Here is a 72,089-nt window from a genome sequence, read left to right on the forward strand (position 1 = left end):
ACACACACACACACACACACACACACACACACACACACTATATCCATACCCCCCCCCCCACACACACACAGTGACCATATATACTCAACTATAAACTGAGGGCAAGTTTGGGGGCCAAAAGTATGGACCTGTTGCTAAATCGAGGATAAAATGTGAGGGCATGTAACAAAGGATGTAAAAGATGAAGCAAAGAAAAATGACGTCAAAGAACTTGCAACAGTTTGGCAGGTATAACTGTTTTGCTCTCCCTAAAGGCTGGCTGGATGTGGAGGCAGCTACAGCAAACAGTGGCTTTGTGATATGTGAGAGAGACAACCAGATGGAGGTGGGGCTAAGAAAATGTGCACATATCAAAAAGGTTGAAAAGGCAAAGAAAAGGAAATGCTGACTATGTTAGCAGTGATTATAGCCTTTATCTTTAATGTGATAACCATGCCTAATTTTAACCCTGCAAAGCTGACAAACATACCCAAATGTCTTATTCAAATCCTTCAAAGTTTGATTTCTCTTGGCGTTCCAGTAAAGGGTAGTGCCAAAGAGCTGCCACAACCACAATTTTCCTGCTCAGGCATTCAAAAAGTCCAGTAGAAGTGCTGTGGTGGAGAAAGTGGGGGGATGAATGTTCATTTTAAGTGCTCCTGGGATGGACTAAGACCTCACCTTTTGCCACTCTACTCAGAGAAGGGAATGATTCCTTTTTTTTGATGAGAGTTAAAGTACAGTACTTACACTGACCCATGGATAAGATGACCTAAGCCCAAAACAGATGGGCCAAAAGGACTGGCTTCCAGACACTTTGGGGGCATGGCATGCAGATGATGCATGCCCCCAAAGAGTCTGGGAGCTGCTCTGAGGCTGCCAAAGGTGGTCTGAAGCAAAAAACTGCTCCTGCTGGTGGCTCATTTGGGACCATGGTAGAAGCCCTCTTTGAGATCAGCCCATGGGGTCACCGTGGTCCTGGGCTGATCACAGCTGAAGCAGCCAGAGGCCACTTCTAGCTTGCCTGTCTCCTTCACCCCCTAGTTTTCTTGGGTCAATTTTTGACTAAAATGTCTAGACTTATATGTGGGTATATACCATATATATATATATATATATATATATATATATATGCATAAGATGTACATTTTATTCTTGTAGTTTCAGTCAGAAGGAAAGCATGTATGCTTTACCAGCCTGTGGCATCTTTTCATATCTTCGGAAAAAGTTCAAGTCTGAATTCCTAGAGCATTATATTGTAGACAATATTGTAAGCTTAATAGTCAGATATATGACTCAGTTTTGTTATTTACATCAGTGGCTTATGAGCTGTGTTCACAAAATGAAAGTCTGGCAAAGGAAAATTAGACTTGGTTTGAAGAGAAGAAAAGAAAATGCTGAACAGAACTGATATATATCACTATTGGTATAGACATGCACATATCCAAGGAACCCAGATCAATGACAAACTCCACCCTTTTTTTCACCCTCATGATCTATTTTAGCTACATTCATTCATTCATTCATTCATTCACATCACCTTTGTTTGCAGCCAGAACTCTGGTTGTGTGTGCAGTGCAGTTAATAAGCTTTATATCCTAAATGATGCTTATAATTGCACTGATTTGCATCTGATTAGTACATATTAATCTTTAAGTTGCTCCTTTTTCATTATTTGGTGTAACCTTATGCCGTCATCGTTACAACAACCACAAGGCAGCTCCTTGCAATCATGAAGGCAGTTAAATCAGGAGCATTGCTGGCCATAACTCATGTTAAAGCATGTGGTTGCATGCAAAACGCTGCAGGTTCAGGCCCAGGGATCTGCAGATACAATTGGAAAGAATCTTATCTGAAAAAAATGTCTGTGGGGGGCACTAATAGTAGCCAAACAATACTTAGCGAGACCCTGGAAAGCATCTGCCTGTGCTAATGAATCAAATTATTGTTTCATTCATATTATTTAGAAAGTAAGTGCAAGATACTGAATTAGTCAGATAGATGCACAGCAGTCTTCTCTCCAAGTCTTATCAGAAAACTTGTTCACCCCCATCAAAGTAACATTCAAATTCAACTGAAGACAACCTTAGTTAAATTCATATTCTGAAATTTTAAGAAAATTTTACTTCACGTCTTTATTACCAATTATAATGATAAATGGAACAATTTTGTAATTTTTGCTGGTGAAAATGTAGCATGAACTTATTTCCATTTAACAGTGAACTCTGTCTTTCAAGTGTACAACACAACTAATGTACATGAGTTGTACAGTAACATACTTCCTAACAAAGAATTACTTGTATAGAATCTGTTAGGGGGAAAAAAGAAAGAATAGTAACCCATTTAAAAAAATAAAAATAAAAAAATTCTGCACTTAATATATTGTTGGAATAAAGAAAATTAAGGATGCTCTTTTTAAATGTATAATGATGGAAGTTGTCATGACAACTATTCATGCCACAGTCTTATCCATGCCTTGTTTCATGTGAAAAACAAGATCAACTTTCTAATGGTGTATTTTATTTTCACACCCCTATTCCTTATTCCTTTGTTCAAGAATAACCCAAAGCAGTTTCCAAAGAGCAAGAAATTCAAACATTGGGATTCACAGTACCTAAATATGCTGCAAACAAACGCTTCACTAGCATTTCCTGACTTGGAAGGAAAACACTACTTTTCCCTTCATTTTCTATGTCAATATTCATCTATGTTTAAGAAATCCAGGGAGTGAATAACCCAACACATGTTGCTGGTCTCTGGCCCTCCCTTCTTTTCTAAGTGTCAAATAGTCCATTTTGAGGAGAAACCATAATTCAGTGTTGGGACTTTATCACAACAGGCTCATAAGACACCACAATTGTGTTTAGGAAATGCAAATATACTAGTTTGGGGAGACTCATTATCACACAGCTCTTCCAAATTGTCATGGCACTGCTTCTGTTCTGGCCTCTACTTTCCACCCAACACCACCCATAGTCCCATCTCCCTGCCCTATTTCTTTTGCAGCATGACTTTTGGTCTGCATTTATTTTTATTTAATTCTTATTTTTAGTCCAATTACACAATCATGGCAATCCATTAAGTTAAATGTATAGAAAGAAAAGAAAAATTGAAAAAAAGAAAAGAAAAGAAAAACTGTCTGCTTTGGAATAGCAATGGGGAGAGGGGAGGGGTGCATAATGACACAATCTTGTACTGCGTATTGAAACTGCTTCAGGAGGAACTTATCACAAGCAATGTGCTTGGGAAGCACTGGCAGGTTTTGCCCATCAATGAAAAGGTGCACTCCAGAAGCAGATGGACTATAGACCAACTGCTTTAATTCCACATTTGAAGTCTTGGGTGATAAAGCTCTTAGAAAACAGAACCTGCATATAGTAAGATGCTAAGGTTTATGGTTTTTAAAAAGCATTCTTTTAAAAAATTACACACATTCTGATACTCATTTGGTATAGCTATGAGGGAGGTGGTAATGGGGGTGGGAAACCAAAATAAAGGCATGGCTCCCTTCAAATAAGAGTTCAGCACCCCTAAAAGAAATTTTCTATCAGTCACCAAATTTTTAGCATTGCAGTAACTTAAGACTTCAGTTGAGCATTTAGAAATAACTGCTGGGTCTGCAGAAAAAAGGGAGGCAAAGTTACCAAGGCAATGAAAATACAGCAAATATAAGAGTTCTAGATATGAATAATGTTCAGTTTCTTACTCTCTCCAATGCTAAAAATTTGGGGAGTGAAGGAAAATTTCATGGAAGACAAAATTCTTATGGGGGGTGGTGATATTCCCTCATGTGAGATAAGTTCATCCCACTGCAGTTCTGATATTCAGGCAATCACATGGTGCAAGTTGGCATAACTATTCTCCTCTTCTCCTCTCTTCTCTCACCCTCACTATTTACAAGCAGGCAGTTTTCTTTTCTTTTTTTCCAGTTTCCTTTATTTTATTTTACTTAATCAATTTCTATGACTGCCAAGTGAGCTTGCTTGTTTTAAATACAGATTCAAAGGCATGTTGGGAAGGGCATAGGTCAGGAAAGTGTCAATATGAAGATCAGCATGAAGAAGACTGGAACTATAGGAGCACCATGGCACTTTCTGAAGACCTTTCAAATGCTGTGCAGTTCATATGTCACACGGGTCATGCTTTTATCTTTTTAAATTGTTTAATTGTTTTTCAAAATTTATGATGGATAAATTTCAAAATATGATGGATACATTTTTAATGCATTTGTATCATTTTTAACTGGCACTGTTTTAAATTTGTTAGCCATGTTGAGTCCCTATATTGGGAGAAAGCTGGGAAATAAATAAATAAATAAAATTAATACTCGTAGAATAATAATAACAACAATAGCTGTCTGAAAATGGCTGTCCCCAAACTGATATGTTTGCATTTTCTACACACTAACATGACTGTGGTGTCTGATTGTCTCTGGCTGCTGCTTGGGAAGACTCACAAGGTGTTTACATCTCTGATAGTTTCTTTTTACATCCCTTTCCTTGGGCATAATGGGGTGGTTGCCTCAGACAGCAGAATTTTACTATGTAAAAGGCCACTAATTGCTACTTACATATTTACTTAGCTAATGTTTTATTTCTACTGTCAGGAATGAGGGAAGATTCTTGTGAGACTTTCTGCTTTGTGTGATGGCTTTGGCTACCCTTAATATGAATGTCTGATGAGGGGAATCTGTTTCTCTGTCTCAAACAGTAAAATGTCTGTGTATGTAGACTACAGATCTTTGAATTTCGTAATGTAGTTTATTATTTCTTATTCCCCAACCACTGTTCCCAACCTTCTAAAATTTTGCAGGGTGCTTACATAGGGGATTTGTATGCAGTGTGCTGTGATTGTGGATGATGCTGACAGAACCACAGGACATAGCATCAAACTTCTTAGGAGACCCACAAAATCAAAAGGCAATCAGCACTGAAAAAATACTCACCTCTTCCCCATTTATCTGACTTTTAACAGACTCAGGGGCTATACAGATGGCTATAAAAGAGTGACTTGCTGCTGCTCCTTTGCTCGCCGGATTGGGACCACAGCAACCACATGCCACAGCCCTGATCCATCATTTTTCTGCTCCCAAAAGAACCAGCAAAATGCCACTCCTTTTGGGAGCAGAAAAAAGCTGCCCTTGCTGCTGCGACGGTGTTTTTACTGCGTTTCTTCAGCACAGCATGTCTAACATTCCATTTTTAGGTAATGTTCTGGATAATGTGGTGGCCTTCCAGCTCCAGGGTTTTCTAGATAAAATTGATTATCTAGACCAAGTATGAGATGGATTATCCATTTCAATTTGGCTTTGGGGTTAGTTATGGGATGTAGGCAACTTTGGATGCCTTGGTGGATGACTTATGCAGGTAATTAGACACAAAGAATGTGTCCCTGTTAGTTCTTCTGGGACTCATTACCATTGATCATCACTTTCTTCTGGGCTGACTCTCTGGGATGGGACCTGAAGGCACTGTTATGCAGTGGTTTCAGTCTTTCTTGGAGGGGTGAACTCAGAAGGTGGTGTCATTGACCTGTGGGATACCTCAGGATTCTTTTTTGTTCCCCATGCTATTTAACTTATACACGAAACTGTTGGGAGAGGTCATCCAAAGTTTTGGGGTGCAGTATCACCAATATGTTGATGACACCCAACTCTACCTCTTCTTCCCATCCAATCCCAAGGAAGCTGTCACAGTACTGAACTAATGTCTGATTTCAGTAATGGGGAGGATGAGGGCAAGCAAATTAAAACTTAATCTAGAGAGGACAGAGGTGTTCTTGGTCAATTGAAAAGGCAAATCAGAGAATAAAGACTCCATCTGTGCTGGATGGGGTTACACTTCCACTGAAATCTCAGGCTTGTTGCTTGAGTGTTCTCCTTGGCTCAGCTCTAAGCCTGGATGCCCAGGTTTCTGCCATGGCCAGGGATGTGCCAGCTGTGCCCATTCCTTAAGACATCAAATTTTACTATGGTGACACATGCCTTGGTTACATCCTGTTTGAGGCTATTGTAATGCACTCTATATGAGACTAGCTTTGCAAACTGTTTGGAAACTTTAGTGGGTCCATAATGCTGTGTTCAGAATGATAATTGGGACCAGTTATAGGGAGCATATACGTATTTCCCTTGTTAAACACTTCCACTGGCTACCAGTTCACTTCCAGGCACAATTCAAAGTGCTGGTCATGACCTATAAAGTCCTACATGGCTTAGGCCCAGAATATCTGAAAGATGGACCTGCCAGAATCCTAAAATCTACAGAGGAAGGGTTACTCTTGGTCCCATCACTGTCACAGATGAGGACTCAAGAGAGAGCCTTTCAGTGGCTGCTCCCACCCCTGGAACTCACTTCTATGGAGTTTATCACAGGTGGAGAAAATCGGATTTCCCTGTGAATGATTTTTTGCTGATTATTACCTGGTTATTCCTGAGATAAGTCCTCTTTAATCACAATGTTGTGTGAAAATCTTCACTGCAATTATGTGAGTTCTCCAGTAAAATGAATGTTTAAACCCCTGATTCCCTGATTTTCCCCATGTGATAAAGTCCAAGGCTGGCCCCCTTCCTGGTTTCCTTTTGCTGATAGGCAAAGACCTTTTTGTTTAAACAGATTTTAAAATAAGTAATCAGGGTAGCTTTATATTGGGATGTGTATTTTATTTTTTTATTTTATGTTTATTATTTCTTTTTATTGTTTATTGGATTTTAAATGGTTTTTAAAAAATTATTGGAGTTTTTAAAATGGACTTTCTTTGACAGCCACCTTCAGTCCTACTCTTAGAGAAAGGAGACATACAAATAAATATATTTCCAGGTCAGTGTAAAATGGTTTCTGTCATTCTGTCATTGCCTACCAGCTCTTACTATATGATCTGAAATATGAACTGGAAAGGAAAAGAAAAAAAATACCCTTGGGCTATTCAGTTCATCTTCACAGTCAATGCATATGAAACCATTCATCCCATTCAACTATAAATATTTTAGGCTGGCTCTGTACAATTACAGTATAAAGCCTACTCTGCTCAGTGATGTTCTTTCAGTCTTGGGATTCATTATTATTATTTTCTGAATGAAAGAAATGTCTGTGATGTATTATCCAACCCAGACAACTGCCAATGTCATATTCAGCAGCTGTTCTCCCTCTCTTTCCCACTTTCATGATATCTGAGTGGATGCTGCTTTGCTAGAGTAAATGAAGCTGAAATTTCTTTTCCTGAGTCAATCACCTTGATTGTGCAGGGCCCTTGAATCACACAGGGACCCTATGCCTGTGGTTCAGATTCTCCACTTCAGATCTCTTCCCTGCTACAAAGGGAAAGCAGTGGTGAGTACTGCCTTTAGGTATACTGATGCAGTTACCTAAGGTAGTGCATGTTGTGAGCAGTTGTGGCATCCTCCTTGCTGTTCCTCCTGGACTGTTACAATGTATTGTATTTCACACAAACTGTCCTGGATCCTCAGAACTAACCTTTTGCTTCAGTTGTGGTGAAGGACACCATCTTAAGGGGTCTTCAGCTGCCAGTTCTGCTAGTTTCTGTACATCTTTTTCTTTATCTCAGGCAACAAAATATTTTGGTCCAGAACTTCAGTGGAACCAAACAATGAGGGTGCAAGAGAAGGAATATTAGAAGCCAGGTTGTTCCCTCAAAGAGTTTGCAGATCGCTTTTTATAAATAGCTGATTTCTGCTAAATTCGGTGAGAGAAGACATAGAATTATAAAATTGGAAGAAACTTCAAGGGCCACCAAGTCCAACCCCCTGCCATGCAGGCATACACAATAAAAGTCTGCACAGAGACATGTTTTACAAGACCTTTCCTCAAAGAAGGCGAAAAAAATATTATCCATTTATTAAGTCTTAATGTGCTAAGTTAGATTTTTCCTGTATGCATCACAATATTTTTCTGCCATTTTGTCCCTTGACATATGATTGTGAAAAAAAAAATGTCAGTCACAACTGAGCCAAGTGAATTACTTTAAAGCTCTACTGATTTTTATGAGCTAGAGCTAAGCATGTACTTAAGCCTAATATTATATTAATGGGATTTAAAAGCCTTCACTTTTGGCTGGAAAAAAGGTCTGGTGCCAGCAGGTGGCATTCTCAGGCAGTTGCTGATGGCCCATTGCTGCTAGCTAGCTACATGACTGGTTCTGATATTCTAATAATCACACAAGAGTTTTAATTATCTGCCCTTTCCAACAGTAATGCTATGTCACTCTTAGGACACTGTGGGCAGTTACAGAAGTGACTGCCCTATGTTCATGATAGGGACATCATCACTCTTTTCTGTCACTGTCTGCTGCTGCTCATAAGCCACCCTAACAGAAATACAAGCAACATAAGGAATACCAAGACCACTCCCTACATAGCAAGTCCACTGACATGGATGGGGATTAGGTGACCTGGTGGGGGTGGGAGGGAACTATACTAAACCAGTGGAGGTTCCCATGGTGAAGAAGACCCCTCCAAACTTAGAGCTGGTTGTACTAGATTATCATTCCATCTTCATTTTATTTGAACATTAGCAGAAATTAGATCTGGCTCTGTTGGTAAATTTCTGCTTTGTCTGCTCTAGGCTCTCAAGAATTTCTGACTGTGAACTGTTGTTTAATATTCACAACAGCTGAAAAGTCCCTCCTATTGTTGCAGGAGGTTGTTGAAAAATATGCTTAAAGTACAAACAAGTGAAGATTTTTGTGTGAAAGAACCTGAGAGTATTCTAGTATTAGTCACAAATTTAAATTGTGCTCAGAATCACCGTATTCCTTAATTCTTAGTAGACGTCCACCTGGCTAAATCAGTTTCCCACACCTGTCTCTGACTGGAGGACCTCAGGATTCTAATAAAAGACACGATTGATCTTGCTTGCATGAAGTCTGTCCACATCCAATATGGGAGAGTAAGGTTTCTAAAATTCATTTTGTTAATATTGTTAAAATTAAAATGATTAAAAATAAACTGATCAAACTGATTGTAAAGAGGGAGAGCAAGGGAGGGTTGAATGGGCGAAGGAGGAAGAAGGAGGGGGAAGGGAGGACCCAGGGGCAGCAGCAGGATGGAAGGATCCCCAGCTGGGTGCAGGGGAAGAAGAGTTGCAGCTGGTGCCAGGAAGGCAGCTGGGGGAGGGGTCTCAGGAGGAGAGCCATATAAGGCAGAGGGAGGAAGAGGAAAGGGGAGGAGACGGGACTCGCGGAAGAAGGGTTTGAGGAGGCTTTAGGGACAGAGGACGGGCTGTCCTCCCGGCAAACCCCAACCCCAGCTTTAACTCCCCAACACGGGCTGGAAGGATAAGAGCCGGACCCTGTCACGTGTCGGTGCCGGTGAGTCCCAGGGGCCAAAGACCGGCACGGGGAGAACCCTTTAACCCGGGAGTGGGCCGGGGTGAAGGAGGTAGAGAAAGAGAAGAACCCACCTGGTGGGAGTGGAGGAACAGGGGTAGCTCGGGAGAAGCAAACGTGCCCGTGGCGGGTCTGGGAGAAGAGCAGCCGCCGGCCGGACAAGCCTACCGCCCAGCCCGTCCGGGAGGACCAGCACCCGAGTAAGCAGGCCGAGACGCCTAAAGAGAAGCGAGGGCTGTGCCGCTAACAGCCCTTCCCTCACCCAGTGAAGTAACTAGGGAGTGGGAAGAAGGTCTGCTACCTCAAGACTTGTTAAAATAAAGTTGGACTGTTGACTGTTCGTTTGGCGTGAGTGGTGGTTTACTAACGGGAAGCAGACAAACCCCTCATTATGGAGCCTCAAAGGGTCTTGACGCCCATGGGACCGCAAGCCCCACCCACACTGATACAGTTGTGTAGTGAGGACATATCTTGAGAGGATCACAAGCCGAATATGAGACAATAATGTGATCTGTGCATATCTGCCTTCAAGCTGCATGCCATATTATGGCAACCCATGAATTTCATAGAGTTTTCTTAGGAAATGAATACTCAGATCTGGTTTTGCCAGTTTCTTCCTCTGAAATATAGCCTGTAACACCTGGTATTCCTCATCAGTCTCCTATACAAGTATTAATCCAGGATGACCATGCTTAGCTTCGAAGATCAGATGGGATCTGGTATCTTTTGGATGTTTAGGCTTCGATACAGCTGCTAAGTTGTTTAATGCAATCTTAGAACACTAAAAAAAAGTTATTTCTAATTTTTGTAATTAGTGTTTTAGTTGTAATCTTTTTAAATCATTGTAAGCTCCCTTGAATCTCATTTTGGGAGAAAAATAGGATATAAATCCAATAAATAAATCTAAATAAAATAAATTGAGGTGGCATTAACCACAGCATAGCATACAGATCATGTTAACTAATCACTTTGCTCCATTCTGTGCTGGTCAGGCTGGTTTTAAACTATTACATACAGTTTTGCATTTTAAGAAGCACATTGGCAAAGTAGAACATTTTAGGAAGGCAACCATCAGGATGAGAGAACTGGCATCAAAGTCTTGTGAGAACTATGTATGTTGAGTCTGGAGAATATTAAGGAGAAAGGAGACAGCTATTTTGAAATATGTGAGAGTTACAGAGAAGATGAGATACATTTGTTGGCACACATTTTGGAGTTTCCAAATCAAAATTACAGAAACTTAACTTGTTAACTGAGGGGCTGTGCAGACCACCCCTAAGGGCTGGCCTACAGGTTCACCATTTTCACCAGATCAGGGATGCGGCAACCGCATGTTGCGGCCCCAATCCAGCCTTTCCAGCAGCTCCTTTTTGTGCCCTGGAAAGGGTGTGATAGCTGTGGTAGCGCAGTTTATGGCACTTCTTCAGTGCTGTGTACAGTGTGGAACATAGCATCACGCTGTCCTAGAGTCATAGTTGGGCCGTGCGTCCTGTAGATGTTATGCCCCGATTCCACACCCAACCCAGCCTTTAAGACTGGTGTGTACAGGGGATGAAATAGCCATTCAGAAATGGAATATACACTGCCCTGTTCTATGAATCTGACTGTTCCTTGTTTATTTGTTTTTTTAAAATGCTGTTCTTGACATGTCCTGTTGGATTTTTGTCTGAAACCTCTGACTGATTATAAAACCACAACTTACATGCCCAGAAAGTCACCTTCAGGTATGTTTATGCTTCCATATCATAACTCTAGGATTATATTTCTAATGGGAACACTCTTTCAAAAATACCTTTAGTGAGAAATAGTTTTGTAATGTGGAAACTAAAATAGTTTTGCTGGCAGTGAACCCTGAAACCTGTGAATCTGTGCCAGACTGGCAGCGTTTTGCTCATGTTTATTCTCCTCTGGGCATTTAATTACCCACATTAATGTAAAGACTGAAATACAAAACATAACAAGAAACATAGCTCCTGGTAATACATTAAACAGTGGAAGGAAGGAAAAATCTATAGCATGGACATTTACTGTTCTATCCATGTTTTAAAATATGCTCTGTTTGTTCTGCAGTACTTAAGGATGTGAAGAAAAGGAGAGAAATTAGAATGAGCCATGAACAGACACAGTAACAGTAGCCCATGCTTCTTTTAAAATATTAACAGCTCCTCACCTTCAGTAGATCTGAAAAGATATTTGAAAGGTTTTCTAGAAGGTGTGAATGTACTCATTCACCACTTTAACAATGTCAACTGTATTCTTTTCCCCCTTTGAATTGCATCACAAGAGAGCTCTACGATCACTTGCATTTTATTCACACATTTTTTTTCACTGTGTGTCCTAGCCTCAAAAGTCTATGTGGCAAAACAATTTTGATTGAAACCACTGCTGTAGGCCTAGTTTATTTGGGGAATCTTTTATTTCCTTTAGAGCTGTTAACATATTTTCTTTTCATCCCTCATGGCTCTATCTGCTTTTAACCAGGGGGATGATCAGATTAACAGTTTTGGCCGGCATGGGGGTAGAATTGGGGCATAGCATCTCCACGACACAAGGCGGTGTGATGCTACATGCTGCACCGCATGGCACACAGCATCATGGCACTTTCCTGGCACTGCATACATATGCCAAAGCACCGCCACTAAGCTGTAGCAATGTGACTATCACACCCTTTCCAGGCCACCCTGAAAAGGCCAGATTGGGGCATGCAGCCGCCTTTGGCTGAAACAAAGGCGGCTGCATGCCACCCCTTTGGGGCTGTCTGTAAAGCCCTTCTGTTGTATTGCACAGTGAGTCCCAGTCTGTGCCCATGGTTTGTAATTTTCTGTTAAGGGAAACTTGACCATCCCTTCAATTTTGTCTTGCCAATGGCAGGCAGAGAAAGGCCAGTTTTACTTAGGGCCAGAGCGATGGGCATAAAAAAGTGGCTCAATCCTGCTTTCCTAAAGCAGGTCAAAACTCCACTGTCCTCATAGCCTGCTCCCAAGAGGGTCTAAATAAACACAAATTAACCAAATGGCACAGCACAACACTGGAAAAAGTGGCTCAATCCTGCTTTCCTAAAGCAGGTCAAAACTCCACTGTCCTCATAGCCTGCTCCCAAGGGGGTCTAAATAAACACAGTCTGACCACATGGCACGGCATCAAACCACACCACTGGGCAGCTAAAAAGGCGAATGCAATTTTAGGCTGCATCAATAAAAGTATAGTGTCTAGATCAAGGGAAGTAATAGTGCCACTCTATTCCGCTTTGGTCAGGCCCCACCTGGAATACTGTGTCCAGTTCTGGGCACCACAATTCAAAAAGGACATTGAGAAACTGGAATGTGTCCAAAGGAGGGCGACTAAAATGGTGAAGGGTCTGGAAACCATGCCCCATGAGGAACAACTTAGAGAGCTGGGGATGTTTAGCCTGGAGAAGAGAAGGTTAAGATGTGATATGATAGCCCTGTTTAAATATTTGAAGGGATGTCATATTGAGGAGGGAGCAAGCTTGTTTTCTGCTACTCCAGAGAACAAGACCTGGAATAATGGATGCAAGCTACAGGAAAAGAGATTCCACCTCAATATTAGGAGGAACTTCCTGACAGTGAGAGCTGTTCGACAGTGGAACACACTCCCTTGGAGTATAGTGGAATCTCCTTCCTTAAAGGTCTTTAAACAGAGGCTGGATGGTCATCTGTTGGGGATGCTTTGACTGAGAATTCCTGCATGGCAGGGGGTTGGACTGCATGGCCCTTGTGGTCTCTTCCAATTCTATGATTCTATGATTCAAGCTCTGGGTACCAGGGTTTGATTCCCCACTTGGCAATGGAAACCCACTGGATGATTTTGGCCAAGTCATGCTGTCACAGCACCAGAAAATCCTTTGATAGGTTTGCTTTAGGGTTGCCATGAGTACAGTTTTATCAGCCATTCATTTTTTGATGGAATGTCTAAATACTTCCATTTCTATGCATACAGTAAACATATCCAAGAGAAGCCACATTCACCATCTAGCAAAGAACAATAACATCCAAAATTCACAAAGTAGGGATTTGATGAGTGCTCAATAATAATAATAATAATAATAATAATAATAATTATTATTATTTATATACCGCTATTCCTTTTTTAGATCATAGCGGTGTACATACACGTTAAAAACAATATAAAAACAGCAAGAACAATATTAAAACAGCAAGAACCCCCCAACCCCCTCCCAATATACAAACCCCAATAGCCAAAATGGGGTCAACTAAAATGCACAATATACATAGTTCATGCTTTCAATGCTCCACTGACTTCTTTATCGTACAAAAGGTGTTAGAAATCATACAGGACACATACATACCTGTGTGTGTGGTAATGGTAGTCATAGACCTGTGTTTTATGAAGATGTGGTTGCTTTTCTCAGTTCAGATGGTATGGAAGGGTATTCATGTAGGCAGGCCCCGCCTCCTTCTAGTCATGTGGGTATTGGGAGATTTTTAAAGTCCAAGAAATAAAGTTTAAATTCTATTAGCAAGACAGAAAGCTACTGCCTTTGAGATCCTGTTTGTCTCAAATCCTCTGTGAGGATCCTCACTGGATCTCAAAGGCAGTAGCATTTTTCCTGCTAATGGAATTGAGACTTTATTTAAATGGTATTTTAGATTTGTTTATGTATTAAATCCATTTCTCTCTCTCTTTAATTTGATATTATTACAGTTAACCATCTAGATTGTCATTTGTTAGAAAAAAGGTAGTGTATACCTTTAAGAGCCAGTGTGGTATAGTGGTTTGAGTGTTGAACTATGACTCTCGGAGACCAGGATTCAAATCTTCACTTAGCATGGAAATCCACTGGATGATCTTGGGCAAGTCATGCTTTCTCAGCCAAGATGAAGGCAATGTCAAGCTTTCTCTGAATACATTTTCTCAAGAAAATCCTATGATAGGGTCATTATAAGTCAATGTTGACTTGAAGACAACAACAGATTTTAGTGTGTATGTCTATACTGATCATTCCCTTTATTTTGTGAACATTTTTGTGGATTACTAGAATGCCATCTGTTAAAGCAAGATTACCTGGTCTACCTTTTCCCAGAATGGTGTGAAACTCTCACCATCTGTTACACTGATCTATCTTCTCACCTAGAGATGGTAAGGAGAAGGTGCCAAAGGGTACACCTTCAGCTAATATAGTTCCTATGGCTTCAGGTTATGTTTCAGTGAAAAATGAAGGCAGCAGAAAAGGTGGCTTACATGAAGTTTGGAGCTTGATGAACAGCTACCAGAGCAACAGAATCATTTTATTTAAAACATATTCAGCACACGTTAAAGTTCTTTTTAATGAAATGAAGTTCCATGACAACTGACAATGCTACAGAAATAAATAATCTTGATTTGTATACGATGAGTGCTTTGTGCTTTTATACCAGATGTTCTCTTTTCATTTCTTTTGTGCAGAAAATCATCTAATGTCACACCTGTAATGCTCCAAAACAGTTGTTAAAATAACACAGAGGAGTTGTTGGGGAAAGAGCATTCAGTGCATTGCCAGTTTCTCCATTTTGCCATTGCTAAGCCTGAAGGAGCCATTCTGTCCATGCTGGATCCAACCCACTGTCTTGCACACATTGTGCAGACAGGCAAATTGCTTGGTCAGAGTCTTGATTTGCGGAGTTTCTATGGAAGAAAGAGAAATGTTAGATCCAGTAAGCAAAAAAAAAAAAAAAAAAATGGAAGACAGAATAGAAATGATTTACAAAACCACATAATTTATCCAGTAATGCCTGACCCTCTGCCCTATGGCACTCAAGCAGCTGTTCATAAAACTAAGCTTACAAGCATCATGAAAATACATTTGCAGGTCTGCTGGGCTCAGGGCAGTAATGAGTGGAGGAAAGGATTCACAGAAGCCATTGCAAACAGGAATGTTATGTGAAGGGAGAGGAGAGGGTGTTGCCTGGCAAAGAAAGCAGAACCAGTAGTATAATAACTTGTTTTCCAGGAGCAAGGTATGTAAGTAACAAGCATTCTGAATGACTTATTATTTGAGACATGTCATGATACCCATTTTTAAATATCTAAAGGGCTGTTAGGTGAAAGATGAAACAAGTTTGTTTTGTACTGCTCCAGTACATTTCTTGTAAATCTCTGTTACAAGAAAGGAGATTTGAATGAAACACTGGGAATACAATTTTGCCATTAAGAGCTATTTGATGATACAATAGACAGCTTTGATCTATCCCACTGTCAGGCTGGATGGAGGTTTGTTAGTAGAGACTGGATGACCAACTCTGAGAGATATGTTTTTGGATCATGGACATAATACATTTATGTCTATTTCAGAGCTCTTAGCTATTTTTCTGTCTCACGAGTAAGAACATTAATAGATTTTTGTTCTGTCTGTTAAAATGTGGGAAGGTGTCATATGGAGTGCTTGCTTGGAAAATTTGTCTCCCTTTGCTGATGAAGCCTTCACATTCATCACACATCTCTCCTATGTTCCTTGTAGGAGCAACTGAACAAAAAAGAAAAGAAAAAAAGAAACTCTTTGGTACCAATACCCCTGAAAACATTCAGGACTTTGGGAAATGAATGTCATCTTCATAGAAAATCCTAGGGAAGTAATTCTTCATTAAGTTTTTTCCTGAATGTAGTAGAGAATAATTTCAACAATTTCATATTACTTTTGAAGGCCATTTGCAATGCAGGACATTTTCTGTGCAAAATTCACATGTGGTAGTTTTGCACAGAAAATAGCATTTTCTATGCAGGGAACAACAATTTATGCATGTAAACATAATATTTTAATGCACAAATATTAACTCATGTGCAGAAAATATCATTTATTGACATGTCATTTTCTGCACAGAAAAAACTGTACTTGGGGATTTGTTCAGCTTAAAATCTGAACAAATTGATTGATTGTATATTGATTTGATGGAATATACAACAACATTTTTGCACAGAAAGCCATATTTCCTGTGTGGAAAATAGTATTTCAATGCAGAAATATTAATAAAATGGTGTTTTCTGCACAGAAAATGCTGTTTCCTATGAAGTTCAACCTTTTAAGAATTTTTGGGAGAACAAATCCCCAATTACAGTATTTTTTTTTCTTTTCCATAATATGAGATTTTCAGCACAGAAATTAATATCTCTGCATTAGAATACTGTTTTCTGCAGGGAAAATGCTGTTCTCTTCATAAAACATTGATGCACAAATTTTGCACAGAAGATTCTCGTCATTTCAGGATTCTTCTTGTCAGGGGTACTCAACACTCTAAAAATATGTTTTGCGATCATTTAAAAAATATTTTCAAATATTCTTTTCATCCCTACAAAAATTCCAAAAGATCATAAGAGAAAGGTCTAGAGAGAGGCAAACTGCTTTCTCTTTTGAAATAATTTGCTTTCCTCTAGAAAGATGTATTATACCTATCCCTTTGCATCTACACCTACCCTTCAGCCAGATGTAATGGTTTGAGTGCTGGACTAACTGCTTTATTACACTAGGCGGCAAACGGGATTTAAACGAGAGTTAAACTAGAGAAAACCAGGAAATTCCTGATGCTTAACACACAACATTTCCTGGTTTTCTCTAGTTTAACTCTCATTTAAATCTGAGAGACTAGAATTTGAATCTCCACTCAGCCATGGGTGACTTTGGGCAAGTCCTATTCATTCAGCTTAAGAGGAAGGCAATGGCAAACCTCTGAAGAAATCTTGGCAAGAAAATCCCATGGTAATGATGTCATAAGTCAGAGCTGATTTGACCACATTCAAACAATACATTTTAAAAACATAGTGTGCATTTTTGCATTACTCATTCCCATTATTTTGTGAACCTTTTCAGACTGCATGTTGAACTAGGAATCTGGAATACTAGAGTTCAAACCAGCCATAGAAATCCATTGGATGGCCATTGTATGGCCATTGTATGGATGGCCATCTGTCGGGGATGCTTTGATTGAGAGTTCCTGCATGGCACGGGTTGGACTGGATGGCCCTTGTGGTCTCTTCCAACACTACGATTCTATGATTCTATGACTGGGCGACCCTGAGCAAGTCACAGTCTCTCCGCCTTAGTGGAAGGTAGTGATGAACCTTCTTTGAATAAATCTTGCCAAGAGGACCTTGCGATAAGTTCACCTCATGGTTGTCATAGGTCAAAGATGAGTTGAGGACACATAACAGCAACAATCCTTCTGAAAATTTTCAGGTTTTTTTAACTAGGGTACCTTACATAGTGTAAGTCATTTTCATAATAATTGTTCATTAAAAAAAAGCTGAACAAACAAGCAAAGACACACATAAGTACACACATCCAAAGAGAAATCTGTTGGATGACAAAGCTGTATATGCTTCACAGTGTCCCCCAGGCCCTCCAAAATAGCTTGCTGTCTGAGGCAAAGCAGTGAACAACATCTTGCTGTCAGTACAGAAGAAATTTGTAGCTGATATTCCTGTTGCATTCCTTACATAGGGAGGAGAAGGCAACAGTTTACCATTTGCCTTCGCCAGCAAAATGCATACTGTGGAGGGAAAAGGTAGTTTTGTCATAAGGCTTGTCCATCCTATTTGCCAATAGCTCCACATTTCCTAAAAGAACCTACTTTGTATAGACTGGTAGCAGAACACCAGAGATAAATATAGAGATAAGAAAATGAAAGAAATCCAGAGCTGTTCATTGAAGGAGGGGTGGGTGGGAATGAAAAGACAAATACTGCAAGGGCAAAAAGCCAGGACTAGCAGGGATACTAAATTGCTGACAAGATTGAGTGGGCAGATAACATCTGATTCTATCTGAAGTCATTATAGGGAGTATGAAGGACATTGCCCCACAAACAGTCCTGCTAAGCATATTTGAGACTTCCTTTTGGCATATTTGTGCCATCTTGGAGCATGGCTCATGGGGGATAGAAAATGGCAGTGTTCCATTTTTAAACAATGCAAACTGGTTCTAGCCAAGGTAGGCTTTAAATTTCTATTGCAGTCAAATTTCAGAAGACAGCAGTTTAAGCCTGGCATGTGACAGGCTTATGTCCATGTCTAAACATCTGAAATGCTTTTTTTTTTTTTTTTTGTGATGCATTTCCTCTTTTTTCTTTGATGAGTAAGTGGTCAAACTATGCCAATTATAAAAGAAACCTCCCTAGGTAGAAGGTTCCTCAGGTTCAAAAAAGAAAGAAAGGCAAGAAAAAAAAAAAGAGTGGCCACCCTCAAAGTTGAAGATTTGCATAAAAACTGTATAATATAGATATAAAGATACATTTAGAAATTACTCCTATGATTGAAATAGAAATGTAAGGGAAGAACTGTGGCCAGGTGATCTGAGTATCTGTTCAGCTTGTTGTCACTGTTCACATGCCAAATGTTGATGGTCACCCTCAACGTCCCAACTCACCATTGTCATGGCTTTTAGATCACACTTGAAAGGAGAGCCTATCAAATACAGGATATGTTCAAACAAAGGACTGTCATTTGTAAAGTGTGATCCATGGCTACTGCACCCCTCTGATTATCTTTTCATCATCTTCTGATGACTTTCTCCCTTTGTCACCAAGTTGTTTGGTTGTTGGCTCTTCAAAATTATAAATACATTTTAATATTAGAATTTTTGGGCTGCTTTGTTGGACCTGTTTTTGTCATCATACATTGCTCTATATTTTTACAAACAAGTGCTTGACTGTTGTACGATAAATCCCCTTGATTGTTGCAGTTGTGCTAAAAAGTGATGCAAATATATATATATTTCTTAATAACAAATATTTCTAATGCAGCCAATCAGCAGATGCTAGCATAATGGCAGTTTTGGTTTTATATTTGATGAGAAGCTTTGTGGAAGTGTTTTTCTCCCTTTCCTAGCTTGGCAGGCAGTGTGGTATGGGAGTTCAGCTTGTGCTTAATAATTGGGAGATAGAGCATCACGATTAGTCTCATTTTACAATGGTGGCATAGTTAATTCTATTACTAAATTATTTATATAGCCAACATTCATGTAATTCATCACTGGTATTACATTCTTCTTAATAAACAGTCTTGAATATGCTAGACTGGTTATTTTAATAGTCTAGAATGTATGTTGGTGACCATCCTTCTTATGATACATCACCTCCTCCTGTATAAACATCACCATACACTCAGGTCCTCTGGGGAACATTTACCAGTTTTGCAGTGTTTTAATGGTTTAATGTTTTAATCTACGTTGTACCCCTGGGGAGAGGCAGGTAACAAATTGTTGTTGCTGTTGTTGTTATGAGGCTTTCTGTACCTAGGCTGATCTTCAGGTTGGTTTTAGTCAGGCTGCACTTCTGATGGCAGATATGGAGACTTCTAGCTAGGCTGTATCAGCTTTACCAGTTGAGTACAACTTGCTAAAGTTTCACAAAACTGGTATAGCCTTTGACTGCCCCATGACCTAATGACAGGAAAGGCTTCTGATATTTACACTGAATTTTATAAATGAATCCCAAGGCAGTAGCCTGCCCCAGATTCAGATGATTGGAACACTGACTTTGTTGAAATCCTGAATAGGGCTCATAAAAATGGGATGGAAAGCAATACAATAATATGAATTGAACCTTGACTGAACTCATAATGGAGAACATTTTGATTTCAGTGTTTTGACCTGTAACCTAAGTTCTAATATAAATTTTTCCTGTGCATGTCTGCCCATGCCTGATCATGGATTCTTCTTTCAAAACCTATGTAGATCTTATATTTGTGTTCAATGTTTTACACGTATCTAATGCTAAAAAATATTTTGCACTTAATTTTCCCCATAACTCAGGACAATGGAGTCCTGGAACAGTAAATAATATCTCTGAGTATGTGGAAAGTCTCATTTGCTCATTGGAGATAGACAATATCTATTCCTACCTATCTGAGAAATAAACCAATAGTCCACAAATTATGGATTTTACATACAGGTCTCAATTCTACGGCTGGTGAAAAGTTTTCATACAAAATAGTTCTAGGCACTTGTGGCCACATGCCTGGAGGAGAAAGGTCCACATTTAAATGGACATGGGGCACTCCGCCACTGGTACATGCTCAGCCTACCCCCCTTCATGTACTGAAGCAAGCTCAGTTTCATACAGAGACATCTCCTCACATATATCACATACACACCATGTCACACATTCATATGTTTGTTCATTCTCTCTGCCCTTTTTGGGGGGGGAAGAGAAAGGAAATATAGGCCCATTTGCGGTGCCCCCGTCATGTGCTAGGGGTTGGCCGAGGACCTAGCGTCCACACGGCCTCACCCCTAGCACGTGACGGGGGCGTAAAAATGGCGGTGCCCTATACACACGGGCACTGCCATTTTTACATGCCGGATGCATAGCGTCCCCACATCGCACCCTGGATATGACACCACGAGTCCATCCGGGGCGCAAGAAGAAGCGTCATTTGGGGGCTTCTTTTTGCTCTGCGAGGGAGCCGCACAGTTTGGCTGCTGCGGCTCCCTCGCAGAGAAACCAGCAGTGGCACGAGACCGCCTGTTTTGGGCGGTCTGTAACGCGCCATAGTAAGTGGAGTTAAGAGATATTCATTGAGTGATATATATATATATTTGATAAGCTGCTGGCTGAAGATATGAGATTTTTCAGTTCCAATGCAGAAGAGGGCATTTGAGGGGTATGGGTAAGATTGCCATATTCCAGATCTCCAAATTTGGGAGGATGGGATCCCAAAATTCCAGATAAAATCTAGTGAGCTAAGTAATATGGCAACCATAAATATGGAGTGGTGCATGGGGAAAACAGGTGAAGAAGGAAAGAGTTAAATCCTCCACAGCCATGGAAGGGCTGTATCTAGTGCCATGGCAGGAGGTGCTCATTCCAGCTTTATACTTTCGAGAAATAAAATACTGATCTAAAAAATATAAAGCAAGAATGCTCCAGGTTAAATGCAGAATGAGATCTGTCTCTGAAGAACATCCTTATAAAGCCAAAATCATAGCTGTGGCATATTTCCTGTAGTTACTACTGGTACAGCCACCTAACTACTTCTGCTTGAAAACTGTTTTGCTTTCAGGTGGGTGCTTGCTGTTCTTAATCATCACAAACAATTGAAAAAAAAAGCTTTTACAGCTCTTCTGGTATATGCTGTCAGTTTGATCTCTTTGAGAGCATGAAAAAAAGCAAATGTGACGAGCAAGCAGAGAGAATGAGATAAGTCACGGCAGCTTTGCACTCTTCACAAAAGCAAGACACTTTGCCATAATAACCCAAGGAAGGAAGAGGTGGCAAAAAGGAGTCCTGACAATAGAAAAAGAGTGTTTCCCATGCTGGGCATGAACCTTTGTTATGCTTGGCAGCAAGAGCATTTTTGAGGATTAGAAACAAGTAAAAAAAAGTGATGATTTCTTTCTCTGACATTTCCATTTTTTTCTGGTGCTACTTTTTTTCAGCTCTCCCAGTAACATTGTGGCTTGGGAGGACAAAGTAGTTATGTCCAGCTGGTGGCTTCCATTTCAGTGGGATGGAAAAACTTCCCTGTGTTTTAATCTGAACTTTAAAGTAGTGATCCAAGGTGATGAATATGCTCTCAGAATATGTTCAGAACCTTGGCTAGCTCCTTTATGGTTCAGAATAAAGATTAGACTGGAGAATAAGGGCCAAAGCAGGCAGCCTGGAAGGAGTGGCCTCTGGCTGTTTCAGCCCTGATCAGGCCAGAACTGCAGTGACTGCATGGCCTGCTCCTGAAGCAGGCCACCACCACTGTCCCATGCCAGCAGCCTGCAGCTGGCAGGAGCAAATTAATTGTGCTTCTAAAAGGGTCAACTCTTGCTTGGCAGAGCTTTTGGCCACTTTGGGGGCCTGTATCATCTAAACATCACACCCCCAAAGTGACCAGAAGCTTCTTTATTTGACCTATCTGTTTCAGGCCTTAAACCTGTAGCCGCCACTGGTGGACACTACCTGAGTAGGATACTACCATCCTTTTTTAAAATTATAACAAATCCTAGTGGAGAAAAAGCCTGAGCAGCTATGGGTGTATGTGGAGAGGACAATTAACCCTCTCTCTTGCTGCCATTTGCATTTGCACACCATTTGTATTTAAAGGAAAGCATCTATTGCCATCAGCAGATGTTTCCTTGGAAAACAAATTTACACTAGTGTTTTGTGCCAGGTAGATCTGGAGACATTTGGATAAATGCAATACCAAATGTGACCAAATCTGACCTGAATTGAAGTTCCCACTAGGTTTAATCCAATCGAATCTCTCTGGTGCAATTTAACCCTCTCGAAGTTTACACTAACCAAAGAATGATAAAAAATTGATCCTTCATATCAACCGCATTTGATCATGTTCTGTTTTTTTTATTCTGTCAATCAAATGATGCATCATTCCACTTCCGTTGTCATTGGATATGGATGTATAGTATGGATGAGAATGGATTGTATCAATCTTGAGTCAATCCATTCTCATCCATACTATACATCCAAATCCATATTTATGAATCTGAGTTGCCTTTTCACCTCCATTGGCTATCATTGGGAAAAGCTATAACTTTTTTCCTACACTTCCATGTAACCTTTTAAAACATGGTTGACCATAAAGGAAACATAAATTCATACCAATTTCAGACAGGTAATTCCAGGGTGGGTTTTTTTTTCTATTAAAAAGCAAACCAGTTTTTAAAATATGTTGCTGACTTGTCAGTCTTGGGAATTCATTTCACTTGAAGAGACTGGTCCCCCCCCCCCCTATGATTTAGTTATTATTATCAGCAGTCAAAATGTTGAGATCCCTTTAATGCCCCATCTGCTCTTTTTAAGGCCTGTGGTGATCTTGGTTGGCATTGGAAACTTCCTTCTTATGGTAGCATACTTTATGTGTCTCATTTCTTCCCAAGTTGTTCCTATTGTTGTTTTATTTGTTTTTTATTTAGAGCATTTATACCCTTCAGCCAAAAGGCCCTCAGAGCAGCTTATAAATTGTTAATTAGTCATGTCCCTGACCTCAGGCTTACGGTCTAAAAAAACAAGACACAAAAGGAGAAGGGAATGGCAGTGGGGAAAGGGAAGAGTCCAGCAGATCTTCTCTTCCTATGAGGCCTGGACCAAGGCAGATGGACTTGAGGGAGGGCCCTTCTTCTTACTCTCAATAGAGCTGGCCTGCCCTTCTCTCCCTCTGGATGATGTTGGATAGAGGGAGGGTCTTCTTCTTTTTCAGGCTAGGTCTGATGGAGCTGTCCTGACCTTCACTCCCTCTTGATGATGGTGGGTAGAGGGAGGGCCTTCTTCTTTTTCAGGCTAGGCTTGATGGAGTTACTTACTAGAGCAGGGGAGGAGTTCTGATACTGCCATCACCCTTCGTTTCCATCTCACAGGTGTTGCTCCTGCTGTCTTACTGCTTTGAATTTTATTCTGCTCTTTTTTTTCACAGATCTATTTGGTACTGCCTCTTAAACATTTGTAACAGACTAGGTTCACTCATCAAGATAAAAGGAAGTGAAAGAAAGACTCAGTGAGAGCAGCAACTGCCCACATCTCACTGCAGTATTTTCACAATTTGCTACTAATTAAGAATGAAGTAACAGTGGTGCAGATTGACTGTATAACATTAATGGATGTCTTGCAATTCTTCCCTAGGAGCACTTGTGATTGGAGATTGTTGGAGTGTGCATTATTGCCCTGGACTGCTCACTACTGATAGCAGTGATCACGACCCATCTCTCCCCTCCCCACCAAACACACATCATACCACCTGAGCTTCCTTTCTTAGCTGGTTGTCTATTCCCCCCTGTTTGTTGACACCCAGCATACTGGGTCTATCTGAAGAAATTTGAACAGTCCTGTTTTACTCTGGAACAAAATTGGGCCAAACCAATATTTTGGAGCTGGCATAAATTAGTTTGAATCAACACAATTCATCTCATTCTTTGTGATTTGACAAAATTAGTTGCACAGCCCTAATTTACATGACAAAATAACCTAGGCACATTGATTGCATTTACACAATTAAGAAAATGTCTATTTTGTACAGAGATGGGTGGTTCCAAAATGCTCCTATGCACATTGAGGGCTGGCATGGTGTCACAGCTTTCTACCTTTCCACAGGTGCATTGGAGCATATTTTTAAAGGTTTCTTATTTACTTCCAAACTTAAATAGAGTGACTAAGGTGGTGTACAGACCGCCCATTTGGGGCGGCCTGCACCCACCCCTTTCCCCGACGGATTGGGGCCTCAGCTGCCACAGTGGCAGCCCTGAGGCCCCGATCCGCCGCTTTTCTAGGCCACGGGGAAGCGGCAAAAGGCCGCTTCCCTGCGGTCTGGAAAGGGGTGTCCTTGGGGCTTCATGCCCCAAGGACACCTGACAGCGGCGGGGAAAAAGAGAAAGGGGCTGCTTGGTCCCTTTCTCCTTTGTGTTGCTGGCACATCCGTATAAAGGCTGCGCCAGTGACACAAACCCAGGAAGGAGCTCCAAAATGGAGCTCCTTCTGGTGCCGCAGAAAGGGCGCCACAGGAGGCGGCGTGGCTATGATGTCGTAATGGTGGCGCCCATGTAGAATGGGCGCCACCATTACAATGTACTAGGATTGCAGGGCGTCTGGAAAGGACGCCCCGAGGCAACCCTAGTACATGTGCAGGCCGACACAACGTGCCAGTCTGTACAGCACCTTATATGCTCTATGCGTCTTGTACAAAATGGGCTGGATAGGTAGTGACTAGAAATTTACATGCCATGTTCACTTGCCTACTCCTGAGCGCACCTTTTCCTACGATAAAGGTGGCTCTGGAGAGCTCAGAAATACCATGATGGATAAATATATCATGGGCCATCTTTATTGTCCAGAAAGTGAGGCAGTAATCCTTCACAAGGACTGATAACATGTATTCACAGTCAGTGCTCCACTACTCCCACAGTCTATTTCCAGAATTAAAAAATGAAAGCATTACCTTGTAGTTACCTTAGGAGTGGCTACATTATACACTATATACTATGAGGTAGGATGAGCTTTTCCTGCATATAATTTGAGGCATATTATCACATGCTTTGATATATTACAGGTTTTAAAGAGGGGAGGGTTGGAAGACTTGTGTATCTAAAATTGTTACTTCATTGCAGATTAAAATGGCAAGAGAAATCCAATTTGTTAGTGCTAATAATAGTGCTTTCTTAGTTTGGCATATAGGAGATAGCAGATACTAAAACTGTGCTGCTGACTATAAGCTAGAGATGTAGCATGCATAAAATCATGCAGATGTACATCAAGGTTAACAATTACTAATCTATCATTTTTAATGTGTGACATGATGCAATCTGTGCTACTAGCCCAAGGTCATGTTTTTTTTAGAGGAGCTGTTGCTGTCTTGGTACAGTAACTTTTTACTGCATATACAAATGAAAAGCAGACTTGTCAGAGTTAAGCATTAGAAATATAACAGTAAAACAAATATTTGCAAATTATTACTTACATTGTAAGAAACAGAATTTTTACTCTTCCCGGGGGGTGGGGGTGGGGGTCGACATGTTTCAGAGGTATTCTTGTTGCTGTTGCTGCTAGTACCACTGCTGTTGTTTTAAATGCAATTAGTTTCCAGAATGCTGACAGGATGCTGAAACAAGACTGCTTTAGTCTGGGACTGGTTACAGGGAACATATGATTCTTCTGCTACAAAAGCTTTGTTGGCATTTGTTGTGTTTCTGGACACAATTCAAAGTTGTTGTTTTGTGCCTTCAAATTGTTTCTGACTTATGACAAACCTAACATGGGGTTTTCTTAGCAAGATTTGCTCAGAAAGGGTTTGCTATTACCTTCCTCTGAGTTTTAGAGAGAATTATTCTCTCTTACAAGTCTGTCCAGGTTTTAAATGAGGTAAGCACCTTCCCTAGTTCCATCAGCTTTGGACTAAAGTTTGTTTGGAACAAAAAAGAGGTCTTGGAAAGATCCAACATAAAAGAGGACTTTCTGTAGATCTTTCCAAGCACTGGAACCCCCGCCCCCCCCCCCCCCCAAAAAATGCTTCAGTCTGGCTCCCTTCTCTGTTGTCTTTCCATTAACATGACTATGTATGCAGAATGGCTTCTGGGAAATCTCAGTTGTTAGCTGTGAAATCGCAGTGAATGGTAGCTGCTGACAAAGTAACCCTCCTTTGTCATCTGAACTAGGTGCTTGTTGAGGTGGACTTTGAATGTTTGGATGGTTTACTTTTCTTTGTATTGATACATTCTTAACTGTGGCTTTAATATTTTGAATATGTTTTGTTTCCATTTTCTTTTGACTTTACCTCTATTACCCACCTTAAGTGCGATTTAATGGCAGAAAGTCACAGTATATATATGCAACCATGCTAAAAAATCTCTACAAAATTCAACACCTGAAAAAGAAAACATTGCCAATGCAATCTGTAATAAAGGGATCACAATAGCCTTGCTAATGTGTCCACATGAACATGAATGAGCTAACATGGGATAGTGACATGAATATGAACATAAACCCCATAACATCCATGAGCACCTGGAAGTAAGCTATACCTTTGTATATTGAGTGATAAGGTCTGAAGTGAGCCCTGTAACTATGGTTGGCTGAATGCAGTTACAAAGCTGCTGTGAACAGCAATCTTGATAAAGCTGTGTTCTAAAGCATGGGACATTGGTAACCATGTGGTTACAGAACTCACTTCAGATCTTTCTGCTCAAGGTCCAGTTCTGATTTAAATCTGTGTCCTTGGGCCTCCTGGAGTATAGGAGGCTACCTGCATATGTGTCTCCAGTGTCAGCCCCTCCTGTGTTCAGGTGAAAATGTAAATATGGCTAGTATTTCTCTTCTTTCTCCACAATTATGGCATATGACTTTATTCATACCAAAGTGTAAAATCATGCTTCTTGTTCTTCTGGTGGGAGCAAGGCAGTTACCCCAACATGTGGGTATGGGTACTGTATGCCTTCAAGTCATTTCTGGCTGATAGTGACCCCAAGGTGACCCTTTCATGGGGTTTTCTTGGCAAGTTTCTTCAGAGTGGTTTTTCCATTGCCATTCTCTGAGGCTGAATGGGTGTGACTTGTCCAAAATCACCCAGTGGGTTTACATGGCTAAGCCAGGATTCAAACTCTGCAGAGTCATAGTCCAAAACTCAAATCACTACACCACATACCACTCAGATTTTTATTTTCTCTCTGCAACTGGAGAAAGAGGCCAAAGTGCTACAAACCCATCGGGTGGCACTTTTAGAGGAATCTCCTCAGGATAATTTGTCTCTTGAAGCATCATAATATAAGAAGCCTGAGTGTGTATACCTCTCTATGAGTATGCGTGCAAGCCCTTAAAGCAATAGTACAATTTGCACCATTGCTCTTTTTAAGTTTGACCTACCCCACAAGAAGATAAAGCAAGGCATTGAAGAACCAGATATGCTACCATGAGCTCATCAGATGTAACAGCTAATTAACTGACTGAATTAATAACTACTGTAACTATGCTCACTCTACCCTGTGATAAAGGATGCACCTGCTAAGGCAAAGATCCACATCTCTGCTGAAATATTGGCTCTTCAGATTGTTTTGAACATCGTGTCAGGTCCAGTTCATCTCACAGATGTGCTTAGCTTAATAGTCATCAATAATACGTTACAAAAGTGCAGTGCTGTAGCTCTCTTTAAGCAACAGCCAGTTCATAAAAATACATTTTTGACAAGTTCAGGCATGGTTTGATCTCCCACCAGAATCAGAATGCCTTCAAAAACTCTCTGATGAAAATGACAGTGACAACCAATGAAATGGGTGAATCATAAATGCACTGCAGGCCTCTCTTTTACATGCTGTGAAATTGTAGAGTGATTATATGTACACATTAGCCTACTTGGCTTACCTTTGACTCTGTCGCCATGAATAGGCTTCTTTTCTTATTATTGTAACTTAACACTATCATCAAGAGACAATATCCCAACTCCCATTTCACTTCAAACAGGTTGAACTGTTTGTACTGCCAATAAGGCTGGCTGTCCCAAAACAATATCCCAGAGGGTTAGAGGGTATCTTGTTAATTTGCTGAATAAAGCTGCAAGAAGACAGGTGTAAGATGTCCCTGTGGAAATTATGAAACTTGAGAACACAACCTGTCCCCTGGGTTGTAGCCATTTTTAAACACAACACTCTTTTGCTTGGATCCATGCTGGAGATATACGGATATCTAACACATTTTCTTTGTACCATTCTGTAGATCAATTGGAGAGTTTTAGAATGTTCAGTGCCCTTGTCTGTCTGCTCTTGGCTTTTGCCTTTAGTGTTCAGTTTTATTTTATTATGCTATGGCAGAGGATTGTCATGTGTTTTATAGCTTCATACTATCAATACAGCCTCAGGACTCATTTGGGCTCAAATTTGGGGTGGAATTGATGGAATACATCAAAGTAAATAAATATAGTAAGCTTTTAAACATCCCTGATTGTATTTTTGTGCATAATTGAACAAAACTGAATGTTTTAAAGGGTGTTTCCCCCCCCCCCCAAAAAAAAGAAGGTATTTTAAAACAAACATATACACCCAGTGCCCCAAAGCATAACAGCAGCTGCAATTAACATAACCACCTCCACCTGAGCTTCTGGCTCCTGAGCAATCTGTCTCTCCAGGTCTGGCTTCCAAAGAGGTCTTCCATGTTAAAGACACTCTGGGAAGTCTGTCTTGGAAAAGCTTTTGTCCTGCATTTCTCCAAGGCAGCCATCCCAGTGCCTTTTGCTTCAAGGACTCACCAGGAAGCTAGTCACTGAGGTAACAGGGTGTTTTGGAGCTGTTAGCTCTCCATACTTTATTGGAAATGGGGTTTTCTTTCTTCAGCAGCACCATCATAGCAATAGCAATAGCAAGTACATTTCTGTACTGCTTATCAGTGCACTAATTGGTTTACAATGTGTAAGCTAATTGCCCCTAGCAACCTGGGTACTCAATTTCATGATCTCAGAAGAATGCAAGCCTGAGTCGAGTTTGAGCCCTTGGCTGGTATTGAACTCGCAACCTTGCAGTTTGTGAGTGAGTGGCTGCAGTACAGGCATTTAACTACTGTGCCACCAAGGCTGGAAAAAAAGCACAAAAAAGTAGGAAAAATGCATAATGGACCATTATGTTAGTATAGTGTACTAATATGACTTCCCTCCAAGTTGAATATGGGTTCCATCAGGTGAAGCCAAAGCATGTCTTTCTCCTTACTCCCAAAAGCCACTTTTTAGTGGCTGCAACCCCACAACATGGCTGCTTACTAGCAAGTGGAGAGTGGTGTGTGTGTGTATAGAAGCATCTGTCTCTGTTCCTGCAGCTGGAGGCCTAGCACTGATGGCGAGGTTACGGCTGTGTGTGCAGCTACAGGAACAGAGCTTGATACTCTGCCATGCCCTTTCCCCCTCACTTCCAAATGGCCAGTAAATAGCCATGTTGGATTGTGGGCTGCAGCTGCTAAAAGGTAAGTTTGGGAGGTGAGGCAGATGACGTCCTGTAGTTCCTTTTCCTGATCCAACCAAGGCTGGAGCCTTGGTTAACAATGGCCCGATACAGACTTCTGGAAACCGATTTTAGGGCTTGGAATGCAGAGTGACCCCATGCTCCCGAGCCCTACCGCATTCTGGCGGCACCATCATGGGGGCCACCATGATGATGCAAGTGCGGTGCAGCATCTAAACGTTGCCATGCCACTTGTGTGTCATCACTGCACATGATACCTGCCGCACAGACTAACCCACTTTTAGCGGGTTCTTTTTAGTCCTGATGGAGGCTGCGCCATTTACTTGCTACAGCCTTCATCAGGAGTAAAAATGGGCAGCTCCAGCTTGGCCTTTCAGGGTGGTCTGTCGAGCCCCAATCATAGCTACTGGGGTTTTGTGCCCCATTCAGCTTGACAACTCTACTCTGAAGGTTGCTAATACTGACACAGAATGTAACACAAGGACACACCTTCTTTCCCTTTCATGTATATTTGAGTCTGAGCTTAGAGCATATCAATGTATTTGCCACCTCTATTAGCCTGCACATACCCATGGCTGTGCTGGTCCTATAAGGGGAGTCATAGTTCTGTGCAATCACATTGAACCCCATGTGATTTCCTGAAGAATTTTCTTACTATAATCTATAGCACAGCGCAGAATTTCACAGATAAAACTGCCAGCTGAAAACTCTGCACTCACTGTTGAGTGTTATGTGAATTTTCCCCAGGGTTCGCTATAGGCTTGTGTTTCTCATAATCTCAAGCGACTGTCATTAAATCCTGTCAACAAGGTTCCCATTAACCCTAATAGTGATTTCTTTCTTCACTTTAAGCTGCTTTGCATCACCTCATTAAACTGGCTAGTTTTATCATAATTTGTGTCAAAGCCTTTTAGCTCACATTCATTTATATACTGGTTTTTAATGGAGCCAGAACATGCAGCGGTGCCTCCAAACTGCTTGGAAGTGTAGCATGACCAGTGTTGCCCAGTGCTATTTCTGGAGAATTTCAGGTCAAATTTATATCCAAAAGAGGGAACGGAAGAACATGTATAAGAGGCAAATGCAAAACAGGAGATGCTCCACGTACTCATAGATGGTCAGTTCTTTTATGTCTTATTATTTAAACTTCCATTTTTAAAATAATGGCGGGTTACACACCGCCATATAGTACGTATTGTATACGTACTAGGGTTAGGAAGGGGCGGTGCTTCCGCACCCCCCTAACCCTAGTACGTATACAATACGTACAAGATGGCGGCTCCCCTTCCACATGGGCACCGCCATCTTTACGTACTGGACGCATAGCATCCAGACGTGTTGCGGCGCCTATGACGTTGCGAATGCGCCAGCGGCGCCTCACGACATCATAGAGGCGCCGCAAAAAGAAGCTCCGAAATGGAGCTTCTTTTTTGCTCTGCGTGGGAGCCACGCGGTTTAGCTGCTATGGCTCCCTCGCGAAGCAAATAGCGCCGGCGGGGGAACGCCGCAAAGCGGCGGTTTGTATCCCGTCCATAAGAAATAAAATAAGTGACCATCAGTCAGTATGTGGAGCTTTGTCTCCCATTTTGCCAAGTTCATTTGCAGCCTAACAAGAATATAAAAAATTTTTTGAGTCAGTTGATTTTCCATCCATATAACATCAAGGTGTAGAATTTAAGAGTGTTTGAAATGGCTTAAATTTACGGTCTAAGAGTAGGCTATTATTTGCTCTGCTCAGGAATCTGATAAGCATGTCTACTCATGGAAAATTGTGGTTGCACCTTCACGGAGAGCCTCTAGAAATACAATATACTCTCCTTTTCAGACACACAATTTTCATGTAAGAAAATAAATGATGAAGAGGGCAAAGTAAGTGTGCTGCTGTCCTCATATTACCAAAAGCCTGAATGGACTAATGAGCACCACATTATACATTTGGAACAAGGGAAGGCAAATCTTACATTGTGATGAAAACATGAGTAAATATGTGAAAATCTGCCAGGTTCATATCTGTTGCATTTATATCTTAGGATACCTCCAGCTTTCTCATCCAATCAAAGTTCTAAATTGTGTCAAGTTTTGGACACTTCAGTTCAAAAAGGATATTGATAAGTGGGAATCTGTTCAGAGGAAGATAATCAAAATGGTGAAAGTTTTGGAAACCAAGTCCTATGAAGAATGGCTTAGGGAGCTAGGTATGTTTAGACTGGAGAAGAGAATATTGAGAGGTGATATGATAGCCATCTTTAAATGTCTGAAGGGATGTCATGTGCAAGATGAAGGAACTTTATTTTTTGCTGCTCCAGAGACTACAAACAATTACAAGAAAAGAGATTCCATTTAATAATTAGGAAGAACTTCTTGGCTGTAAAAGTTCTTCAGGGCTGGGATAAGCTGGTGTTCTTTCCTTCTTTGGAGGTTTTTAAGCAAAGGTTGGATAGGCATTTCTCGGAAGTGCTTTATTCTATATTCCTGCATGGCAGGCATTGAACTAGATGCCTGTTGTAGTCCCTTCCAACTCTATGATTATACATTGGCTTAAGAGACATTTGCCCTTGATCTGCATGGGTTTTTTCTGGCCCTTTAGAGGAAATCAAGTCAAGCCCAATGCTTCTTTAAATGACACTGAAGCTACTTGCTATTTGTTGAAAAGACTTTGCAGCATAAAGCTATACAATAAAGTAAAAACCACATTATGTAATGACTGTCTAAGAAACTTTGCTATCACAGTTCTCATAAGGGCACCAAGAAACAGGTGAATGGGTAAACTGTGATAATTCAGAAAACACTGAATGGGAAGCAGCATTCAAAGACACAGCTGTGTTTGTTTCAGTCTGGAATGGGATCTTGTAGCAGCTTTGAGACTAATTGAAATAAAGATGCTCGTAGCATAAGCTTTCACAGACTCGGTCTACTTCATCAGATGTATGAAGTCAAGTGCATCTGATGAAGCAGGTAAAGGTTATGCTACAAATTTCTTTCTTTCAGTCACAAAAGTCCTACAAGATTCCTTCACATACAGAATGGGAAGGTTTCTGTAACAGTGTTTCACAATGAAAACAAGCAAAAATGATAAATATATCTCTGGTCAAACTAGAAATAGGCTTGCTGGGTTTGATTCAGCTCAATTTATTATTCATTATAAACATTGTTTCAAACTAATTTACCTGTAATCCATCCAAGAATGTATTGATTACTCTAGGACATTTTGTCCCAGGAAGAGGTTTACTCATATCCTCACACCAAGGGATTGAGACTGGATGCCAGATATGCAATGAGTAACACAAACAGGAGCAGTCCTCTTTTCTGTTGAAATACCATATCCTCACTTCAGTACTGTCCTTGGGGGACAGGGTGAAACTTTACTTTGAAAAATGGCTGTAATGCCATTCTGAAGCCGCATATGTAAGCAATGAAAGGATGATGCCAGTGATCATTCTACCAGTGCATAGCGACTGGTGGCTTCAGCATAGCACTGCAGTAATTCTCCTTCAAAGTAAATTCCTGAAATCTTCACTAGCTCAAATGACAAGTGGCCTCATATGTATCTGGTTCTATTGTTCAAGTTTCTCTTTCTCTTTCTCTCCCTCTCCCCCCCCCCCCTCATACTAAAATATTTTGAATTTGTAGCTAATTTTACAATGTGGATGCAAATTTTGCATATATGATATAGATTTCTCATACAAATTGAAAAAAATAGCATGGGTGTAATTAGGAGCGTTGTTGTTGTTGTTGTTGTTAGCTGCCCTTGAGTTGACCTCAACTCATGGTGACCCTGTGGATGAGGCATCTTTGTTCAGGGCTTGCATACTCAGCCCTGTGCCCTCCCTGAATGAATCCACCCATCTAGCATGCAGTCTTCCTTTCTTTCTCCTGCCTTTTACCTTTCTTAGCATTGTCTTTTCTAATGATTCGTTTTTTCCTCAGGACATGGCCAAAATAGGAAAGCTTCAATTTTGTCATCTTCTAGGGTGAGTTCAGGCTTATGTGTTCTAGAACCCATTTCTCTTATCCATGATATACCCAGTACTCTTCTCCAGTACCACATCTTGAATGAGTTGTTTTTCTTTCATTTTTTTTATTGTCCAGCTGTCACAACCTTACATGGTGATGGGGAATACAATAGCTTGGATGATCATCACTTTAATTTTCAGAGTTATGTCTTTACATTTTATGTTCTTGTCCAGTTCTTTCATAGCAGCTCTTCCCAATCCTAGTCTTCTTCTGATTTCTTAACTGCAGTCTCTGTAACTACAACACAACTGGTGTTGCATTAAATTAAAAACAGAGGCGGGTTACAGACTGCCCGTTTGGGGCGGCGTGCACCCGCCCCTTTCCCTGCTATATCGGGGCCTCAGCGGTTAAAATGGCAGCCGCTGAGGCCCCGAACCGCCACTTTCCGGGCCGCGGGGAAGCGGCAAAAGGCCCCTTCCCCGCAGCCTGGAAAGGGGTGTCCTTGGGGCTTCAAGCCCCAAGGACACCCTGTGGCAGTGGGGAGGAGGAGAAAGGGGCTACTTGGCCCCTTTCTCCTCCATGTCGCTGGCGCAGCCATCTGAAAGCTGCACCCAGCAACGCCCAGCGGCATGTCCACGCCGCCTCGTTTGGAGGCGGTGCGGTCGTGACGTCGTAATGGCGACGGCTGTGTGGAATGGCCGCCGCCATTTTGTGCACGCTCTGCGCGTGCTCGGGTTGGGGGCATCCGGAAAGGACACCCCTTTCTAACCCTAGCATGCGCGGAGCGCGCACTTTAAGGCCCGTCTGTAATGGGCCAGAGAATGCTAATATAATGCTGGCCATATGGATAAAAGTTAACAATTTACATTGGTCATACATATAATTAGTGACCACATTATAACAGAAGATAAACATCTTGTGCTATTTGTTTTCATCAAATCTCTGAATACCCAAATGTACAATGGTGGACTGGTGATACTTAGTAGGTACCTTTTCTATCTATAAATCATTTGATATGGAGCAATTACTGAAGAAGATCAATGAGGAAAGTCCCAAATTGAGTTGATGTTGAACATTAAAAAACCCCAAAAATAATGACCATGGAAGATCTACAAGAATTCATCCTTGATAACAAGAAAATTGAAATAGTGAAAGTGTTCCTATTCCTTGTCTCATATATTGAGCAGAATGGAGATTGCAGTCAAGAAATTAGAAGAAGGCTATGAATGGGAAAAGGAGCTATGAAAGAATTGGACAAGATTCTAAAAAGCAAATATATAGCTCCGAACACCAAAGTGAGGATTGCCAAAACCATCATATTTCCCACCACCACATATGGATGTGAGAGCTGGAGAGTGAGGAAAACCATCAGAAAGAAAATAAACTCTTTTAAGATGTGGTGCTGGAGAAGAGTGCTGTAGCTATTGTGGCCAAGAAGACAAACAAATGGGTTCTAGAACAGATCAAGCCCAAACTAGCCTTGGAAGCCAGAATGACTAAATTGACATTGTTGCATTTTGGCCACATAATGGGAAGGCATGAATCATTAGAAAAGACAATAATGCTAGGAAACGTAGAAGGCAACAGAAAGAGAGGGAGACCACATGCCACATGAATGGATTCATTCAAAAATGCCATGTTCCTGAGTCTGCAGAACCTGAGCAGAGCAATGGACAACAGGGGGTCTTGGAGAAGTCTCATCTACAGGGTCACCTTGAGTTGAGACAACTCAAGCGTGGTTAACAACAACAACAATAGTTAGCTCACGTGTAACGGGTCCCTTTCACACTACACAATTCTAGTTATATGATTCCAATTCTGTTGCCATGGTTCCCTCCTATAGTGTCATGCGATTCACAGTCTGTTAATAGTTACAGAATTCTCAGACAGAGAAATCTAGTGCCATACAAACTATAAATGCCAGGATTCTATAGGATGTTGCCATGGCAATTAAAATGAAATGTAGTGCTATAATGATGTTGTGTGAAACAGCCCTTGCACTGAACCCCAGTAAGTCCTGTGCAAAGTTGCAACAATGGACTAGTACTTTGAAATCAATGGCCATAATCTAGCAAAGTAGTTCTGCTTGTACACAGGGAGCTACCCTTTGCCAACTATAGAAAGGGAAAGAGCTCTGTGTTCTCTAAAGATGTTCCATATGCCACAGCTTGTCATTAGTTTGATGGCTTGTGCGAGTTTGCTCCTGCCAGCAATGTTTGATAGTACACTTTGCTGCCTAGAGCAGAGAAGGAGAAAAGGGAAAAGAAGGGGACTATTATTGATTATTTATTTAGTGCTTATGCAATCCTGTGTATAGTTCTTTACAAAGTCATTGAAAGGAAAGAAATTTTGGCCTAGCCTATTTAGTTGGTAGATGCAAGGCATTGGGGTCTTTCTGCTGGATCCTTTATTATAGTAACCTAAATATAGGCTTTGGGTCTAGTTTTTATTGTAGTTTTACACTGCTCATATACTGTGAATCACTTTGAGTGCTTTTCTGACAGAGAGAATGTGACAAGTAAATTTTGGAAATAGAATGGAATGCAATAAGGCAGGCACAGATCTATTATTACTCAAATAGCATTATTGCTTGCTTTTCAGAATAATTTCCTCCCCAAATTACACAATAAAACAAACAATAGTAAAATAAATACTTCAATTCAATTCGATGCAGCATAAAACATTAACACTTAAATAGATTATTCCCACTTCCCCATCACCAAACGCCAGGTTGCTTGACTGCTACAAGAGGTTTGGATTCAGTTTTTCCATTGCAGTTGAGTTTAACATAAATTGGGTCCCGTTACATCTTATCACAAGTAAGGCCTGACAGTCTTCAGTATACCATAATTCAATTTGCTGTTTCTGCTGCAACTGATGAAAAGGGCTTCTTCCCTGAAACTGGATGCATAGGACTCTCTGTCTTTTGTTTTAGCTATCACTACTTGAAGATTCGTCTTTTAGTAACTAATTCTATCCTCATGATGTCTGGACATAGTCCCTTTTTAATTGCATTTTATTAATTTTAACACAAACTTTTAAATCTGGGCAAACTTGCTTGAGAGAGATGTGCATGCATTTTCTAATCTCATTAACTTCCTAGCTTTATTTTCATTCCCTTAGACATTATCCTTATTTAGTTATTCTTATTATGAGTACAGTGCACCCACGCTATAGGCAGGTGCCCCATACATGGCTTCCAGCTTACACGGAAGCTGCGCGATGCGAGAATGAATCGTGCATGCACCTATGGCGCATGCACTCTCCCATGCCACGAGCACGAACCCCATTCAATCAAATGGGAGTTGAGCTTACGTGCTATTCGGCTCACACAGGGTGTGTGTGTGTGTGTTCAGAACGGATCCCCCATGTAATCCAAGGGCGCACTGTATAATCAGTACAGAAGAAGAAATTAAGGTTGGCCTATGTGCCTGCTCTGAACAAATGAACTGATAACTAGCACCATAGCTTTATATGTACTAACTGTTAAAAAAAAACCAACACAATGAGCATGAAAGACAATACATAGAAATCAGAGGTGGGTCAAGGGGTATAATCTATTTATTCCTTCCATGCAGAGACTGTATCACTATCAACAATGTCTGAAAAAGAAGTATCCTTGTAGTGTCAACTTTTTGTTGAAATTCATCTCTACCAAGGACTTCAGATTTTGTGAAATTTTTATACATTCAATGACAGAATCCCAGCATTCATACCTCAGTGGATACAACAAAAGAGAAAAGTGAATGAGTGAAAGAGTAGTCCAGAAGGTAAAGAAAAGAAGGATGAAAGGGAAACATGAGAAAAAACAAAAACAGAAAGAACAGAAAGAATAAAATGAAACAAAACAACATAGTGAACATATTGCCTTGTTTTATTGTAGCTTATATCTCTGAACAAAAATCCCTTGGCTCCTCTAATTTTTATCCACCACTACTTCTGTGGCTGCCAGGTCCATTTACTCTAAAGTGGTGGTATATATACACAGTCTGGTCTTATCTTTCCATTATACAAATCTATATTCTAATAACTACTGCTACCCATCTGATCTAAACCTTTTATTCTTTTTTGAGATGGGAAGGGTGATTTTAGAAGGCTAGAATATACTGAGGAAAGAGAGCATAAACTCAAGACTTTGGGAAATGAGAAAAACTTAAGCAAATACTTAATAAGGAACAAAATGTTCCAGTTTGTAAGGAAAATGAAAGCAAAGATGAATTAACAGATATATTTATATCTGTTGACCACCACCTTCCAACACGTATACACACACCTATTGTTCTTTTCCTTCCTTTTTGGAATCATTATCTTTCTTGGGGAAGAGATGAAAAAAGTCACACTATGATTATCTAATCTGAACAGGGCTCTCTCTTGAATCGATACAGATGGGAGTCCATTTCTCTTGATTAAGTACTTTCAAAAGAGTACGTTTTACTAGTGTGTGTAACTGAGGGTGAAGGGCACTTCAAGTTCTGTTTGTTCTTTACTGATTTATGGGGGAATGATAATTCTTCAGGTCCTGGAAAGAGTTTTGTCAAGAGGCTGATGAGCATTTAGGTACAGACTGCAGAAAAATCTCTCTGCTTAGGGAAGCAGCAGTGGAAGCTACAGAGGTGTTTATCCCACTGAGGTTTTTGCAGCTCTGATCCAAAGCTGCGGCGGGTCCAACAATGCGAATTCATGTGATAATGTGATGTATTATCACACATGATTGCTTTATATGGAGTGTCGTTCCGAGCCGCATCCAAAGTGAATCCAAAGTGACTCTTCATTTTTGTGAATTCGGTAACAAATGAATTCACAAAAATTGTTTCTAAGATCACTTCGATTTCAAACCGAATTGGTTTGGTGTGGAATGCAACTTTGCTTCCATCCTGGTACACCCAAGGTCCCACATTTCCCATGATGCTGCACTGCAATTTGCCCCATTAGCTTCCGGTGCTCCTTCAAGAATGGATGTTTAGATGTAGCTGACAGGGATGAAGGGAATGAAACAGGAGGCTGTGGGGAGAGATGGGAGCAACGGAGGGGGCCATCGGAACCTGGGGGGAGCAATAAACTTCAACTCCCAGAATTGCATAGCACTGAGCCAGGACAGTTAAAGTGGAGTCAAACCAGATTATTTCCCCAGTGCGAATGCAACCTAAGTGAAGGCAACAATTACAAAGGAAAGGAGAGTGGATTGGATTCAGGGAGGTGGTACTTTAGGAAGCATGGAGAATAAGGGAAACCGGATCATTTCTGCACTCCCTTCAGATCCAAAGGATTTACTTCCAAGTAAACCTGCAGCTTCTAAACTGATTATTTTGCAGTGGAAGAATTTTTTAATTAATAATAATAATTCCTTAATAATAATAATTTATTTTTAAATAATAATAGTAATTTAATTTTATAATAATAATAATAATAAGAAGAAGAAGAAGAAGAAGAAGAAGAAGAAGTAGTTATTAGTTTGCTGAAGCACCAGAGCTCTCTGGCAGAGAAAGCTCAATGTCTCATGACACTACAGTTCCCAGAATTCCATAGCATTGAGCCAGGACAGTTTGCAGGAAGCAGGTGGGGGGGATGTAGAGAAATCTGACAGGGAGGACCCAGGACACATTCTTAGGAAGTAAGGGGGCATGGAGGGAAATCTGACAGAGAGGACCCAGGAGCATGAAGGGAAATCTGAATCCAAAGCCCATAGAAACGGCTGCTCGTTAGGATGAAAAAATGGACTCCAAAGCCCATAGAAAGAGTGCTGGATGCTTCAGGGAAGAAGAATGGAGGACTGTGAAGGAGGGCATGTTTGGATGATGCTGGGAGGGTTTGGGGGGGCTGGCAAGGATGGCACATTTGGATGTTTCAGGGGGAATAAAATAGAAAGGAAGAGGAAAAGTGAAGCTATCATTCAGGTGAGGTTAGCATTCACATGAAACTAGAACCAGGAAGTGGCCCCCTTCTTCAACCCAGAAGTGCAAAGGTTCTCAATGCATTCAGGCCCCCACTGAGCATGTGCAAGGGTGTCGATTCGAATCATTGAATCGGCATGGTATGTACTGGTGTGGTAATTCAATGTGCACTGGGTCCGCTTTGACTCAGGAATCACCACAATTTTGTTCTTCACGTGTGATAATTCATCACATGAATTGCCTTGGATTTGAATTGACTTTGCTTCTCCTTCACTTTGGATTGACTCTGGATTTGAGTTCCAGTCTCACATGTGATAAGGGCCAGAGAGAGCAGCTTGCTGCACCAAACTAAAAGCCCTCCTAATCCAGCATCCTGTTTTCTACTGTGGCCATCTAGGAAATGATAAAGTTAGTATGCCTTTACTAATTGCTAGCTTGAATATTTGCAAACTTGGTCTTTGTTTGCTTTTCCATGCATCACTTTAATCTGTAACTATTGCTCTATTTTCTCTTCTCTATCTCTTTTCCCTTTAGGTCATTATGGGCAAGTTTGGTAAATAAAACTATTTTATATGTTTTACAGAGAAGGTGAATTTACAGGGGTTTCTCCCCCCCCCCGCCCCCCGCTAGACTGCGTGTGTGCATTTGTATGTATAGGAAAGTGTCGGACTGGTTGCTGTTCAGCTTCTGTCTTGCCAATTGATTTAGAGAGCCACTGCTGTCTATCACATTTCCCAAAAGAAATCCCACAAACAGGACATAAAGGGACAGGGGTTGGTTAATGGGGAGCTGCCATTTTAAGCTGTTCCTCAGGGCTTTGCTCAATGCTTGTCTCCATATTCAGGAAAGCTGCCTTTTTATAAACAATGAGAAAACATCTATTCTGACCACGAATATGTCAGGGGAGGAAGAAAACACACTGATGGAAGTCTCTACCTTCATATCAAAGATAGAGTGAGATATTTAGGTATAATTTTATCGACAAAAAATGTGGATTCATACAAAAACGACTATGAAAAATGCTGGAACGGAATCAGAAAAGACCTGATGAGATGGAGCAAAATTGGGTTATCATGGTCAGGGAGAATATCTACAGTTAAAATGACCATCTTGCCAAAACTAATTTTCTTTTTTCAATCGATTCCAATAATCGTAAATGCTTGGTCATTCAGGATGTTGCCAAACAAGACTGTCATCCCCTGGGTCAGTCTCAAGCGACCAAAGTCCTGAACCGCCTGCATGCAGGGTTGGGTCTGCGGCTTCCAGTGCATCTTTACACCTGCCATTTCATCCCTCACCTATCTCTACAGGGCTTTTTGAGGGATTGGATGTATCCTTCAAGCCTGTGCAATGGATTTTTCTGGTGGAGCACAGCGTGCACAGAACTGGCCTCACCCTTTAAACCAGAGGTTCGACTGCTGAGGCCTTGACAAGCATGGACAGTGGCAGCAAGGTCCTCGGGTCCTAGGTTTGATTAGAGTTTCCTTCTCTGAGATGGTTGACCTTGCAGGGTTAGACGAGCACCATCTGCCCGGGTTTGGGATTATAGTTTTCCTTCTCCTAGGATGGTTGCCATAAGGCTAGAGTACCCATCCTGCCCTTTGGCGCTCTTGGTCAGACCCTTCAGTTGTGACCTGTCTGGCATGGGAGGCCCTACCAGTGGCTAATATGCCACCGCCAGCATAGCTCACAACTTCATTAGGGTATGCAAGCCTCTATCCCATGACAAGGGGGCGTCAATGGAGAGGAATAGTAAATGAATCACCATTTAAACAGTGGAATTGCAATTTATCAAAATTTATTTGGGGTGGAAAGAAGCCAAGGATAAGATTGCAGACTATGCAAGACTCTATTAATCGAGGAGTTTTGGCGCTCCCAAACTTAAAAATCTATTACCATGCATGTTGCTTTGAATGACTAAAAGAATGGGTTATTTTAAAAAATGAAGGGTTGCTCCTTGTTAGAAGGTGCCAATCAATTGTTTGGATGGCATGCCTCTTCGTTTTGTGAAAAAATTAAGGCTAACAGATTATTTGAACATCATTTTATAAGAAAGGCTTTATATAAATTCTCGGTTAAGTTTAAACCCTTTATGTATCACAAAATCCCACTTTGGGTTTCTATAAATGAAGCTTTTCACAAAAGTGACATTATTTCTGAAGGAAGATGGCTAACCTACTTGGATTTGCTGAAGGTAGACAAAAGATCAACAAAGTAACTATAAAATCCGAAGAGGAACTGATAGAAGAAGGTTTTTCTTTTAACTGGTTGTTATATAGCCAATTTAGGGAAAGATTTCTCAGAGACCAGAATATGTATGTTTTCGAGGTGGATAATGTAGAGTTCAACAATTTAATCACTTTGGAAGATTCACATGTAATAGCCAAATTTTGTAAATTTTTGTTAAATATTGAAATGCAGGAAGAGGTGATAAATCCTTCAATGGTAAAATGGGCACAATACCTTCAACAAAATATCCCCCTTGAGCAGTGGGAGAGAAATTGGAATATAAGACTGGGATTTACAGCAAGTTATGATATTCATGAAAATTATAATAAAATGCAAAACCATTGGTTTCTCATTCCAATGAAGTTAGCTAAAATATATAAGGGAACTGTGCCATAAGTCTATTGGCTCCCTTTTCCATATGTGGTGGAGTCGCAAATTGGCAGGGAAGTTCTGGAAAAAAATACATGATTTAATTCAAACAATCATAGACTGTAAATTCTCCATGGATCCTAAAACATTATATTAAATAATATTATTTTAAATGTTATATTAAATAATATTACCAAATACTATATCTGATGAGAAAGTAGAAAAAGAGTTTGGAAAATTGTTATTTTATGCTATTGTAGCAGACAGAGTAGTTTTTGCATCTACTTGGAAAAGTGAGATATATGTGTGGATAAATGAAATATGTGTGGCTAAATGGCTTGTAAAATTAACAGATTACATTGATATGAATAAGTTTATTTGCTTGTTAAATGGGAAATCATGAGGGGAAAAACAAAAAAGCATGGAAACCATTGACGAATTACATAGCAAAAGAAAGGAAAATAGCCTTAAATATGGATTGATTGTAGTTGGGAAAAGAAGAGAACTCCAAAGATGAGTTGATTAGATATAATAATAATAATAATAATAATAATAATAATAGGATTTATTTATATACCGCCCAATCACTGGGAATCTGGGCGGCTTACAACAGAGGGGATAATAGATGGTTCCCTGCCCTCAGGCTTACAATCTAAAAAGACATGACACAAAAGGAGAAGGGAATGGTGAGGGGGGGGATCAGGTCCAGCATTCTTCTCTCCCTCTGAGGCCTGGACCAAGGCAGATGGACTGGAGGGAGGGCTCTTTTTCTTAATCGAGGCTGGGCCAGATGACGTTAGGCCTGTCCTTTCACTCCCTCCCAGGCCAGAAGATGACAGTTGGAAGGAGGGAGGGGAGGGCTCTTTCTCTTCAGGCCCGATGGCATTGGGCCTGTCCTTTCACTTCCTCTAAGGCCAGAAGATGACAGTTGGAAGGAGGGAGGAGATGTATATAAGATGTATATAAATTAAGCTCAAGTTACAATAGAAAAAAAAATATGAGTGTGAAAAAGGCAAGATGCATGAGGAAGACCAGAAATTGAATTTTCATTTTTGTTATATTGGCAAGACTGCTTTGGAAACTCAGGGAGACAATTTATGTAATGTTGATATTGTCTTGGTTTGGGGTTATTTATTGTCATTAGTTGTTTGTTCATTGTTAATATTTTGTTTTTTTAATATGTTGATTTTAAATATAAAATAATTTCTAAAAATAAAATAAAATAAAATAAATACAGACTATGAAGATTATCACACCAGAACTTAAGCACTGGTAAATTGCCCCTCAAACATTAAGGAAGCGCAATTTACCAGTGCTTAGCCATCAGTAAGCTCTGGTGTAATAATCTTCTAAAAGCTGCAGCAGATTCACTGCCCCACTGACATGGAATGAGGCTCACCAGCCCAACCAAAGTCCTTTTCCCTTTGCTAGCAAAGTGAAAGATGCTTTAGTTGATTATGGTGTGGATGCACCCATAGTAATCTCTTTCCAAAAATTAGAGTAGCACGAAAGATTTCTGAAATACAGTAAGATTTTGTAGGCAGCATGGGGAACTTATACTATGGACTTTGCCAAAATTTGCTGGTGGCACAGAAGTTTAATAATGTGGACTTTATGAAGCCTTCATGTAGACCAAAGATAGCTTGAAACAATAGAATCCTCCGCTTCAGATTTTCCTCAGCAGTGAAAAATACAGAATAAGTTATATAGGGGAGAGATAAATGCTTCCATCATTTTCATAAGTGCATGCTCTTAAGTCAGCACTACCCAAAGTGGTGATCCCTGAACTGGTGACAGTCCCCAAGCCATTGGCTGCTGTCCCTTGGTGAGTTTCCACGAGTGAAAGAAACCAATTGGAACAAATATGGTTCTAGTCCCTGACACATTGGGGGGGAAAATGCTGGTCTCCCATATCAGACAGCCCGAGAAGCATTACTCTAGGCCATATCAACAGACCAAGTGTGAGCTGAGGTTGGATACAGTAAAGACAGACACTGTACAATACTGATCAAGAGTAGCAGCATGTGGAGAAACTCTCATTTCTCCATATTGTCTCTTACTTAATTTGTTAATGCCAAACAATTCAGGAAGGTATAGTGATGGAAGAGAAAGCTGATGAATTCACTTTTCACTACAGAATGGGACAAACCATACCTGGTATTTGGTATTTTAAAAAAAGGAAACAGGGAAAGAAAGAAAGAAAGAAAGAAAGAAAGAAAGAAAGAAAGAAAGAAAGAAGACACCCCCCCAAATGTATACATTTGAATGATGTGCATGACTAATAACATATACCTTTGGAAACTATGCATGAAGATGTTTTGGTCAGTGGGAAAAAATAGAATCTTTTGGATGTTTTTACCTATATTGTACTTGGTTTCACTTGTAAACTGACTTTCATCCCATTTCTGGGAAGAAGCAGAATATAAACATGGAGGAGGAGGAGGAGGAGGAAATATCCAAACATGAATGTCACAAAAGAACATACAAAATATGCAAATTTAAAAAACAATGCATACACAAATACAAATTAATTTCTGTACTAGGGTGAGAGGTGGAGTCTTGCAAACTGGGATAGGACATGAATGTCATTGGTTTCTCAAAGCTGGGGGTGGGGTGACTGCTAGATTGACACAGCCCTACAAAGGTGGCTCAAGGTGGATTAGCAAGTATGTATTGTCACTATGAGTAAAAGGGTCAGTCCCATCAAGTGGGAAGAAGTATTTCCAGTCATAGTAAGGTTAAGAATAGCTTGCTTTTGGAGAACATCTGGCAGCCATGTGAAGAACATAAAAATTAGACCCCCTATTACTTATCATGCATGTGAGATCATAGGGCAAGAGTATTTGCAAAGATAAAACACAGTTATTGCTTAGTTTCCAGATAAGGAGATAGAAGAATAAGCTGCAAAGTCTTTTATACATGGCTCTTTGAAAAAATCCGCATTAGCCTTGATAAAGTCTGCATTGGCCTTGCACTTCTACACCCTTTTGCTGCTTATTTGTCTTACTGACCTGGATCTCTTACTGTTATTGTACTTTTAGAATCTGATGTTAATCCTCACGCAGTCTTGGCCATTCCATAGATTATATCCTCTCATGCCTTTGTCTGACCCAATTTCAAGCTGAAAATAGCTCCTGCTCTCTCTATCAAGTAAAACAGATTATTTTGTCTTCCAAGGTTTGTTAACAATGAAAGAGGGGTATTTTTGGCTGACTTCTTAATTAAGCACAGTCAGTGCCTAAAAATGTCTAAATTGTTTCATGGGATGCTTGTCATGGAAGGATTAGAGGATACGAGGATACACCAGGAAGGAAGCTAAACAAAAACTGTATTGTTTCTCTCATCCAAAAACAGAGGAACAGAAGAAAAGTGGGAAACTCATGATTACACCCAGATAGGAGAAAATCCATTGCCACCTTGTGACTAAATTTTTAATGACACTGTCTACCATGTTTAAAGGAGCCGAAACAGCCTAAGGCACCAGAACACATCTGATTTTGGAAGTTAAGCAGAATCAGCCCTGGTTAGTACTTGGATGGGAGACTTCCAATGAATACCAGATGCTGTAAGCTATTACCTGAATAGAAAACCCTATGAAATTCATGGGGTCACCATAAGTTGTCAGGTGACTTGGTGCATGAACACACACACACACACACACACACACACACACACTGTCTAAAGACTTGACACATTCTTGTCCTGAGCAAACAAGAAGGGCTAGCTTCTTATAATTAGTGTGGACACAACAGCTAATAGGATTAGAGGTATCTGGTTCAACTGGTTCATTCATACATCTCCTGGTATTCAACTATAGTTCTGCTGGTGGGCTTTGCCTAGTGCTGATTTGAAACCAATTGCAATTCACTAGCACAATCATGCAGAGAGCGAGAGAGAGAGCGAGAGAGAGAGCATAGTGGGAACTGTTTAGGAGCCTGTAGTGAGGAAGGGCTGGAAGTGAGAGGGAAAAAACTAGATAACTCATTCCAAGAGAGAAAAACAGAAGGAGAGAGAGAGAGACAAAGAAAGATAGCAAAGAGATTTTCATCTAGGATGTGCATGTTATCTGTTTTCAGGACAAGTGGGAGAAAATGAAGAAATTTAAGGAAGTTTGAGACATATTTCATCTTCATTTTTTCCCCGAGCTGTTATATTATTTAGTTAACTGAAAGATTTACCCATGAATGGCATGCTCAGAAGTCTAGGCACAAAGCAAGCTGGGTGGGTGGGTGGGGAGGGGTTGAATAAATTAAACTCAGCTTTCAATCTTAAAAACAACAACAAAGCATGCATTTATTTTAGCAAAAAGACCCACCTTGGTCAAAATTAATATTTATTTTATATATTTACTGAATTTTATATTCTGTTTTTCTGTTGAGGTGGCTATATTCATACAGTAGCATTTATGTGAAGTACTTTAACTAACAGTCTCTAGCTGTACACATCTACACACAGAGGCAAACAGACAGAGACAGAAAAGAAAGAAATGCAAAAGGGAAGAGGGAAAATACATGCTTTGGAATATCTATTCTAGTGCTTTGGAATAACTATAGCCTCAGAACTGTGCCTATCTTCATGTATAATGGTTTTATCTATTTTATGTGCAGTAGAAGGCAACATGTGCTGTGGCTTAACTTCCTACCCTTTTGATGCCCCCATTCTCCATTATGGCTCCTATCTCTTCTGCTAAAGCCTGCATCAGTAAGAGGACATTCATTTCTAAGGTTGTTAAAATGTTTAGAGCTCAACATTGTTTTCTGTGGCTTTCCACAAAGGACATGCATATGGCATTCATACTGCATCCTTGTAGTACTTCAAGAAGCAAAGATTTCACCTGCTCACATTGAAACTTCAGAGTATCAGCTGCATTTGGAAAAATTCCAGAATGATCAGGATTCTCCTTGTTAAAGTCCTTGTTAAGTCATTGACTTTGCTGTTGTGTGGCTTTCAACTGCTGTTGGTACTTTGCTTTAAATTGTTGTGAGTCATCTTTCATTTGTTGCTAGTATAAAGCCTCAGGAACCAATGGGTGTAGTGGTTTGAGCATTGGGACTATGACTCTTGAGATAAGGGCTGGAATCCCAGCTTGGCCATGTAAACCATTGATTGACCTTGGACAAGTCACATACTCTCAGCCTCAGAGGATAGCAATGGCAAACTGCCTCTGAAGAAACTTGCCAAGAAAAGACCGTAATAGGTTCACCTTAGGGCTTCCATAAGTCGGAAATGACTTGAAGGCACACAACAACAACAAAACCTCAGTTGCTTAAGGAGTATAGTTGCTGTTTGTCCTTCTCTCTTCTGGCTCAGTGACATGAACCCATAGTTTCTCTCCAAGGAGAAACAGTCCTGCTTCTAAAACTAGTGTTATAAGTTGCCCAATTCCTTAAATAACAAGACAATCAGGGTCAAACTTAGTTGAGTTTAGTTTCCTATGCACATGATATTGCATATATCACAGCACATGAGCTTCTATAATATTTAAATTTATTTAGCCAAAGACAAGCTGGAATGTGGAAATACCCATTACCTATTCTGTAGAAGCAATTCCACTGCTGTGCATCAGATACTTCAGAAAAGCAGTCTCCTAAACATTCAAGCTATGTAATAATTTTTATTCCTTCACATACAGAGATTTAGATTACATTAAGGACAAGAATAAGCCATCAACAGTGGAACAGACTGCCCCAGAGCATGGTGGGCTTTGGGCTTTGGGTGGGCATCTTTCAGGAATGCTGTAGTTATGCATTCCTACATGGCAGGGAGTTACACTAGAAGGTCCTTGCAGTCCCTTCTGGCTTCGTGATTCTATGGTCTTGTCATCTTATCATGTTTTCTTTCGGGGGAGGGGAGGAAAGAAAGAAAGATATGCCTTAGCCAAAGCTGCTGTCATCTTCTATAGTTGTCTCCAGTATTTTCCTGCTATTGAAAATTGTCCAGCAGTTCATTCTGGCCCATCAACCAAGTCATTTGAAAGTACAGATGGCCTCTGGCCATTTAGGGGCTTCAAGCCTTTTATCTAGTCTCTGCTACTAATGAACATCAGTATATATACAACATCTTTGGCCAGTGCAAAGGTGGTATCAGTATCCAGGAACAATTGCTAAAATTTTGTTTCAGAGATAAGATGCAGCACTTTGGACTAAAACCTAGAATAATTTAGAATAATTTCCCTGGAAGATAGATTGAGGGGTAGGTCACACAGAGACAAACTTAGCAATTGCTCCTGGGTAATAATGCTGATGTCAGCTTTGTATTGCTCACAGTCTTTGTGTTTTTTTGTACCTGTAGTGATAGGGTTATCTTAGCATATGTCAGTTTTGGGTAGATTTGCATCATATGGGCATGGGATCTACATTTTTCAAATTCTTAAATTTCTGTCACTACCTGTATGTTATGTGTTATTTGTTTTCTCAGACAGTTTCCTATTTTGTATTTCTACACGCTGATAGCAGCAAAGGAGAGAAACACTGTGTGGCCATGCCATGCCTTTGTGCAGACTAGTGGGTGGGATTAAAATCGCTGCAATGAATTTGAAAGAAAGCCAATTCCCCTCAGGCAGAACAGCTGGGTGAGAAGTGACTTTACACACACACACACACAAATGATTTCAGGGCTATGCTTACAGGCAAACGAGAAGCTTATTTTTCATCTTTGCGAGGTTTTAAATTCTTGGAGAGATTGTTTGGCTTTTTATTTAGTCCATATTTTCTTAACATTCTGGAGGACAGGAAATATTACTTTCATTGTATTGGAGGCAATTTGAAATTCTTTCAGGATGGAAGAGGTTTAAATCTTAAAAACAAAAAACAAAAAACTGGGAATAAGCAGTGATGGTTCTTGTGCAGCTCATAAAGATGCAGATCTGTATCCAGATGAAGGAGAATTTCTGCGGTGCGATGCTTGCCCAGGTCCCACTGAAATGGGAGAACGTCCTTCTACCATTCAGCTGGGCCAAGATCAGTGACCACATTAGTATGCACATTTCAGTTGACTGAATTTATAAGGCCTTCAAGTATTCCTGTTTTAGAAGCAAGATTTTTCACAGTATTATTTAAAGGAGCATTTTGGGGCAATCTAAAATGTGAAGAATGGCTAAAGGAAGGTATTAAAAGAACCCTGCATTGAAATGCTTCCCAAATCAGTGAGAGGAAAGATGAGATAATCTTAGGAGTCTTTCACATGGGATTAAATTGGAAGGTTGAAGTAGCGCCAATTCGGTGTTATCCATCAGATTTGCGTTATTTCGCAAAAGACGATCACACGAGATTGAGAGCAATGAGGGGCTGATGCAGATGCATCCAAGAGTCATTCCAGGATAATGAAAATTTGGAACATATCGAAGTTACAAGTCCTTTTTTGCATGCGAATTCAAAGCCAGTACAAATTAGCTTTGGTATGGAATACATTTTCACTTCTGCCTCTTCAGCAGCTCGGCTTCCAGGTCACCTAGGGACTTCCCCAGCTCCTGTGAGGAACAGGAGTTGTTTCGAACGGGGAAACAGCGAGGGGTGATGGGCAAGGATGAACCTGCTCATGCCTCTTGCCCCCGTGGTCCACCACTAACTGGGCATGGGGGGGGGGGTTCCCCCACTTGAGCTCCCCAGAAAATGTCTTGTCCCAGTCATGTGCAAATATTTAATTCCATTGCTGTGGTTGCTCTGCTTGCAAGCCTGTAATTTATTGTTATTACTTTTTGTATCTAGGAGTTTGTATATACATGTATAAATGTGCGTATGCGTATATACGTATATTTGTATATACATATGCACATATGTATGTACAAATGCATATATGTGTATATATATATATGTATTTTTGTAGACGAATATACATACACATATATACATATGTATGAGTGTTTATACATATATATGTATGCCTGTATATATATATATGTATGCCTATATATATATGTATATATATGTCTGTATATATACACACACATATATATGTATATTAGAAAGGGTTCTGGGGCCCTTTCTAATAACTAATGGTGTGAAACAAGGTTGTGTTCTCGCGCCAACTCTATTTACAATTTTCTTCAGCAAGATGCTGCAAAGGGTTACGGCAGATCTCGAAGAAGAAGACAGCATTTATATACGCTACTGTACTGATGGTAGCCTGTTTTACTTTTAAGCCGCCTGAGGACTTGCACTAAGACTCTAAACTATCTAGTCCATGAGCTGCTTTTTGCTGATGATGCTGCCCTCGTTGCCCATACAGAAGCAGCTCTGTAGCGCCTAACATCTTGTTTTGCTACAGCTGCAGAGTTCTTTGGGCTGGAAGTCAGCATGAAGAAAACGGAAGGTCTCTACCAGCCTGCACCTCAGGAAGAACACTACCATCCCCACATCACTGTAGGTAAATCTGTGCTTAAGTCCATCCAGCAGTTCACTTACCTGGGAAGCATCATCTCCTCAAATGCCAAGATTGATAAAGAGATCAATCACAGACTAGCAAAGGCATATAATGCATTCAGAAGGCTTCACAAAAGAGTCTGGAGTAACAAACACTTGAGGCGAAGCACAAAAATCAGTGTGTATAGAGCCATTGAACTGTCTTTTCTCCTTTATGGGTCTGAAACATGGATCACCTATTGCCAACACCTACGACTCCTTGAACGCTTTCATCAGCGCTGTTTACGCACAATTCTAAATATAAACTGGACTGACTATGTGACAAATGTTGCTGTCCTTGGGCAAGCAGGGATCACTAGCATTGAGGCTATGCTATTGAGAACGCAGCTGCGCTGGGCAGGACACGTTTCTAGGATGAAGGACCATCGGCTCCCAAAAATAATACTCTACGGTGAACTCGCCACGGGTCAGCGTAAGAGGGGCGCTCCAAAGAAGAGATACCAGGACTCCCTGAAACAATATCTCAGGCTCAGCCAAATTGATCACCAACACCCTGGCCTCGCATCAGGAGGCATGTAGATGCACTATCCACAATGCTGCAGCCTTTTTTGAAAACTCACGCTGAACGAGTCTCGAAGAGAAACGACAATGCAGAAAGAGCCACAACCCGGAAACATCACCCAAGGAGGCATTCTGCTGTGCTTTCTGCACCCAGACTTTTTTATCTTGGATTGGCCTTTTTAGTCATCAGTGCGCTTGTAGAAAGCCCGGGATGAGTCCTTCCCGAATCTTCGTTCGCGAAGTAATGCCAGAGAAAGCAATTCCATAATCACAAAAAGTCAACATGGATTTCAGAGAAACAAGGCATGCCAGATTCATCTGATCTCAATCTCTCTTTCTCTCTCTCTCTTTTGATAAAATTACTAGCTTGGTAGACAAAGGGGATGCTGTAGATACAGCATATCTTAATTTTAGTAAGGCCTTTGACAAAGTACCCCATGATATTCTTGCAGACAAGGTAGTAAAATGTGGGCTGGACAATACAACTGTTAGGTGGATTGGCAATTGTTTGACCACCCCAACCTAAAAGGTGCTCAACAATGGCTCCTCTTCATCATGGAGACATGTGACTAGTGGGGTGCCACAGGGTTCTGTCCTGGGCCCAGTGCTATTCAACATCTTTATCAATGACTTGGATGAAGGATTAGAGGGCATGCTTATCAAATTTGCAGATGACACCAAATTAGGAGGAATAGCTAACAGCCCAAAAGATAGGATGAAAATTCAAAATGGCCTGAATAGACTAGAAAGCTGGTCAGAAACTAAAAAAACTAAAAATAAAATATAAAAAATGAACTTCAACAGCGAGAAATGTAAGGTACTGCACTTAGGTAGAAAAAATGAAATGCATAATAGATATAGGATGGGGGATACCTGGCTTAAGGAGACTATATGTGAAGGGATCTAGGAGCCCTAGTAGACTACACGTTGAACATGAGTCACAGTTAAAAAGGCCAATGCTATTTTAGGCTGCACCTATAGTTTATAGTGTATAGTGTTTAAATCAAGGGAAGTAATAATGCCACTCTATTCTACCTCAGTCAGGCCTTACCTGGAATAATGTGTCCAGTTCTGGGCACCACAATTAAAAAAGGATTTAGTGCAGTACCTTGAAAAATTGTAGTGTGTCCAGAGGAGGGCCAAAAAAATAGTGAAGTGCCTGGAAAGCATGCCTTATGAAGAAAGACTTAGGGAGCTGGGGATGTTTAGCCTGGAAAAGAGACAGCTAAGAGGTGATATGATAGGCCTATAGCCCTGTTTAAGTATTTGAGGGGGTGTCTCATTAAAGATGGAGCAAGATTGTTTTCTGCTGCTTCAGAGTCTAGAACATGGAACAATTGGTGCAAGCTACAGGAAAAGAGGTTCCACCTTAACATTAGGAGGAATTTCCTGACTGTAAGAGCTGTTAGATAGTGAAACACACTCCCTTGGAGAGTGGTGGAATCTCCTTTTTTGGAGGTCTTTAAGCAGAGGCTAGATGGCCATATGTTGGGTATGCTTTGATTGTGAGTTCTTGCATGGAAGGGGGTTGAACTGGATGGCCCTTGTGGTCTCTTCCAACTCTATGATTGTATGATGAAAATCAGGAGTAAATCCAAACCTTGATTTGGAAAGGCAGACTTTCATGGCTCTCACTGAACATAATTGGGCATGCTGAAAGTTATGTGTGTGAAAGAGCTCATACTTGTCCAACTGTGGAATTTCTTTTTCCAAAAACAATCTTTAGAATTAAAATCAAAAACAGAAAGGTGAAGGGCCAGTATTGTTGTTATTGTTGAAGATGTTCTTGTTTCTTGGTAGACTTACGTATTGCTAGTTGCCTTATATAAAACAATTAATCTTCCAGGTTTCAGCGAAATAGAGGCAAGATGTTTTGCACAAGAGCAATTTGAGAATATAAGAATCTATAAAGCATCAATTGATTCTGTTATGTTTAATGTGAGAAATTCTTTCGACAGTGATATACAGTACAGAAGTCCCCCTGATTAAGTAATGTCCAAAAATTCAGAAGGCTAGATATAATTCATTTTAGTGGAAGAAGAGTGTTGCAAACTCCATGGGCTTGGGGGTTATTTGTATTGAAGATGGCATATGTCACAGAGAGGTCTGGAAACAATGTCCTATGGGGAATGGTCTAGGGAATTGGAAATGTTTAGCTTGGAGAAGACTGAGAGGTGATATGATAAAAAAAATTTAAATCTTTGAAAGGATGCCATGTTAAAGCTGGGCAGCACTTGTTTTCAGCTACTCAAGATAACACAAAACAATAGATTGAAATGGAAAGAAATGAAAGAAAGGAGATGCTGCTTAAACATTAGGAAAAACTTTCTGACATGGTGGCGAATTCCTCTTCTTTGGAGAACTTTCAACAGAGGTTGGATAACTGTCTCTTTGGAGTACTTTGATGATAAGGGTAAGACTCTTGCAGTCCCTTAAACCCCAAGATTCTATGATTCCCTAGAGGTGTTCATAAGCAAGAAGCCTAGACATTTCAGAGGGACATGTGATAAGACAGGAGAAGTTCATAAATTACTTAAAAATATTCTTTTCTGCTTAGTTAATACCTAAGTCCCAAAAGGTGGTTGAGGACAGGGGTGTCTGATTGGAATGAAGCCTTCAACAGAAGAAACAGAACTTGAATAGACAGAAAGTGGATGCAAGAACCTGATACTATATCCTCAAGGATCCACAGACTCTACAAAATTTCTTCCTGCTATTGGGAAAAACTGAAACAAAAGCCTGTATACTGTAACAAATTTCCAGTATATTACTTCACCATCCTTGCTTAGTTAAACATGGTGTAGACCCACAAGATCTGTTAGTTACAAAACTGCACTCTGTCACTTCTCCCATTTTCTTGATGGGAAATAGGAAAAAAATTCTCCATATTTGTAGGCACATTGCTTGGATCTCTGTGTTCTTTAGAAACAGAAGCACAAAAATGGGAAGAATTCAGATTTGATCCAACTTAGAGGATCTTTTTTTGATTCAGACATCTTGTGAATCTTTCTTATTTAATTTAGTTTGGGTTCTGGATAAACTTAAACACCTGCATCCCATCTTTATGCTTAGAACAAGTTTTTTTGTGCAAATAACTTCCTAAAATTATCTACCATGCCTTTTTAAAAAAAGTAGTAAGATACCATGCAAATAAAAAAAAAAATCTGGGCCAAAAGGTAGGGGATATAAATCTTCATTTATTTCATTCTCACATGTGAGAACAAAAAATTGCAAATGTTTTCTCCAGCTGTGTGAAATTAATAATAACAATAATAATAATAATAATAACAATAATAATAATTTATATTCTGCTTTTTCTCAAAGTAATCAAAGCGGATTAAAGTACTAAAATAATATACAATTTAAGAAATAAAATTAAAAACCCCAAACCCCCATTCCTCCTCCCAATTATAAAAACATTAATCAGCCCCTAAAAAGCTATTAAACAACAAGACAATTTAAAACATTCCAACACAAATACACTAAAAAGTTTTTTTCAGGCAGATTCAAGCAAGAAATGGGCCATTTTCTGAAGGAGAGGGGGAAGGGCAGGAATGATCATATCAATAACAATTTTCATGACACTAACACACTGTTGTTGGTATTTGTTGAGACTTGCTCTTGAAATACAGAAAAGATAACTTATCTGATCTTCTAACCGGAATAGGAATAGGTCTGGGATGATTTTGGACAAACAGTTGTGTGGATTCTTCATAGGAACTGCTAAAACCCTAGAAAAGGAGAGAAACCCCCCATATGAATACACTAGAGGCACGTTTGCACTATGAAACAAAGCGAATCACTGATGGGTTTAAATGACCGTCGTTCTCATTTGAAACCAATTTCTATCGTAATATGATCGATTCCTGTCATGATAAAGCGAAGCAAACTCAAAAAATATTTTTTTTACAAGAGTTACAGTGTATTTGCCTATGATTTCCATGTGTGTGGACTGTTTTGGTGAAAATTTCACAAAACATTTTTGTGAAAAAATTTTGTAGCACAAAACAAAATAGAATTATTGTCTATTATGAAAAAGCTGCTGGCCTCTTAGTTCTTGTCCAGGACTAAAACACTGCAGCTGTTGACAATTAATTTTTTTTATTAAAGTACAAAACATAAATATGAACCTACTTTACATACATTACATACAATATATATCATAAACAAATAATAAAAAACACCAAAATCTATCCACAATAAAACATATAGAAACGCATCTACTTTAATATCCTACATTCTTATTCTGTGCTTTGTCTTTCTTCACCCTACTATTTAAAATCCATTCCTAACTTCTAATTCCAACTGCACCTGTGGCCAACATGAATTTACCGTGTGCCTGTGTCATACACGAGTGCACTATGTGCACCTTTCAGCTTATACTGAAAGCTGTGCAATGGAAGAGGAAATAGTGCACGCACCGCACCATTTTCAATGGGGTTTGAGCATATGCAGAGTTTGCTTTACAAGGTAAGGGCACACTGTATTTTTATTTCGATACATTTGTACTGTTCTACATATTTATAACTTATTTAATTCTAGCTTAGTTGTTTGATTAATTTGATGTGAATGAAAATACACATGCTATCATTGTTAATCATACAATAAATCCAATAACATTTCCTCTGACATATTACTTAAATATCTCATTACATGTTCCCAAATGTTTACAAAATCTTGTATTTTTCCTTTCTTTAAAAGACATGTTAATTTATCTAACTTAGCCATCTCTAATAATTTTAATGGCCAATCTTGAACTGTCAGAGTTGAATTATCTTTCCATTTCTGACCTATTAGAAGTCTAGCCACCATTGTCATGTAGTATAAGATTTTACCATTTTTGTTATTCATTCCATCATCAATCATTGCTAACAGATTCAATTGCGGTTTCAGTTTTATTTTCACCTTTAGATTTTTTTCAACTTCTTAATCTTCATACAGGCCCACCATTGAAGGTAAAGGGTTCCATTTTCTCTCGAGCACTTCCAATATTTATTATTATTATTTAATTTATACATTTTTGATAGTTTATCAGGGGTGAGATACCACCTATAAATGCATTATTTAAATATTCTCTTTGACATTTTGCCATGATGACAATTTCATTAATGATCTCCTTATAAAATGATTGTTAAATGCTTTATTAACTTTGTCTTTGTTAAACCAAAATTAAAATCTTCCCCTTCTAAATCTAATAAGCTATTTTTAATGTAACCCATTATTTTAAACACATTAAACAACATGCTGTATAGTACAATTTCAAGTATGGTGGGCCCAATTCTCTTTTTTTAGCATCTTGTATACTTTTTAGTTTCACCCTTGGTTTTTTACCTGCCCATATATATTTAGAAATCTCCTTCTGCTATTTATGAAACATTACTTTCATTATGAATTATTGGAATAGTTTGGAACATGAAAAGAAATTTCAAGACAATGTTCACTGATTTTTCCTGTTATTGATTGTTTAGATCTTTCCATTTCATCAAGTTATTTTTAATTTTAATTTCCTTTCATGCCTTTTCATAGTTATTTTTAAATAAATCAGAATTGTTTTAAATCAATGTTATTCCTAAATATTTTTGCTTTTTATTAATCAAAAATCCAATCAGTTCACTTAGTTCTTTTTATCTTTTTAGTCATATTTTTGGTTAACATTATTGTTTAGTCTTTGTTTGTTTTAAGTCCTGAGATTTCCCAAAATTCTTATATTACTTTGATTAATTTTGGGGCACTGTCTAAAGGATCATCCAAAGCTAATACTGGATCATCAGCAAAGGCTCTGTTTTTGTATTCATTAGTTCTAATCTTTATTCCTTTGATATTTTTTATCTTCCCATATTGCTCTAATCAAAATTTCAATAACACAGATAAATAATAATGGGAATAAAGGACAGCCTTGTCTTGTGCCTCTCTTAATATTTATCAAATTTGTTTTTTTGCCATTTATTATAATTTTGGCTTATTGGTAGGGTATATTGTCTTAATCCAAGAAAGAAATTTATTTCCAACTTTCATCCTTTCCAATATTTCAAACATCATTTCCCAATGTAAACTATCAAAGGTTTTCTCAATATCTAAAAAAGTTAGTGTGCTTTTTTTTTTGTGTCAAGGTGTCTCTCAGAACATTCTATTAGATTCAATACTATTCTCAGGTTATCCTTTACTTGCCTTTGTGGTAAAAATCCACATTGTTTTTCATGTATTACATTTTGTAATATATTTTAAAATCTATTTGCTAGTATAAGAGAAAAATATTTTATAATCAATATTTAACAAAAAAAATAGGCCTATAGTTTTGCAGGTCTAATAAATCTCTATTATCATTAGGTATCATTTATCTATGTTCTTCCCATGTGTTTGGAATATTTGATCCCACTATAGCATTCTTTGTCTTTTGTAATGGAGATCATAGTCGTTCTACAAAGATCTTATAATATTGTGTTGTGAAACCGTCAGGCCCAGGAGCTTTACTCAATTTAATTTTGCTTATTGCATCTTCTATTTCCCCTCTTAAAATAGGTGCATTGAATTTATTTGTTTGGGCCTCAGTGATTTCAATATTTTTTTGTTTATCTAAAAATTCTTTATGAACTCTCCACACCTTAAATACTTCTGTAAAATATATTTGATTTTTTTTAATTTCCTTTTGTTCTGTTTTAATTGTATCTCCAGTTTTGATTTTTGTAATTAATGATTTTTCCTCCCCCCCCCCCCCCAAGCTTAAAAGCCAGCCATCTTCCTGGTTTATTTGCTTGATCAAATTATATGTTTTACAGATAATATTTTTCTCTCATTTCTGCTGCTAAATCCAAATCCAGTTGCTTTTGTAAAATTTTAATTTCTTTTTATACTTTCCCAACCCTTTTTTATTCCTTAGGTATTTTAATTCTTTTTCCTTTTTTTTTACAGTTTCATCATTAATTTTTTAAAATTTTTATCCATACGTTTCTTTTTTAAGTTCTGCGGAATTTTGCATGAATACCCCTCTAATGACTGCCTTACTTGCTTCCTATACTGTGCCCATTTTCATATCTATATTTATGTTCTTTTGGCTGTATTCTTTTAAAGTTCCTTAAATCCCATTTAGCATACATTAATCTTGTAGCAGTCTGTCATTTAGTTTCCAATGAACTTTTAATGGTAACAATATAGGGTTATGGTCTGTCAGACTGTCTCAGCAGTATTTCCATTTTAATTAGATTTTGAGTTTGTGCTCTTGAGATTAGAAACATATAAATTCTGGAGAGAAATGCATGCCAGAAACAAAAGTATAGTCTTTAGCTAAACCATATTTATATCTCCACACATCAATTAATGAAAAATGATCCATCGAAAAAACAAAAAACACACCCTTTGATAACTTCCCTTGGCCATTCTTTATTCTTTTTTCTGATTTTCTATCAAATTTAAGGGCTAATACACCATTTCAATCTTCAAGCATTATTTTCTCATAGCTATAATTCAGTGACTCTGCTTTTAATTTCCTGTAAAATTTGTCTCTGTTTTCTAAGGTGCTTTAAACACAGACTGTCAATATCTTTTGTTATTCTAGTTCTATTTCAACTCCTGTATAGTGACCTTCATTATCCTTAAATATTTCTTTTGACTTTATTCTTAAATTAGCATATATTACTACTCCTTTTTTTTCCTTTTTTGTGATGATGAAACAAATTATTTTCTAAATTTCTTGTTTTTCATTAAACTTTCTTCTCCTTTTTTGATTTTTGTCTCTTCTAAGCATACGATAACATTTTTACATTTTTGTAAGTAATGAAAGATGTTCTTTTTTGTGGAGAATTTAAGCCCTTTGTTTTCCGTGATATAAGCTTCGTTTCTTTCTTTCTTTCTTTCTTTCTTTTGGTTAGTTCTTTTTAATGGAAGTTACATTAATTTCTCTTTCTCTTGTATTTAATTGTATTTTATTTATTTCTATCTATCTCTTCCTTTTTTGTCTCCCTTTCTTTCTTTCTTTCTTTCTTTCTTTCTTTCTTTCTTTCTTCTCTTTCTCTTCCTTTACCTTTTTTCTATTTTCTTTTTTTCCTTTTTTGTTTCCTTCTCTTCTTTCCCCCTTCTTTTGCTTTCTTTTCTGTTCTTTTCCTTTTTATTTCAATTACTTCTCCTCCTCCTTCCTTCCCTCTCTTCTTCTTCCTGCTCCTCTCCTCCTTCTCTTAGCCTCTTGTTGTATTCTTCTTTTCTATTTTCTTCTTCTGCATCGCCGTGTTCTAAATTGTCATCTAGTTTGTCATTTTGTGTAGATTCTTGGAATCTTTTACTCAAATCTTTCTTGTATTTAGCCCAGAAGTCTTTAGCTTTTTTGCACTGTATCTATTTTAAACCATCTAGAATTAAATGTGAATGAGATGTCTTCTAGATTTCTCCATCTATAGAAAACCCCATATTTTTTCAGTTGTAATGTCAGGAATTTATAATTCTTGCATTTCCTCAAAATTCCCATGAGGATGTCTCTATAGATAGTCACCAAACTCTCTCTCACTTTTATTACTTTTTCAAAATTCCATTGTAAATATCATATCACACAATTTCCTTCTTCCAAGTTATATTATTACCACCTCACCTGCTTCCTGATTTGCTCTTGGATTACCAGGAAAATAGAAATGGAAATTAGATCTATAATTGTCTCCTACCAGAGTCAAAATCCCGAATTGCCTGCTTCTGCCTCACCATGGTTCTTTGCCATGCAAAGCAGGGGATTTCATGGAGATCTCTGAAGTCCCTCTTTACACCACCATAGCCAGCACCAGAAGTCAGCTGTTTTGCTGTCTAGGTGCCTTGAGATACTCTTTCTTGTTAAGGGCAAGTGTAGTGAGTTGGGCTTCTGGCATTAGGCAAATGAGTTTTAGAATCTTTGTTGATATCATGGTCAAATATTAACATTCAACCAATGGTTAGACTGCATTAATTTATATTAGTGGCTTTGTTATATACTTTTTCTGCATTCGTTTGACCATTTGAGGCTGGGAAAAGATATGAAGGCTAAGAATAAACTGGGAGAGTTAGTACGTTTGTTATTAATCTGCTTGTAGAGTACTCATAAGTATGGGCAAGGGAAATGGGTCACGTTTGGGACTTTGGTTTTCTTTGCTTGCTTCTGCACCATATAACCCTTGGGAGTCCATTTTTCATTGACATTACTTTGGGAGGGTTGCACTTCAGACCACATAGCAAGCCATGGGGAATTGGATTTCCAGCAAGAGATAGTCTGGACAGAATTAGTTGGCTCACTAGTGTTGGGCTTTAAGGGAATGGGCAGGAAAGCTTCTCCACTGTTTACTATTTGCTGCATCCTTTACTACAAATAAACCTTATCTTAGAGCAATAATATATGTCTGGGTTATGTACCATATAAAGTCATTACCAGACTGGATCTATATTCCTAGCAAGGGGCAATTTCCCAGCAGTGTCTTGGTGAGGGGCAGGTGTGTGCATGTCACTGTTAGACATGGTAATAGTATAGTTCCTCTTGTTTCCCAGTGTATTTTTGTGGAAGGTGGGGTTTTTTATTTATTTTTTTTGGCTACCACTTTTGTCAGTGCCTTCATTGATCTTGGCACAGTTAGATATTTGGGGAGAGGCTGAATGATGGAAATTGTGCAAAAGTAGAATTATTTTGAGAAACAGAGAAATACAAGTAAAAGAAACAAACTTTCCTCCAGAAAAAGAGAGAGAAATGTTGGATGTGCTTTACTTGGAAGCCAGGGATTGAACCAAATATCTCACACAACCAAAGCATGTGTTCTACCACTGAGCTGCAGTCCCCTCCCCTGCTAAGCAGTGAAATTGGAGTCCTGCTGGTCTCACCAGCTAGAGGAGGAGTGTGAATGAAAGAGGACAGAAGGCACAGCCACTTCAGCCTCAGCTGGTATCTCAGAGCACTTGAAACTGCAGGCACTCATTCTGTGTGAGGATTTAACCACCCTAGGTAGCCCTGGCAACATCCTGGCCTCCTTTGCATTTGCTTTTGCACCTGTGCATTTTTTTTTTTTTTTTACTTTCTTTGCTTCCTGAAAGCCTGCCATCTGCACATTTTTCAGAGCACATTAGAATCCATTTTCCACAGCGGTATATTTTTCACAGCATTTCACAATTCTGGTTTCCCACCTCTGTTGTGGCTGCAGTGCTATTTCTTCACGTGGGTTTCTTTTCTCTTGAGTTCATGGACTACATGTGTATGCAATGATGTGGAGATATCTGATAAGCAAAATGTATACTGAAATTTGAAATTATTGATGGCAAATGATAGATTTGTCTTCAGGCCACAATAAGTCACACTTTGAAGGTACACAATAACAGTAACAACAAGATGAATTCCCCCTCTATGTGACTGCTGTTGGCAAAACATACTGCAATGACCACAAGTTAAGGGATAAAATGAACATAGTGATCCAGTCTTAATAGAACACTGTCCTTATGTTCAGGGGGTTTGCATTATGTAGGACTTTTTTACATACCTGAAAGCCTTGCCAAGACATTATATGTGCAGAATTCTCTATTTGTACATTAATAACCATTTCAGAATTGAAGGGTGTCACTTCACCCCACTGTTTGTTCTGTTCTGGTGCTCATTTATCTTTGTGGCTGTTACTCTCTTCCTCATACAGTCGGCCCTTATACACGGATTTTTATACACGGATTCAAGCATACACAGTTTGAAAATGTTAAAAAAAGTATAAATTTCAAATATCAAACCTTGATTTTCCATTTTTTATAAAGGACACCATTTTGCTATGTCATTATATTTAATGGGACTTGAGCATACACGGATTTTGTTATACACAGGGAATCTTGGAACCAAACCCCAGCATATAACAAGGGTCCACTGTATAATCACAATCATGGCAGCTGGGTACAATTTATACACATTCCACCCTGTGGTTCACAGAGCATTTGCCCCAGGTTATCTTTAATGTCATTATGGAGTCATAATTCCAATGTGCTCTATTTAACTAGGCATACTTAACTCACTCTACATGCCTGCCCATTGCATTTCCAGATACATTCCAAGACAAATGGTTTCCCTGCATCACTTCAGTTGTGTCATATACATATCTTCAAACCCTTACTTTTTGATGCAGATGTTCATTCTGCTTTTTATATATTTTGTTTATGATAATGACACCCTCCTACACTCACATAAACTGCAAAAGCAAAACACGTCTGTCTACTCAAAATATGCATACTAGAAAAGTATATTTACATAAAATACAATAATGATGTAAGAAACTTCAGTGATGCTTCTGCCTCGGTATTATCTACTCTTACATATTTTGGACAACAAATACAATTTTTACATGACCTCTGCAGTTCTTCCCATTGCCTGTTCTTGTTGAGAAGGCTCAAGCTCACCTGCAGTTCCTCAAGTTTCCTTACTACAGTTCTCAGTCTCTGCCCCCCTACCCCCATGTGCATCAAATACTTTTGATGCTTTTGTTGATATTTTCCTGGAAATAATTCTGCATCAGTCAAATATAAGTGACATGGGCCCGATTTAGATGGACCTTTGCGCTGCCCCCCGTCACGTGCTGGGATTGGCTGAGGACGCATCATCCATACCGGCCTCACCTCTAGCACATGACAGGGGCGTCAAAATGATGGTGCCCTGTTCACACGGGCACCACCATTTTGATGCAACGGACGCATAGTGTCCGCACGTCTCATCGCGCTTGCAATGTCACGAGTGTGCCATTTGAACACTCGGGAGTCGCAAGCGTGGCGCAAAAAGAACCTGCTTTTTGCAGGTTCTTTTTCCGCCACCGGGAAGCCTCGACGTTTGGCAGCTGAGGCTTCCTGCCGATGGAAATGGAGGCGGCAGCAGACCGCCCTTTTTGGGCGGTCTATATCCCTCCAAGAATTATTTTTAAAAATTTCTGAAAAGCAGCCTTGTCTTCAAAATCCTGCATAACAAACAGATGTCTCTGGGTTAATCCATATTTTGTTGTTCAATCTACCTTTCAGGATTGTTGTAAGGGAAACACAGTTATGTAGGAATGATGAACAAATGATTGATAACATGTATATGCATTTGTTAAGAATTAAACTAGAAGATGAACAAGTGAAAGACTGTATGGTAAAATGGGCAAAAAAATTTGGACATACATATAAACAGAGCCATAGGAAAGAATGTGGGTGAAAGATCTGAAAATTACATTCTGTTATTATATTAAAGAGATTTTAAATAAAATTTTCTATTGTTAGTACATGATGCCTGAGAAATAGTGTAAGATGTGTAAAGGATAATCAAATGTATGCTGGAAATGTAATAAACAGGAATGGTCCTTTTATCATATGAGGTACATATGTGGATATGTGAAAAAGCTAAAAGATACTGGATTCAAATACACAATCTGATGCAAAAAAAAATCTTATTTATTTAACTGAAACCTGAACTTTTTCCACTGAGAATGATGGATGAACTGTTGAAGAGAAGGAAGAATAATACAATACATGGTCACTACTGTGGGGATAGTATATACTCAGAAATAGAAGAAGGATTTTATTCATATGAAAGAAGAGTGACTATGTAACTGAAGGATTTAACAGATAAATTGTTGGTTCTGGTTAAAGAAAATTCATTAACAAGATTTTGGAAATATTGGAAATTATAGTTGACTTTCTGAAAAATTATGAAGGTGATTTGATGAATGCCATTTTCATTAATTAATATGAGTTAAATATATAGACAAAAAGTAATTAATGAGAAAAAAGAGGCATAGAATCTATAAAGAATTGTGCTTACAGAAGAGATAGTTAGGAATCATCTTTTTTGTTGTTATTCTGCTATAGTTTATGAAGTTTGTAGTTGTTTGTATAATTAGTTGGTATTAGTGCTGTTTGTATTTTTTCTCTCTTTATTTTTGTACTTTTTATTCAATAAAAATAATTATTAAAAAAGGATTGCTATGTGGAAGAGTGAAATACAAGTAGAAGAAATTTATTCACCAAGATCTTACATCAGGGACGTAATTACAAATGTGTAACTATGGGTGTAGCCACGCTGCAGAATTAAAGCAGTATGACACCATTTTAACTGCTGTGACTCTATCCTGCAGAATCATGGTGTATTCTGCACCAGACAGAATACTGTACCTTACCAAACTATAAACCCCAGGATTCTACAGGATGGAGCCATGACGATTAAATTGGTGTCAAACATCTTTAATTCTGCAATGTGCAGTCTTGTCCCTGGACCCAACTCTTCAAATCTACCTTAACAGCCAAAAGGCACACCAAGCAATGGAGATCTGTTCTAGTGATGATAGGGGTGCAGCAGATGACATTTTCTTTAAAAAAATATTCCACACACATGCCCACATACAAACCTATAAAACATGAAAAACACATATAACATACAAAACAAATCAAAACATATATTGATCTTACTAATATACATACTAAATATACTTACTAATATACTTACTAATATACATACAAGCATACTTAACATAACTTCTCATATCTAACAGTAACTAAACATTCCTTACCTTGAAAATCTAAGAACACATAACATGTAAAACTTCCTTTCCTCTGCTCCTGGGTCATTTTCTAGCTGCTTTATTCCCCTTTAATTTTTCTCATATATTTCTCTCTATATATATATTTGATATTATTGCTCCATCCTGTCTATCAACTTATCCTGATTCTTGAGCTTCTCTTGTTACCTCAGACTGTTCATGTTATCTGTATAAATATCTTCGTATTTTTGTCAAAGTTATTATTATTATTATTATTAATATTTAAGCTTATTATTGTGATATATGTATCTATAAATCCTTTAAACACTTTCAAATCTTTCAGTCATGATGTTCTTGAATATTCTTCCATCTTTCCCCATTCTTTTTTAAATTTTTGTAAAGAGGCATTTCTCAGCAGTTGTGTTAACTTATCCTTTCTGTGTACTCATACTTCCATCTTTCCCCAAATGCCATTTTGCATTTCCATTCATTTAGGTTAGGTATCCCCTCTCTTTTCCACTGCTTAGCATATATCACCCTAGCACCTATTGTCATGTAAACAAGATCTTTCCATGCTTTTTTTCTCAATTTCCTCTTTTTCCATATTTAGTATAAAGGTTTTGGGGTTTTTCTTTGGATTTATTTGCAAAATATCTGATATTACACTATGAATTTGTGTCCAGTATTTTTTTTTATTTTTTTTTGCTTCAACACATGTCCATCACATGTGCAGCATAGTACCTTTTTCTTTTTTACATTTCCAGGACCAGTCACTTGTGACTTTATAAATTTTATTTATCCTATCTGTCCCAGTTTGTTTCCCATTCTATTTGTTGTATAATCTCTCCAAATTCTTGAGCCCATTTTATCATGAGTTCCTTTAATGTTTCCTTTTCTATCTCCGTCTTGAGTATCAGTTTATAGATCTTCGATATCATTTTCTTGTCTTCTGTTATCAGTAACTTTTCCAGCTCCATTTGGCCTTTCCTTGTAGCGTATTATCCATGATATATCAATAAAGAAACCATTGCACATTGTTTCCTTCCTCCAGCATCTCTTCATTGGTCACCAGTCTGACACTATCCCTTGATTGCCTTAATAAGATATCTGAGTATTTTAACCAAGAATCATCCACGATTTTCTCCATTCTATGAAAGATAGTCGGGAATCATCTTTTTGGTTGTTATTTTGGTATACTTTCTGTAGTCTGTAGTTGTTTATATAATTAGTAGTTATTAGTGCTGTTTGTGTTATTTTTCTTTATTTTTTGTATTTTCTATTCAATAAAAATAATTATTAAATAAACGATTGTTATGACCAAGCTTTGGCTTCCTGTGTGGAAGAGTGGAATACAAGTAGAAGAAACTTATTCACCAAGAGCTTGCATCAGAGACGTAATTACAAATGTGTAGCCATGGGTGTAACCACACCACAGAATTAAAGTAGTTTGACACCACTTTAACAGCTATGACTCTACCCTGTGGAAGCCTGGTATATTCTGCACCAGACAGAATACCTCACCAAATACAAATCTCAAGATTCTGCAAGACAGAGCCATAACAGTTAAAGTGGTGTCAAACTGCTTTAATTCTGCAGTATGGAGTCTTGTCCCCAGACTCAACTCCTCAAATCTACCTTAACAGTCAGCAGGCACACCAAGCAATGGAGTTCTGTTCTGTTGGTGATAGGGGTGCAGCAGATGACATTTACATCTTCCTCCAACCAGTTATTTGTGTTGTGGAGTTGTGAGAGAGTTCCTGCTTCTGATTGTCACACCACAAATCACAAGTGGGAGGCAGTTGGCTATGTCACCCTGCTGCATCCCAATTGCCAGAAGAATAGGCCTCCATTATTCAATGCAGCTGCTGGCTCTTAAGGTAGGCTTGGGGAGATGTATTTTGGTCATGGTACATAACTGCAGTGCAAGATGCCACCTATAATTTCCATGTCATTTTGGGAAAATGTCAAGGTTTCTTTGAAAAGTAGAAGCTCAGTTCTTTAGTTTTATTGATCATTACTAAAACTGATCATAGGAACAGTAAGCTTCAGTAGACTTCACTTTACAGTTATGACAATGAGAATTAGACAGATTTGATTTGAAGTGTAGGCCTTCTTCAGCCATGAAGCATACTGCATAACAAGTCATCTTTCTCATTCCTAATCACATATATAATAAACAGATAAAACTTTTACATTTCTAAAAGCTTAAGCAAATGATATAATGCTCAAAACATTTGCTCCCGTTATCTGGATAAAGAAATGAACAAATATTCTCATATGCCATCCTCATTTTCCATAAAAACTTATGAATATTTTAATTGCTGCCCTTTAGTTTATAGTTTTAAATTTGTCTGTTTACCCTGATAGGAAAATACATAATACCCACTGCCAGGGGTATTGTGGTTATTATGCTGATCTTCTTGCTTTCTGATGTAGTTTCTAAGCTTACACATTGTACTGCCTTCTCACATCACAAAAATGTGCAATGAATTTTAAGTGCAGGATAATTCAAACTGTCTAATCCAGTCTTTTAAATGCACGCATAGTAAAGTTCACTGATGTAGGTTTTTATTTCAGGATCAACATTTCCAAAATGGTTATCTCACATAAGGTTTCTGTCACCAGAGGTTGAAATACTTTTCAAAAAACATCATCTGGAATTCACTTGGAGACTTACATCTTGGTAAGTAGACTTCCATCTTCAAGAAATAAAAATAGCACTTTTTAAGTGTCTGCATTCAGCAAGGGGCTGCCATGACATTATTACATAAGGGAATTAGTGAAGTGACTGTTGTGAATGGGAACCGTTGCAAATGGGGCCAATGCACAATGGGACCAGTCCAATGTGCATCAGGAGTGAGGCACAACAGGACTGATACAAAATGAGACCAATGTGCATCAGGACTGAGGCACAATGAGACTAATATTAGAAGGGGAGAAATACATATTGGGTCTGATATACAAGGGGAATGATACACAATAGACATTGATATCCATGGGCACTCCTATTTTCTCAGAATACTGACATCTGGACACATGTCATTTCCCAGTAAATAAACTGTATGACTAAAATAAATAAATCATCTTTAACTCACTATGACTCCATTCTTGAACTCAAAACTAGGCACATTTCCTTTCAGAACCTACTTATATGACTCTCTGCATGGGTTATCTATATTCATTTCAGTGGACCATTGTGCCAAAAATGCGAATTATCATTCCTAGCATGAATGTCTCTCTGGCTTTTCTTCACGAACAAAGATTCAGGAAGGACTCATCCCGTGCTTTATACAAGCGTGTTGATGACTAAAAAGGCCGATCTGAGATAAACAAGTCTGGTTGCAGAAAGCACAGCGGAAAGTCTCCTTGGGTGATGTTTCCGGGTTGTGGTTCTTTCTGCGTTGTCGTTTCTCTCCAAGATTCATTCAGCGTGAGCTTTCGAAAAAGGCTGCAGCATCGTGGATAGTGCATCTCCATGCCTCCCGGTGCGAGACCAGGGTGGATCATTTTTGGTGATCAATTTGGCCAAGCCTGAGATGTTGTTTCAGAGAGTCCTGGTATCTCTTCTTTGGAGCGCCCCTCTTACGCTGACCCGTGGTGAGTTCACTGTAGAGTATTATTTTTGGGAGGTGATGGTCCTCCATCCTAGAAATGTGTCCTACCCAGCGCAGCTGCGTTCTCAATAGCATGGCCTCAATACTGGTGATCCCTACTTGCTCAAGGACAGCAACATTTGTCACATAGTCAGTCCAGTGTATACATTTAGAATTGTGCATAAACAGTGCTGGTGAAAGCGTTTGAGGAGTCATAGGTGTTGGCAATAGGTGATCCATATTTCAGACCATAAATGAGAATAGACAGTTCAATGGCTCTATACACACTGATTTTTGTGCTTCGCCTCAAGTGTTTGTTACTCCAGACTCTTTTGTGAAGCCTTCTGAATGCACTATATGCCTTTGGTAATCTGTGATCGATCTCTTTATCAATCTTGGCATCTGAGGAGATGATACTTCCCAGGTAGGTGAACTGCTGGACGGACTTGAGCACAGATGTGCCTACAGTGATGTGGGGATGGTAGTGTTCTTCCTGAGGTGCAGGCTGGTAGAGAACCTCTGTTTTCTTCAGGCTGACTTCCAGCCCAAAGGGCTCTGCAGCTATAGCAAAACAAGGTGTTAGGCACTGCAGAGCTGCTTCTGTATGGGCAACGAGGGCAGCATCATCAGCAAAAAAGCAGCTCACGGACTAGATAGTTTAGAGACTTAGTGCGAGCCCTCAGGTGGCTTAAATTAAACAAGCTACCATCAGTACGGTAGCGTATATAAATGCCGTCTTCTTCTTCAAGATCTGCCGTAGCCCATTGAAGCAGCATGCATGAATGTAAATATCAGCTTATGTCAGTCTTATCACCACCACCACCTCCATCCAAAAGTTTTTTTCCTCTGTACATGAGAGCATGAGACCTTTTTTCCTTTTCCTTTTCCTTTTCCTATTTCTTTCTTTCTTTTTGTTTCTTTTGTTTTTTGCAGTTTGGGTTCCCCCCCCCCCCCCCACACACACAAAACTTGCAGATTTTTTTTGCACAAAATTGTATTTGTACATAGGATGCCTTCCGTCCATAAAAATATAACAGGTGGCAGTGGTGGGTGAGTAATATGTTTTTGTGTCATTTTTTCTTCACGTCAGAAAAATCTGACATGGTTGATGCTATGCTCTTTAACATGAATTCAAGAATGTAGAGAATACTTGCAAATTTTCTTGTCCTCAGTAAGAAAGAGTATCTCAACACACTGAGACATCTTTTTGAGAAAATGATAAACTGCCATCAGATTCCCCCCCCCCCCAAACATTTTGAGACTTTCTTTGCATTTTTTTTTTTTTTTTGGCAAAAACTTAGGTTTTGCAGAATAAATAACATTTTCATGCAAAATGTTTTCTAGGCAGTCGCAGAAACTTTGTAAATTTTGAGCATTAAATCAAGGTTTTACCCCCCCCCCCAAAAATGAAATGAATAGAATCTTAAAATGTGAAAAACATGGGCAAAAACTCTTGTATTAATACCCAATAAGGGGGGAAACTTTTGAAATTTCTTTGCTATTGCATTTGAGAACACAGTGATCCCATTGTTTATTGGCCCTTTTGTGCATTTGAGAACCCATAATACATTCCTACTTGCATGAAGATAGAACCCATGTCTGCTTGTTGCATAAATTAGTGGAAAACACATCATACAGTTTGAGTTCTGACTTCAGGAGGTGGGCTGGGAGCTAACAAATGTCATCAGCCATTCTCCACAACTTCAGTGATGATTACCAGGAAGATCTTGATTATAACATCATTGTGAGACCTGTTTTGCCATACTTTCCAATCTAATAAATTATTTTCCTCCTCTATTTAAGCTAATAAACTAGCTGTCAGCCATTGGAAGTGAAGATGATGTAACTTCAAATGAGAGAGCAAGTGCTCTGGCTTGTTGTCACTTCTTCTTGATGTCACTGTGGAGAACATTAGGGAAGAGATGCTGAGATGTGGACAAGTAGTGAGAAGGTCAGCAGCCACAGAAGCCTAGAGAATGGTATTGCTGAATTAGAAAGGGTTGTCACAGTGTTTTGCAGGCAAAGCAATTACAATTCCACCCCACTCCTTCTCCATCTACCCACAATATGTAAACTGCTTGTTCCAATTTCCATGCTGGCATTTAAACTTTCTGTTCAAGGGGACAGTGATTGATTATTCAGTAAGACATCCAACAGAAAGCAATGCTGATCCAAAGTGAGGTTTAGGTATTATGCTAAACAAGATTGATCTTCATTCTTCTAAGGAAAGGATGCCGCAGTTATACCATGATGATCTGCACTCATTGACGTATAAATGTTAGAACCATGTAGAGAAGAATACTGTATAATGTGTGGGTATCTCACATGCTCCAGTTGGCAAATTTTTGTATTTCAATGAGTCAAAAAGGGATCCGGGCACCCATTGTCAATTCTTCCTTTACTGGCTCTCTGGAGTCTTTCTTGGCCTAGAATTTGGAAAAACAAATGGGCCCATAGAGATATCATGACCAGCCTGTTAGGTGGGTGGCCATGTGAGAGTCTAGACTTTGAAGGTATTTTTGGCTGTGTAGAGACCCTGACATCAGTCAGTGGCTGGTGCTGGAAAAGCTAGAACATGAAAAGCTTCAGAAAGAATTACTGGTTCATTGACCAAATAAGGGAAGAGAAGGGTCTCTGTATTAGATGAAATCTGGACACTCCAGAGACTTTCTGATGATCGCTGAATTGGAGGGGTAGATGGTGCACACTTCCACTACCTCTGTACCCAAAGAAGACATTGAAATCTCACAGCAGGGATCTGAAGGATACTAATAAATTTTAATACCCTTAATGGGGATAGATATCCTGATACATAAAGAAATTACACTGAGGCAATCATCAACCTTTGTGAGATTTTTTTGGATTTTTGGAATTGCTAATGAAAAATAAATTTGCATGAAATCTCTTGTGGTTTTGCACAAATGCCAATGTTTTTGCACAGATAAAGGGTATTTGATGCAGAACATATTGCTTCCTGTGCCAAAAATGATATAGGTGCATTAAAACATGGTTTTTGTGTTTGAGAAAAAAATCCTGAAATATTTTCCCCATCCCTACCTCACACTGGCAGTACACAATATTCTAGTCTTATGTCATGCAGCCTAATACAACCCCATCTCCTTGATAAAATGATCAGCAAGAAGTAACTGGTAGCTGTTGGTTCTTCTCAACTTCTGAGTATGGCTCTTAACCAGATTCACTTTTGTAGAGAAAACAAGAATAGCAACAACAATATCATGTTCAAAACTAACAATATGCACATGTGAAATGAAACAACCAATTTGGGTAGGACTTGCATAAGTAAGGAACCATCTAGAGACCACTTAAAGGATTTTTCCAAAATATATCCACAGATAACTTTTCTTATACCAGCTTCCATTTCCTAATGTTTTCCATTTTGATAACCAGACTTCTAGATCCATATGGTTTTGTTTTGGTTTTCAAACATTCTTGGGAAAACTGATGAGGCAGGGTTATCTACTCTCCTCTCTCTGTTTCAGTGTTCATGGATGTTCCATAAGGAATTCTGGATGCAGCTGCTGTTTACCTTGTCTTTGTAGGTAGACACACACAGCTTTAGTAGGATTTACTACAATAGAATGCCATTCTTTCCCAGGTCTATCTTTAATGCATTGTTTACTGCAGATATATGGCTGCAACCCAACCTGTGTTTCTCCAGCCCTGCTTCAACATCCTACCAATATCTATGCAAGACAGAAAATGAGATGAAGAGGGGCTGAGAGGGATTAAAAAAACTTTGCAAAAAGCAGCTGTGGTTTTGTCAACTGAGCTATGCCCATACATTAAATAAATTGTTTCTACCCTGGTTTCAAACAGGGATATATCTGTTAGTTTTACATTCTGTTTTTGATGTGGTTTATCTTGTCAGAGTACAGAGCACTCTAGACAGAAAATGTCAGAGATGTGGATATGCCCTAGAACTAGGACAAAGATGACAAGGTAACCTG

Source organism: Sceloporus occidentalis, unplaced genomic scaffold (genome assembly GCF_023333645.1).
Source record: "Sceloporus occidentalis isolate IW3139 unplaced genomic scaffold, rSceOcc1.0.p SCAF_4, whole genome shotgun sequence".
Classification (NCBI taxonomy): domain Eukaryota; kingdom Metazoa; phylum Chordata; class Lepidosauria; order Squamata; family Phrynosomatidae; genus Sceloporus; species Sceloporus occidentalis.